Genomic DNA, 72,089 nt, shown 5'->3' with positions numbered 1-72,089 from the left:
ATGAATCTATACACAAAACAGAAACAGAATCACAGACATAGAAATAAAACTTATGGTTACCAAAGAGGAAAGGGATGGGGGAGGGATAAATTAGGAGTATGGGATTAACAGATACAAGCTACTATATATAAAATAGATAAGCAAGAAGGAGATACTGTATAACACAGGGAATTATATTCAATATCTTGTAATAATCTATAATGGAAAATGATCTGAAAAAAAAAATATATATATATAACTGAATCACTTTGCTGTACACCTGAGACTAACACAATATTGTCAATAAACTGCACTTCAATAAAAAAAGACCTAAGGATTCAAATGAAAGAATTAAATGGTTATTAATTGCAATTAAAAACCATAAAATGTTTTACATAAAACTTTAAAGAATCTATAGACAAAATATTTACAAGTAGTAAGTAAAATCATCAAGGCTGGGACACAAGTTGAAGATAAAGAAATTACTTGTATTCCTATATTATCCTTTAAATAAACAAATAAAAATGAGATTAATAAAAACATTTACTAAGTCATCTAAAAAAAATTAAATATCCAGAAGTAAATTTAACAAATGTGAGCAAGATGTCCTTACAAAATATAGCTGAGAGAAATTAAAGAAGATCTAAATAATTATTCATTGACTGGAGAACGGAATGTTTTAAAGATGTCAAGTCTCCTCCTACTGAATCAATGCACTACCAATCAAAATTTCTGCCACTTTTTAAAAATGGAAATTGACAAGCTGACTCTAAATGTATATAGAAACATGAAGAGCCAAGTATAGCCAAGGCAATCTTGAAGAAGAGCAAAATTTCGTTACCTACACTACGAGATATCAGAAATGATTAAAAAACCACAGTAATTAAGACAATATGGTATTTATAAAAGAAGAGTAAATTAGGCCAATAGAAAAGACCAGAGATCTTTGAAATAGATCCACATATATATGAGCACTTGATTTATGACAACTGAATGTATTAAAAAAGAAGTGCCTATTTGTAAAAGGTACTGGATCAACTGAGTATTTATGAGGGAGGAAAAAACTTGATTTCTACCTCACATAATAAAAAACTTAGTTGTAGATGAATTGCATATCTAACTGTGAGAGTTAAAACAATATGTCAATTACACTTCAGTGAAAAATACACATATAGTGCTTAGAAGAATATGTGGTAGAATACCTTCATAACCATGGAATAGACAACAATTTCTTAAATAGGACACAAAAAGCAATAATCAAAAATTTTAAAAGTGATAAAATAGGGTACATTAAGATTGCCATACTTTTGGTATCAACATACACTATTAAGAGAATGAAAAAGCAAGCCAAGAAATAGGAAAAGATAAGTTCAGCACAAGCTTCTAAGTCCTTATGTCCAAACTACAGAGAGAACTGCTATGAAACAATAAGAGACAGACAACCCAATAGAAAAATAGACAAAAGACTTTTCAATAAGCACTTTATAAAAGAGACTATCCAAATGGTCAATAATCATATGAAAAGCAGTTATTTTCATTGCTTCAATTTATATAAAGCTCAAAAACTGGCAAATTTATCTCTTAGAACTTTAAAAAATTAGGATAGTAGTTATGTTTTGGAAGGAGTAGCAACTGGAAGGAGGTATGTTGGGGACTCCTGAATTTTAGGAACAGATGGCATTTCTGCAACTTTTTTTTCACAGTACTGTCTCTGCTGTGGTTCTTTTTCTTGATCTGGATGACAGTTACATGATGTGTTCAGTTTTTGAAAATACACTGAGCTGTATCTATGATCAGCTCACTGTTTTTGTTTTTATGGACACTGAATTTCAATAGTAAGTTTCTAAACACACACATTAACAACTAAAGCAATAGAAACAACAAAAACTTCACTTCATGAATAAAAAAAATCCAAGAAAAATTGCAGACCAGCTGTTTATGATTTTGCCTGGTAAATATATTATAAATTTAAGGGTTAAAAAAATAGAAGAATATTAAAGATAATTTGGGAGAGAAAACAACCTTTATAATATGACTCCAAATTCAGAAATCTTATATGAATGATAAATATGATAGCTTTAACTACAAAAAAGTAAAATTCTGTATGTAAATTAAATGAACAAAGTAAAAATACAGACACAGAAAGTGTTTTCCACAAATATTATAGAAAATGTAAAATACCGTGAATAAACTTTTAAAATATATCTTTATAGACTATCTCTCGATATGAAATTATGGGCAATTTTTTTTTCTTCTTTGGGTAATCCCTCTCTTTTTTTTTGGCAAAGAGGGGCGCTCGGCCCCACCGCGGGGCGGTGCACCCCTCCAGCGAAGGCGAGGGGCTCTGCCTACGTGCTATGGCAGTCGCCATGGTGGCCACTGCACGCTTGGGAGGGGCAGCAGCTGGGGGGGTCCGGTACCCCAAGGCTCCCTCTCGGATCGCTAGAGAAGGCTTTCTCACTGAGGGTGCATAATCCCCCACCCATCGTCTCCCCTGCGGGTCCACGGAGGCACTCCACGAGCCGCCAAGTCCTCGACTGGGTGGGGGGAGGGGTCTGCGGTATGGGTAAGCACAAGGCCCACAGGAGCGTTGGCTGCCACGGCCAGCGCACAACCTCTGCTGCCCCTAGGCTCGTCCACCCGGCTCTTGAAGGGAGAAGCAAGCCTGAGAAGCGTGACAGCCCCCCTGTAGCAGGCCCCGGCCCACCACGATGGCACCCAAGCCCGCGTGCGACCCTCCCACAAGGAGGGGCACACGTGGCGTTCGCCTGGCCAAAGTCAGTCCCCCACAGTGCACCGTGAGAGGACGACCACGATGAGGCGGCACCTGGCCTCACCGAGGCGGGGGGGGGGGGGGGGGGGGGGGGGACAGGCACGCCTCTCTTACCTTCTCGACCGCCGCAAGAGAGGCACTCACAGGACACACCACCGTGGCGGGAACCCGAGGAGCACGCTGGGAAAGGGGAACGACACCACCGCTCGGCCTCGGGCACCTGAAGGACGACCTGGAGCGCTCCAGGGGCACCACAGAGGGCCAGGCAAGGCACGCTCACGCGCCGACCGGGGCACGCAGCGCGGCGGCGGGACCGCCCCCTCTAACGTAGGGCGGACACCTCGCAAGGCGCATGTGAAGGATGTGAAGCGAGAGCGTCTGCAGCGTCAGAGGACGACGGTCTGCAGACAACGCGAGGCAGGGGCCCGGAGACCTAGGGTAAGGGCGGGATGCCACACCCCTGCCTTCCACACATCCCTTGACCGGTGGGTGGGGGTGTGTGTGAAAAGAGAGGGGAGGAGCCCGCGGACGGAATGAGAAGAGAGGTCCCATTCGCCAGGAACGTCCGTCCTTCGTCTGGCGCGGCTTAGGCCCAGCCCAGGAGAGCGCAATCCCTTACTTTTAAAAGTAAGCATGCTTAATTTTAATATCTGAATAGCTTATAATGAATTTTTAAAATATATATATATAATATTTATCCACAAATCAAGACATCTCAACTCCCCCTTAAATGTATTCTTATCTCCTAATAGCAGTTGATTTTTATTTCACAAATTAGTATTTTAGTTGACCAATTATCATCACCCATTCTGGGTGAGCACATCTCTCAATATTCATACTGTTGCCTTCTCAAATATTGTGTGTGCCTTGAAATCTTAAATATATATGTATCTAACATTTTACTAAAAACACTACATCTCATAGTGAAGAAATGAGCAGCAGACTCTCTTGTAAAAAAAAAAAGTATTTTAAATTGATAAAAATCAGTTACCTTAATCACGCCATAGTAAAAGTCAATAAAAAGGTGTGCGCTCCCAGAAAATAGTCTTTTTGATAGATTTTTGTGTAGCATGTGAAACAAGGTCACCTAAAAAGTTTAATCTTTCTTAAACATGAATATCATAGAGGGATAATGATGTTGTATTTAGACTCTCTTCCAATTTTATGAGCTTTGCTCCATTGTGACTGTCATTGACTGAAGTCTTGAAAGTTCTGTGATTCCAGTATTTAATTGTCCCATCATTCAAATATGAAGCTATGTGATCTCACTATTTGTGCCTATAACAACTTAAAAACTTGTCCCCTTGAATAGCTTTCAAGTTACTTTCATAAAACACCCTTATTAGTTATAGTTGTTATATTCCATGAACCAATACCAGCTATCCATACCAGAGTTTGTAGCCTTCTTCCAATGCCCCTTGTTATAATCATCTGCACATCAATGTGCTTCCCATGTGTAAACAAGGAAGTCATGGTGAATCTGAAATACTTTAATGTGGAGTTCTAAGTCTCTGAAATAAAAGAGTAACATCTTTGTCCTGGAATTCATATGCGGTGGGGGGGACCACACAGATCATGAGTTTAAACTCGGCGTTCGTGTATCAAATGAACCATGAAAACCACAGAGGATAAGCATTTTAAAATAGATGGTATGTCTGCAACATTTTTCTTACAAAACTATATCTGCTGCGGTTTCTTTCTCAGTTATTAATGTCACCATGACACTCAGTTGACATTTTAAAGTTATTAATGACACAGCCACATGTCAACAAACATCTTTTTTCAGGGTATCGACCAAAACATACAAATGTGAATGACTGGATTCTAACCTGGCTGTTTTCTTCTCCATTTTGGTTTCCACCTTCTTTTCCAGGATCTTAAATTAAGTAGTCTGATTTGCTAATGAGAGTCAGGCCATTCACTTTTGTCTTTCTGTTGACTCTAGCCCCCAATATGTAAACAACTCAAAAAGGAGAGTTAATGTGAGGGCAAAATACTGGACTTTCATATGCTAATAAACATCATTCTATTATGCAATCTACGTAATGGATGAGGATTATTCCCTGAAGTATTCCAGAAATTCTAGATAAAGTTAAGGATTCGAGGGTCTGGCAGCGGCATTTATAATTCATTTTTTTCTGAGTGTTCTATTCAGCAAATATGTACTACATGGTTACAATGTGCATGACACAGCAATAGATATTGCAAAAAATATAAAGGTGAGTAAGGTACAATTCTTACACTCTAAGAATGCAAGTGTGTATGTGGATTTGGTTCTTAAATGAAGTATATTTTCTAATTATTTTCTTCTTCTAAATCACTGGCGTAGTACCTTCAATGCATTCATATTTCTGGAACCTCTAGTTAGAAATGAAAACCAGCTCCTCTATCACATTCTTATCATCCAATTAATGTATTATGTAAACAATATCTTTAATTAGTGAATGAATACTGTGTATGTCCACATTACATCAAATATTTTGTCATTCCCCAAATTTTAATTCTTAATAAGTGAGTTGTTAAACTTGTTTCCAAACTACAAGTTGTTAAGAAATGTAAGTACTTAGAGGATAAAAGGATAGATTAACTATTAATGTAAAGTGTCTGCAATAGTTGACACCCTACTTAGCATGACCATTATATACTACAGCCTACAAAATTGTTCTTCATGCTCCCACAGCAGAGCTACAGTGCCATATGGCCATGCTTGTTTTTCATCAAATAATTTTACATAAACAGTTGGTGAACTGTTTTCATTGTAACAGTGCACATATTTTTTGAGACGTTGGGAAGGATTGATGCAACTCTAGTCAATGCTTGTTTTTATGTCAGTGTTAAGGAGAAATTCAAATTCATATTTTTAAAATGTGGACTTTTGTATCCTTGTCGCCATGGTCAGTTCATAAGAAAGATTTTTTTTAATGTAGTGCAGGAATTATTGGCATGTTTATAAACTTGTAGCAAAAAATAGAGATTAATCATAAGGGATCTTCAGTTTAACATGGCATATTCAGTGTTTTTATTTTTAAACTCATGAATTTTTAGAGGGAGAGCTGATATATTTTGGACTATTTTATAGGCAATTTTAATATGACTATATTTGGTTTTGAATAACAGCTTCAACACATTCTGATAAGTGATATAATAACCAGAAGATTTTTAGAAGTTTTGTATGTATCTGTGATTTGAGTTGATTTAAAGACTATTTGATCCAAAAGCACCCCCATCCTCCTTGACAAGAAATTTCATCTGTTAAAATACTAGTGGTTTCAAAAATGCAAGTAGAGGCATTTTCTTTTGAATTCTAAGGTAATGATGATCACTCTTCAGGTTTTTGTAAGGAGATTATCACAGTGCTTAGAATGCTAAATGGTACAGTGGCTGCTGGAGAGAATACTGGAGTTCTGGGAGCAGAAGCGTAGGAAGAAAGCCATGTGGCTGACAGGGTCTTGGTGCTCTGGCTGAGTGTCAGGCCTGTGCCTCTGAGGTTGGAGAGCCGAGTTCAGGACATTGGTCCATCAGAGACCTCCCGGTTCCAGGAAATATCAAACGGCGAAATCTCTCCCAGAGTTCTCCATCTCAACACTAAGACCCAGCTCCACTCAAAGACCAGCAAGCGACAGTGCTGGACACCCGATGCCAAACAACTAGCAAAAGAGGAACACAGGGGCTTCCCTGGTGGCGCAGTGGTTAAGAGTCTGCCTGCCGATGCAGGGGACACGGGTTCGTGCCCCAGTCCGGGAAGATCACTCATGCCGCGGAGCAGCTGGGCCTGTGAGCCATGGCCGCTGAGCCTTCGTGTCCGGAGCCTGTGCTCCGCAATGGGAGAGGTCACAACAGTGAGAGGACCGCATACTGCAAAACAAACAGGAACACAACCCCACCCACTAGCAGAAAGGCTGCCTAAAATCATAATAAGGTCACAGACACCCCAAAACACACCACCAGACGCAGTCCTGCTCACCAGAAAGACAGGATCCAGCCTCATCCACCAGAACACAGGCGCTAGTCCCCTCCACCAGGAAGCCTACACAACCCACTGAACCAAACTTAGCCACTGGGGGCAGACACCAAAAACAACAGGAACTAAGAACCTGCAGCCTGCAAAAAGGAGACCCCAAACACAGTAAGTTAAGCAAAAAGAGAAGACAGAGAAACACACAGCAGATGAAGGAGCAAGGTAAAAAACCACCAGACCAAACAAATGAAGAGGAAATAGGCAATCTACCTGAAAAAGAATTCAGAGTAATGATAGTAAAGATGATCCAAAATCTTGTAACTAGAATGGAGAAAATACAAGAAACATTTAACAAGGACTTGAAGAACTAAAGAGCAAACAAACAATGATGAACAACACAATACATGAAATCAAAAATTGTCTGCAAGGAATCGATAGCAGAATAACTGAGGCAGAAGAACGGATAAGTGACCTGGAAGATAAAATAATGGAAATAACTACCATAGAGCAGAATACAGAAAAAAGAATGAAAAGAATTGAGGACAGTCTCAGAGACCTCTGGGACAACATTAAACACACCAACATTCGAATTATAGGGGTTCCAGAAGAAGAAGAGAAAAAGAAAGGGACTGAGAAAATATTTGAATTGATTATAGTTGAAAACTTCCCTAACATGGGAAAGGATATAGTCAATCAAGTCCAGGAAGTGCAGAGAGTCCCATACAGGATAAATCCAAGGAGAAACATGCCAAGACACATATTAATAATACTATCAAAAATTAAATAGCAAGAAAAAATATTAAAAGCATCAAGGAAAAAACAACAAATAACATACAAGGGAATCCCCGTAAGGTTAACCGCTGATCTTTTAGCAGAAACTCTGCAAGCCAGTAGGGACTGGCAGGACATATTTAAAGTGATGAAAGGGAAAAACCTACAACCAAGATTACTCAGCAAAGATCTCATTCAGATTGGACGGAGAAATTAAAACTTTTACAGACAAGCGAAAGCTAAGAGAATTCAGCACCACCAAACCAGCTTTACAACAAATGCTAAAGGAACTTCTCTAGGCAGGAGACACAAAACAATGAAAGGACCTACAATACCAAACCAAAAACAGTTAAGAAAATGGTAATAGGAACATACATATTGATACTTACCTTAAATGTAAATGGATTAAATGCTCCAAGCAAAAGATATCGACTGGCTGAATGGATACAAAAAAAAGACCCGTATATATGCTGTCTACAAGAGACCAACTTCAGACCTAGGGACACATACAGACTTAAATGAGGGGATGGAAAAAGGTATTCCATGCAAATGGAAATCAAAAGAAATCTGGAGTCACAATTCTCATATCAGACAAAATAGAGTTTAAAATACAGACTATTACAAGAGACAAAGAAGGACACTACATAACGATCAAGGGATCAATCCAAGAAGAAGATATAACATTTGTAAATATTTACGCACCCAACATAGGAGCACCTCAATACCTAAGGCAAATGTTAATGACCATAAAAGGGGAAATCGACAGTAACATATTCATAGTAGGGGACTTTAACACCCCACTTTCACCAATGGACAGATGATCCAAAATGAAAATAAATAAGGAAACACAAGCTTTAAATGATACATTAAACAAGATGGACTTAATTGATATTTATAGGACATTCCATCCAAAAACAACAGAATACATTTTCTTCTCAAGTGCTCATGGAACATTCTCCAGGATAGATCATATATTGGGCCCCAAATCAAGCCTTGGTAAATTTAAGAAAATTGAAATCATATCAAGTATCTTTTCCGACCACAACACTATCAGACTAGATATCAATTACAGGAAAAGATCTGTAAAAAATACAAACACATGGAGGGTAAACAATACACTACTAAATAACAAGAGATAACTGAAGAAATCAAAGAGGAAATCAAAAAATACCTAGAAACAAATGACAATGAAAACACAATCACCCAAAACCTATGCAATGCAGCAAAAGCAGTTCTAAGAGGGAAGTTTATAGCAATAAAATCCTACCTCCAGAAACAAAAAATATCTCAAATAAACAACCTAACCTTACACGTAAAGCAGTCAGAGAAAGAAGAACAAAAAAATCCCCAAAGTTAGCAGAAGGAAAGAAATCATAAAGATCAGAAATAAATGAAAAAGAAATGAAGGAAACCATAGCAAAGATCAATAAAACTAAAAGCTGCTTCTTTGAGAAGATAAACAAAATTGATAAACCACTAGCCAGACTCAACAAGAAAAAAGGGAGAAGACTCAAATCAACAGAATTAGAAATGAAAAAGGGGAAGTAACAACTGACACTGCAGAAATACCAAGGGTCATGAGAGATTACTACAAGCAGCTAAATCCCAATAAAATGGACAACCTGGAAGAAATGGACAAATTCTTAGAAAAGCACAACCTTCTGAGACTGAACCAGGAAGAAATAGAAAATATAAACAGACCAATCACAAGCACTGAAATTGAGACTGTGATTAAAAATCTTCCAACAAACAAAAGCCCAGGACCAGATGGCTTCACAGGCAAATTCTCTCACACATACAGAGAAGAGCTAAAACTATCCTTCTCAAACTCATCCAAAATATAGCAGAGGGACGAACACTCCCAAACTCATTCTATGAGGCCACCATCACCCTGATACCAAAAACAAAGATGTCTCAAAGAAAGAAAACTACAGGCCATATCACTGATGAACATAGATGCAAAAATCCTCAACAAAATACTAGCTAACAGAATCCAACAGCACACTAAAAGGATCATACACCATGATCAAGTGGGGTTTATCCCAGGAACGCAAAGATTCTTCAATATATGCAAATCAGTCAATGTGATACACCATATTAACAGATTGAAGGAGAAAAACCATATGATCATCTCAATAGATGCAGAAAAAGCTTTCGACAAAATTCAACACCCATTCATGATAAAAGCCCTCCAGAAAGTAGGCAGAGTGGGAACTTACCTCAACATAATAAAGGCCATACATGACAAACCTACACCCAACATCGTTCGCAATGGCTAAAAACTAAAACCATTTTCTCTAAGAACAGGAACAAGACAAGGTTGTCCACTCTCACCACTATAATTCAACGTAGTTTTGGAAGTTTCAGCCACAGCAATGAGAGAAAAAAAAGAAATAAGAGGAATCCAAATCAGAAAAGAAGAAGTAAAACTGTCACTGTTTGCAGATGACATGATACTATACATAGAGAATCTTAAAGATGCCACCAGAAAAGTACTAGAGCTAATCAATGAATTTGGTAAAGTAGCAGGATACAAAATTAGTGCCCAGAAATCTGTTCCTATACATTAGTGATGAAAAATCTGAAAGAGATATTAAGGAAACATTCCCATTTACCACTGCAACAAAAAGAATAAAATACCTAGGAATAAACCTACCTAAGGAGACAAAAGACCTGTATGCAGAAAACTGTAAGACACTGATGAAATAAATTAAAGATGATACAAACAGATGGGGAGATATACCATGTTCTTGGATTGGAAAAGTCAACATTGTGAAAATGACTATACTACCCAAAGCAATCTACAGATTCAGTGCAATCCATATCAAACTACCACTGGCATTTTTCACAGAACGAGAACAAAAAATTTTGCAGTTTATATGGAAACAGAAAAGACCCTGAATAGCCAAAGCAATCATGAGAAAGGAAAACGGAGCTGGAGGAATCAGGCTCCTGGACTTCAGACTATACTACAAAGCTACAGTAATCAAGACAGTATGATACTGGCACAAAAACAGAAATATAGATAAATGGAACAGGATAGAAAGCCCAGAGATAAACTCATGCACCTATGGTCACCTTATTTTTGGTAAAGGAGGCAAGATACAATGGAGAAAAGACAGCCTCTTCAATAAGTGGTGCTGGGAAAACTGGACAGCTACATGTAAAAGAATGAAATTAGAACACTCCCTAACACCATACACAAAAATAAACTCAAAATGGATTAAAGACCTAAATGTAAGGCCACACACTATCAAACTCTTACAGGAAAACATAGGCAGAACACTCTATGACATAAATCACAGCAAGATCCTTTTTGACCCACCTCCTAGAGAAATGGAAATAAAAACATATATAAACAAATGGGACCTAATGAAACTTAAAAGCTTTTGCACAACAAAGGAAACCATAAACAAGATGAAAAGACAACCCTCAGAATGGGAGAAAATATTTGCAAATGAAGCAACTGACAAATGATTAATCTCCAAAATTTACAAGCAGCTCATGCAGCTAAATATCAAAAAAACACACAACCCAATCCAAAAAAGGACAGAAGAGCTAAATAGACCTTTCTCCAAAGAAGATATACAGATTGCCAACAAACATATGAAAAGATGCTCAACATCATTAATCATTAGAGAAATGCAAATCAAAACTACAATGAAGTGTCACCTCACACCAGTCAGAATAGCCATCATCAAAAAATCTACAAACAATAAATACTGGAGAGGGTGTGGAGAAAACAAGAGGGTGTGGGAACCCGCTTGCACTGTTGATGGGAATGTAAATTGATACAGTCACTATGGAGAACAGTATGGAGGTTCCTTAAAAAATTAAAAATAGAACTACCATATGACTCAGCAATCGCACTACCGGGCATATACCCTGAGGAAACCATAATTCAAAAAGAGTCATGTACCAAAATGTTCATTGCAGCTCTATTTACAATAGCCCGGAGATGGAAACAACCTAAGTGCCCATCATCGGATGAATGGATAAAGAAGATGTGGCACATATATACAATGGAATATTACTCAGCCATAAAAAGAAATGAAATTGAGTTATTTGTAGTGAGGTGGATGGACCTATAGTCTGTCATACAGAGAGAAGTAAGTCAGAAAGAGAAACAAATGCCATATGCTAACACACATATATGGAATATAATAAAAAATGCTTATGAAGAACCTAGGGGCAGGACAGGAATAAAGAAACAGATGTAGAGAATGGACTTGAGGTCACGAGGAGGGGGAACGGTAAACTGCGATGAGGTGAGAGAGTGGCATAGACATATATACACTACCAAATTTAAAATAGATAGCTAGTGGGAAGCAGCCGCTTAGCACAGGGAGATCAGCTCGGTGCTGTGTGACCACCTAGAGTGGTGGGATAGCGAGGGTGGGAGCGAGGCTCGAGAGGGAGGAGAGTTGGGGATATATGTATATGTATATCTGATTCACTTTGTTACAAAGCAGAAGCTAACACACCATTGTAAAGCAATTATACTCCAATAAAGATGTTAAAAAAAATTGTGTGCACTTTGTTTTGAATATTTATATCTGTATCAGTTAGCTTTTGCTGCATAATAAATCACTCTAATTTAGTGGCTTAAAACAAGAACCATTTACTTAGCTCCCAATTCTGTAAGGCCATCAGTTTAGGCTGGGTTAAGCTGGAAAGTTCTGGTTTAAACTCTCATGGACTTGTGATCAGCTGGCAGATTAGCTGAGGGCTGGCTGGCTTACAATGGCCTTGGCTAGTATGACATGTCTCTGTTCCATATTCTCCAGAAGGCTAGTTCTGATTTGTTCTTGTGACTGGGGCAGGGTTCCAAGAGAAAGAGCAGAGGCACCAAAGGCTTCTTTGAGGCTTAGGCTTGGAAATAGCACTATGTAATTTCCACCACATTCCATGAGTCAGGAGTAAGTCAGGAAAGCAGCCCAGATTCTAGAGTTGGGATAATAAATTGTATCTTCTAATGGGGGAAACATCAAAGTTACATTGTAAAGAATGTGTATTCAGGAAGGAGCAAATAATTGAGTTTCTATTTTTAATCTGTTTATGTAATACCAAATTAAAGCTAGATAATGATCAAATAAAAAATGAGGAAAGTGGAAACAAAACTAAACTTATATGTTTTGTCTATATTTCCATATTGTACTTTATAATGGTTATATATTAGTTATGATGAAATACAAGTATTTCCCAAAATGAATCATAAATTTGAGATATTTTTCTGTGAATACTTTTGGAATTACCTAGGGAGGGCCGTGTTAGCCACACTTAAGAAGAAAGAAAAACCTTTAATGTAGAAGTTGATCTCACTTATCTACAAGTTAAAAATGATCAATGTGGCACCAACCAAATTTGTCAAGGAGAACATGTCATTTAAAATCTCTTTGAATATTTACTATGTGTCTGGAGGATTATTTTCTTTTAATAGCTAAATGTTAACCCCTGGAAAAGATGAAAATTGAGTGAAAATGCTGACAGGTCCTTAATTCTGGTGGAACTCCTGGGTACTCTCTAATTATAATTCCAATTGGCCTATTAAAGTAGGAATAAAAACATTGATTTCATTCATGCAACTTACTATATCTTATCTTTTAATATGTATGACTGATGTTTGCAGTTTTTCCAACTTCTTAAAACGTAGTTATATATTCTGGACAAAGAATGAGGATCAGTTTAGCTTTAGCTTTCCTAAACTAGCCATATAAATCAAATTGGTACCGCAGAGGTGAAGAGGTAGGAGTGATGTTTGTAATAGTCATTTAAATTGTAAAATATAAAAGCATTTTGGACTCCTCTGTAATTCCTGTTATGGGTCACATAAAGCAGTTAGGTGTTAGAAAATAGATACTTTCTTTACGCCATAGAGAGTCACCAGTAAAAGTGAATCCTTCCCACACACATAAACCAGTTTCACATAGTAATCTCTCTGTTAGGCATTCTGTGGCCTGATGATGGCAAGTAAAGTATTTTTCTAGTATGAAATGAATTTCCTCCAAGATAAGTGGGAAGAAATATATGATTATTGGGTGGATAAGAAGCCATAATAATAATAGATGCCCTTTGCTGTCCACAAAGGTTACAGAGTTTGCAAGTGGTAGAATAGAATAGAATTAATATTTTATTTAATCTGTGTTGTCCACAGTAATCAGAGATCTTAAAATAATCCTTAAGTATGAAGAGATCATTTATTTTGGAAGAACGGGACTATTTAGTTTGTTCAGAAATTTTGCTTTCCTTTTTCATTGAGACACAACAAATTTTATGTATATGAAAAGGATTACTTTTCAGCTCTTAAATTTTGTATATAATACAAATTTTTTTTCTCTTTGCACTTTTGCTTTTCCTATGCTTCAGACATCTTCTTTGCCACTCCATGTTACCTTCTTACTTTAGACGACAAACTAACAAACAAAATTTCCGGGATAGTCAACATTCTCATTGCTTGACAAGAACATGAATAAACATTAGTTTTGAAGAGCTATAAGAGCACATAGGACAAAACACTGGATCTATAGGTAAATAGTGTCTATATTTTTTTACATCTATCCATTATCTATTTCTGTGTATATGAGCACACTCTCTCTCCCTCTCTCTCTCTCTCTCTCTCTCACACACACACACACACACACACACACACAGAGCAAGTGAGAGAGAGGGAAGGGTTTAAAATTTATTTTGCTATATTATATTTACTGTATAATTTATTTAAAACTTTCTATTGATATTTAATAAAAGAGTGAATTAATTTCTGACATCTCTATATTGCTTGATTTTTCTCTTCTTGGGACTGAAGGCAAGGAAAGGGACTTAGAATGAAGATATGCAATTTGCTTCTGCCAAAGAAAAATACTTTATTGTGATAGATGAGATTTTGTTTTTCTTTTTAATTGTATTTACTTCTGGCAATGTAAAAAATCAGGAGCTTCATATATTAGTATGAAAAAGAGCAAAGTAAACTTAACGTCTTGAAATTGATCCTATCAAATTGCAGAATGCCAATTATATATTTATAAGGAAAAAATAGTAGTTACAACTCTTCCCCAAATATCTTTGCATCTGTAATTCAGAGCTTTTACAACTACAAAACAATTCATTTTCTACTAACCCATAGCAGAAATAGGAAATCTTTCTCTGCATACTTACAGGTTTACTACCTAAATAACATCCTTTAGCAGTTCTACAGATGACCTCATTTTGAGAACTGACTTGGGGTATTAAACTGTAGATACTGCAAACAACTCCAAGCATCCTAAATGATACATACAAGTCTGTGCTGAGTGGTTGAGTGAAAAGGGAAATAACACACTGTTTTTGAACATGTCTATACCATTGCACACATTGTGACCTCAATCACGGTAGTGTCTCTGACTATTGAAAGATAATCACTTTGGTAGCTTAAATTCAGTAAAGATATAAACACTAACAGACTTGAAGATGGGGAAGTCATCAGCATCTTACAACATTATGATGATAAATGATTGGTTTGTTAATCATTTCTTTTCTTACTGTAAAGCACAAGAAGATATGACCATCAGAAGATTTAGCTGTCCAGTTGCCTTTCTAGGACAGCTGTGGACCTGACAAAGGAGTAAGGATTAGAACATGATATTATGTAACTATGGAACATCAAATAATTTCCCTAGTAATATGTAGACCTTTGAATGTTGATATGGTCCCTCTCTAAACCCAATGTATAAAGTGCATTAAGCCCATGGTTTCTTTGTTTCTTAAAACTTGACAGATTCCTCACTCCCTGTGGGGTACATAGATTTTCAAACTCCAGATTTGCTACCAAAAAGAAATATGGATACACGGAAATTTGGTGTCTGCATCCCCTCAAATTTAACTGCTTGTTTGTGGACTCAGTCGTAAATATGAATGAAGGCAAATCTGAACTTGGTTGGAATCAACATTGTTTGAAATTTTTTAATCTAGACCAGCCCCTTGTCTTTTGCCTTAGCCCCAAGCTTCTTAGCCATTTTTGCTAGTTATCTACTACTTGCACCTAGTTTTGTTCCCTAAAGTTCTTGATAGGAACAGTCAAACCAATGGGTGTGTCTGTCTGGGTTGTTACTAGAAATAATAAGTTTAGATTCCCCACACACACCAGTATATGTCTGTGAAAATAACCAAAACTGTGAAAGTCATGCGGCTATATTCAGTTCATATCAAGCAAGGAGCCTTACCATTGTCATTCAAACTCTACAAGTTATTAATGATTTCTACTTTTATCCTTTGGCCAGTCATAGACATGACCCTGGTTATCTCTACATTGAAATATTTCTTGGGAATTTTCCTTCAGTGAGCTCCAGTATAATTCCTTTCAAGGAATAATCGATTTTCTTCCCCTTTCTCCCTTTAAAAATATTCTTATGGACCACAGTGACACAAGGATACATGACAAAGGATTTCTCTGCTGCAGTTACATCTCATAGAAGGTGAAATTTGATTATGTAATGTTGGGAATTGAAAGTCATTTATTGGTTTGTGGAGAGAATTCAATTTGAATTTGTATGGGATGCTCTTCTAAATCCAGTTTTATATGGTTTATCATTACCTTTGAATGCCTTTTTACCCTTTGTTCACCAAATATTATTTTTTTCCCCAGAGCTCTTACCTTTTGTCTAAATTCTTAGTACTTGAACTGTGGTCCACACACCAGCATCATCATTTCCTAGAAGTTGTTAGAAATGTAGGATCTCAGACCTCATCTCAGACTTACTGAACTAGAATCTGTATTTTTAAAAGACTGTCCCCAGGTGATTCATATGCACATTTAAGTTTGAGAAGTATGGTTCAAAAATATTTTATGAAAGGAAAAAGAACATTCCAGCTGGTTATTCTCATTTGCATATCATGTACTCACTACTTCTTTTTCTTGCCTACTCACTACTCTCTTTCATCTTTGCCTGGATGCTAAGTTCTCAAACTGCCTCAAAAATATGCTAGTTTTCTTGTGGACACTAGATTGGAAAGACTTCCTTTCCACAAAAGTACTTTTTCTACATTTACATTTGACATTTTATTTTCTGAGTCTAGAGCTGCACCCTCCAATAGAGCAGGTATTAGCCACATGTGGCTATTTAGAGTCAAATTAATTAAAATAAAAATTAAATTAAATATTTGATTCTTCAGTCATTATAGTCACGTTTCAAGTACATACTGTGTATTAGATAGCACAGATATTGACCATTTACATCATTAGGGAAAGTTCTATTGGACAGCAATTGTCTAGAGATGACTATATTCTAAGTTAGGCTTTGAAACTGTCAGTTTCAACAGCCTTCAGATCAGACTGGCAGCTTTAGTGAACCAGAATAACCAGTTGAAAGAGAAAATCTAGTTAACTCAAGGGATTATTCCCAGTGTATTTGGTCTATTTCTGAAATATCAAGCTATTTCATGTAGGTTAGAAGTGTGAGAGGAAAGGTGGTATAAAATGCCTCTTCTCCTTAAATTCCTTTACCATTATAAGGAGATCATAGTAAGAGCATCCTACTGGAATTGGGAGACTTGGAAATGGAGCCTAGGCTTCAGTTGGCCATCAATCACTGAATGTGTGATACTGGGTAAATCACTTAACCTGTCCGAGTTTTAGTTTATTTATCTACACAATAAGGATATTCTGTTTGGTGGTCTTAAGTTTCCCATCTGTTTCTATAATTCTTAGTTCCATGAATTAGACACTTGAAATCAACCCAGTGGGTATCAACCTATGGATAGCATTTAATGAGGGATGCACATTTGATATTATCAAGCACAAGTGCTGGGGTTACAGATAGTTTTTTTAAGGATCTGCTTTCAAGGAAGTAATAATCTAGAGGAGTAGCCTATAAAGTGGAGTGCTTTACCTCAGAGGAGACCAAGTTGATTCTCAAAACTAAAGGAATGATATGTTAAAATTTTCTATATTCATTGTTTATTTAAAATAAGCCTTGGGGGCTTCCCTGGTGGCGCAGTGGTTGAGAGTCCGCCTGCGGGTGCAGGGGACACGGGTTCGTGCCCCGGTCGGGGAAGATCCCACATGCCGCAGAGCGGCTGGGCCCATGAGCCATGGCCGCTGAGCCTGCGCGTCCAGAGCCTGTGCTCCGCAGCGGGAGAGGCCACGGCAGGGAGAGACCCGCGTACCAAAAAAAAAAAAAGCCTTGGAAGAATTTGATGTATGGATTATCAGTAGTAAGCATATTTATGAATGAAATATTGTCAAGAAATATGTTTATCAATAAGTTAAGTATACATGCAAACATACACATCATAATGCACAGATTTATTGGTAGTGCATGTTCAGATAATTTTAAAGTTTTGGAGTGAGTAATCGTAGAAGTTTGGAGAGCAGTTGTCTAGAGAAGAGATAGGAAAATAATAATACAGTATGTGTGTGTGAGAGAGAACTGCTTTAATGAGAATATAGGATTCAATAAGTGCACAAAATGGAGCACATAACCGTGAGTGGGGGTCAGGGGCAGGGCAGCTTTTCAGAAGATGTGCTACTTGCAATGAATCGTCAAAGTGAGAAGCAAAGGTAGTCTGGGCAGAATCAATGGCATGTGCAATGACACATGTGCACTAACCAGCATGAAAAATGTAGGAACCACAACTGGTTCCACGTGGCTGGAAGCTACATTATATGTCAAGGAGGGGTAAGAGACAAGGATGAAGAGGAGGACATAAGCCACAAACATATATGTATATGTATATGGCTTTCCAGAATAAAGGGAAGTTTTCATTTTAAAATGTTCCTCAAAGTGCTTCAGCTATGCTACCTTTTTCTTTTTGCCAAAATTAATTGTTTTTTAAATATTAATTTTAAAAGTTGCTGTTATATATCTTTCTTTTTAATAATCTGACTCATTCCAAAATTATTACACAGAGAAAAGGAACACTTTGATAATTTTGTAGGTTTCCATGTTTTATTAAGCTAGTTCAAGTTAAGTGCAAACATTAAAGAAAACATAAGACCTCTGAGAATCTCCAGGACTTTTCCAAATGCTTCCAAACATTGACCTATTCTAAGCAGTAGACATCATAGTTGATCTTTCTAATTTCTAGTGTTTAGCTTTATTTTAATTTTTACCTTCCTTTTATTTATTTTTTAATCCTAGTATTTAAAGAAAAATAAATAACTTAGGATTATGACCCTGATTTTTCTCAGGATAAAAAGGTAAAATTATTATTTTTCTACAACACTCAGTGTATTCAAGGAAAATATTTGAATGTTTATGATACCAACAAGTATTCCAGCATATACCAATAAAGTATAATTTTATTAACCTATTAATTTAATTAATTACTATTAAATTCATTAATTTAACAATTGTGTCTGATTAAACATAGATGCTATTATTTTTTTCCCAGAATTTTTTGATTAAGAAATATTGTGAAAATCAGGGAAATTTCAATATAGATGTATGTTTGAATGATCTCACAGGAAATAAATATTTCCCTGGGAATATATTGCTTACTCATCTGACATACTTGAGTTTATTCAAGGCATAAGGGCACTAGATGGTTAACTGTCTTCTGCCAGACTCTAAGTATTATAAGAAACACGATTACAGTTCTCTTTTTTTCCCCTTCACTAGTTGCAGACCTCTGGGCTTGGAAACTGAACTAGAAAGTACAAAGTAATAATAGGATTAAGACATAAGTTGCCCTAATCTTTTGATTGGCTGGTCAACAACATCAATTCTTTCCTGTGTTTGTATTGGAGAGGAATTATATATACCCTATTAGGAAAATATCCACTACTGATTATTTCTAATTTTCAGGTACATTGAAAGTAATAGTAACCAACTCTAAATATTCTACATAATAATGAGGTTCCATAAATTTTACTTTAACTTTAAGAAAGACATTTGTATTGTAGTCTACAGGTTAAAAAGTTGTGTCAATTATTAATTTGCATCTCAGCAGAAGATTCCTTTAAATAACTGTGAAAGTATTTCATTTTGAGTTTTATCAACTTTGTTGACCATGAAAAACAACGTTTTTGTGGTGTTTTCTATTAATTATACTTAAATACAGTAAAGGAAATTTTCCTTTCAAAAATTGTTAAAGAACAGTTGCATTTCTACTACTTCTATTATTGATTCCAGGAATAGCAAAACTCTGAAAATGCTTTAAAGGACAAATTCTTTACAATTTGTTTTTTAAGACATATTTTGTCATTTGTTCTCCATTCTACACAATTGTTTTGTAATATCAAAGCATTTTCAATAATGCTTCCTAAGAGAATTTTTTCTCTCTCTGTTAGCAGTAGATGGATATTTGGGAATATAAAATTTTATTCACTTTTAAATTGATGACACATGCCTTAGATTACAAGCTCTAGAGAGGAAGACGTGATCAACTATGATGTACCGAAATCAACAACGTTCTAAGTATAAATGAGCAATAAGATATTTTAACTCACACAGTATCTTAGGATGTTAAAAATAAAATTATATTTGATACAAAATATTGATTACATACCATTTGCCTGTCACTTACAAGACCATTACTTAAAATATCTTTTTTTCACAGACCTTCTGAAAAAATCATGTTAACTCTTTTTAGCAATTAAACGAACTGAGGTTCAGAGAAAATAAAGAGCAGAGCAGTGATCAAATACATGATAAAACACTATGTGGATAGCTAACCCAGAGTTTCTGAGTTCTGGTATACTCAGAGCTGCCTCTGTTATTTTCAATGGATATTCAAAGTTTAACTTTTCTTTCTTCCCAAAACTTTAAGTTGTAATTTGTGGATGCCATATATACGCAGATATATATATATAGGAAAGTAAGTTACTGTACCTAGCAAAAATATAATATATTAGTCAAGGTTATAAAGTACTTGGATTAAATGAGACTAGCTAGGTTTTACCTTGAGTGTCTTGTGACTTGCTATATAACCTTGAGAAAGGCCTTTTTCATCCTCTGAGCCTCAGTTTCCGCATTTCTCCTTGTGTCCCTCAGGTCTCTGTACAATGATGCTGCAAAGCAAATAGCTCCAAATCTCAGTGGTTTGAAACAATAAACATTCTTTTTTCTTGCTGACAAGTTTGCAGGTCAGTCAGGGTGGCTTTGTTTCAGGCTGTGGGTTGGGTCTAGGTCTGCTCCACAAGTCTTTCTTTCTGAGAGGAGCAGTTATTTTTGTGGCACATGCACAGAAGGACAAGAGGCCAAGCCAGACCACACCAGCCCAGTTAAAGCTTCCACTTGCTTCATATCTACTATTTATTGTCCAAAGCTAGTCGTACGGTGAAGCTCAAAGTTAATAGGGCAGAGATGTAAAATCCACCTATTCTGTTAATAGGCTCTACAAAGTTGCACAGCAAAGGGAATGTGTGCAGAATTCTGTTAAGGGAGGGAGTGAAGAATTAGGAACAATAATTAAATCTACCCCATTCCTCTTTAGTCGTCAGAAGTGTTGCTGTGCTTTGTTAAACAAGACTGTTCCAACCAACTTTATTTTAAGGTGCTACATATTTCCATGTAGCTTTAGAAATGGTGTATATATGTAAGGATACTTTAGTAGAATTATGGTATGTTGTTTATAGGCTAATGAAAAAATTCACATTAGAAAAATATGTTTGCTTTTAGAGGATTAAATTTTAAACACATACTATGAGGCTCTGATAACATTAATTATTCATTTCTTCTACACTGTCATTTTATTTACATTATTTCAAGAAATAGAAATCTTACAGAAGCTAAGGGATTGTATGAGTAGACACATGATTTTTAATTTAGTTTTACATACTTCCTTTGCTAAATAGGGCAGCAGTTTACTGGGCAGTGCATAAAGCAAAGCTCTCCCTATTGGTACCAAGTTGGCAGGCAATTTGGTTTTAATCCTGTCTAGAGATTGCTTTTGCGTTCCCGTACATTTCAGCTCTGATCCTCTAATGGTCATCTGTTATGCTGTGATTACATAGATGAACTGCAAAGAGATCATCTGACTAAATTGTCAAGTTAAGGGCACGGTAAGGAAAATGTTACAATTCAGAATAAAATAGGCTGTGATTTACAATGAAGTTTGACACTTTAAAAATAGTATGAAAAATTATTAAATAAATAATTTATTATCCACTTAATAAATTCTGCCCATGAAAATGTTCTAAGGAATAATTTTCTGTATTGTTGACAATCTCAACAGAATGGCTAGATTTAAGATGGGTTTGAGGAGAGAAATACCTTTCACTCCTGTAGTTAGTAATATTAAAGCTAGAAAGTACTGAGAGTTCACATCACACCTTCTGTAAGGACCGGTAGACTTGAGTTTGGTGTAGCATTTTTTTGTACTCTAATTAACAGGAGAAAAACTGCCTATTACCTTTTCCAAAGAATATTATATTTCTTGACTCAAAAAATCACTTCCTTCAATGCTTCCCCTTACGTAATAATAATCAAAAGTAAATTTTTACAGAGACCCACTGGTTCCTCAATGATATATACAAGAGGTTGAGCCAAAATCCAAGGTGGGCAATAATCTCTCTTGGTATATGGGACTTGCTACTACATCACCTTCGGCTAGCTTTGGAGAAGCATGAAATGCCTTTTTAACTCATGTTTCATCTAGAATGTAAACAAAGGTTGCATACTTCTAAACATCATCTTGCTTTTGATATCCTAATGTTCAGTTCCCATGTATAAGACTTTATGGACAAAACCTAACACCTGAGTTCCTCTCGGAATCTTAACAGCAGTTAATTCCATGATGCCTTTTATCCTTTTCTCATTATTAGCTGACATTTAGTGAGAATTTTTTAGATTAGCTAAATTCTTTACATGCATCATGTCATGTGTACTGTCTACTAATTAGCTGACCTCTGCTTAATTGTCTTCGTCTGAACATTGGAAATTATCATAGTACTGATCTCCTGGGGTTGTTTTATGAATTGAAGAAAATGATGGGTGTAAACTGCTTAGAAAAAAGTGTGCATCATACGTAAACAAAAAATATAAAGTATTTCCATTCATACATTCAAAAGCATGTAATAAACATCTACTGCATGTTCAAGCACTGATCTATAGGGACTGGGAATTCAGTTTTGAACGAGACAGGTAAGGTTCCTATTCTCGAGGAGTTGACATTTCAGTGAGAGATGACAAGCAATAAATAGATAAAACAAACAAGATAGGTTCTAGTAATAAAATCATTTTACAAATGAAGAAATTTAATTTGAACTAAGGCATGTAATTTGCTCAAGATCTCAAAGCTAAAAGGTGGTAGAGCCTGAATTAGAGTCCAAGATTATGGTACCCCAAAGCCCAAACTTTAAGCCTGCCATCCTCCCCGTGCTGTTATGCTTATTATGATCTTTGAAACTTTTCCCCACTGCAGCCTTCCTCTTTTGCGCTTTCTACTCCATCCTCTGAAATCTCTGTATCATGTCTTTACCTTTAGTGAAACTTGATTCTCCTTGAAAGTGAGCATATCAGTTATGATGGTGGTTCTCAAACTTCACTGCCTATTGGAACCACTGGGGATCTTTAATAAAATACCAATATCTGGGTTGCCCCCAGAGATTCTGATTGAATTATTCTGGGTTGTGGATCAAGTGATTCCACTGTGCAGCCTTCCAGAATGATGGCTGCTAATACTCTGCATGTATCCCAAAAGGTTATCACTAGGTTGCCTACCTTTTAACTTTAACTTCTCTCTTGGGACAATTTCCTGAATTCTTTGGAAATTCCTATTATTAGGGGTCACTCCTGCATTTCCCTTGATCCAAGTGGATTTCTCTCCCAGATCATCACTTGCAGCTCTTTTCAAAGCCCTAGTATCGAAAGTACATCCCATTACTTGATGGTGGTGTCTGCCTCCCTCTAGATGGCCCTATTGGATGGTCTCCTGATCTCTTTATTACATTAAATAAAATCCTCCTTGCATTTTCCTCCAGTGAACACTCCATTATTCTGGCCCCATCACAGCCAAATTTCTGAGAAATGTCTCTCCACTTACTCATCTGCAGTCATCTTCAACAGCTGTATTTCTATTCAATCTGTATCTTCATGTGTTACTAGAATATAGAACACACAACTCAGGGGATGTGAGCACAATACAATTTTGTTTTGTCCTCACCTTGCCCATTTTATTCAGTGGCAAAATGTAATGCTACCTCTGAAGAGGACTCAATACAATGTCATATTGGCTCTTTCTTATATCTAGTCCACAGGACTCTCTTGAACATTTCATGCCCCAAAGATTATAGGCTGATCCTAACACAGCCACCCAAATCCTGTGGTTAGAGACACTTTAAGCTTTCTCAAGCAGGAATCAAGCACAGGTTCTCCATATCTCAGGACTACACAATTGAGTGTCCGTATGGAAGTTCCCATTACTAGACCCATGACAAAGGAGGGGAAGGTGATGAATTGCAAATCTCCAAAGAAATCTATTCCTCCTCTATTATTTAACTCACTTTTATGATGGAATGAGATCGAATACATTCCACATTTATAATGGAATACATTCTCACATTATTTCCTTCATTGCTTCACCTGGACCCACTAAGATCAATCTTAACATCACTACAAGTAGTACAACCAGACGTCATGTGTCTCATGATGTGATGTAATGAAGTATTCTTAAAAAAATTGAATCTAAATCAAATCAGCCTCTAGATTTAATGTAGAGTTTATACAAAATACATGGCTTTAAGGAACAAGTTAAATGATACTACCAGAAAGCATGGAAGTAAAAAAAAAAAAAATGTAAGAAGCTTTATAGGACAAATGACCTAGTTTTTCCAGAAAATCAATTGCAAGGGGAAAAAGGAGTGGGGATACGCAGCTCTTACAGAATAAAAGAGATTTAAAGGACAAAAGAGCCAAACATGATAAGCAGATCTTGTTTGGAACCTAATTAAAATGAAAAAAACTAACTGTAAAAATACTCTTTGAGAGAATCAGAGCATATGAATATTGTCTGGTTATTTAGATAGCATTAAGAAACTATTGTAAATTCTGATATGTATAAAAATAGCATAATCATTATGTTCAAAATCAATATATCTATCATTTATGCATTATAGCAAAGTATTTATTTGTAAAACGACATAAAGTCTGGTATTTATAAATTTCTACCTCCCAAAATTTTGGAGAAGATCAAAAAGTGGGCTAGTACTAATCACGGGACTGGGTTTAGTATACTAGTTTCTCTAACTTTGTGTATGCTTGAAAATTTCTATAGTAAATTTGTAATATTGTTTTTGCCGTTTTAATTTTAGTTTTGTTGTTCTTGTTGTTACTGTTGAGTTTTATTTATCCTTTCATAGCTCAGGGGTCTGTATATTTAAAACTGCCCCAGGTGAGTCTGCCCATTGGCTAGTTGTAATTACTCAGTTAGGGGATTATTCCCAATTGGGTGTTCAGCATCATTTCCTCACCAGCCCAGGTCTCACATATTAATCTGAAGTTAGACCTATTTAAAACTTCAGCCTTGAAAGAAGATTTCTGGATGTGTGACTATGCAAATCACCCCACTTTTATTTTGGGGAATTAGGAAAAATTGATAATTGTTGGGGTTTCCTGGCACTGTTGTTTTTTAACTATTAATTGGTACAGAGAGTGCACAAATCATTAAGTATATACATAAAGTTTTAAGTAGTGTCTAAAAATGAAATTAGCTTGGTCTTTCTCTTTAGAATAGGTCCCCTAAAAGAATTAGTCATACTTATTATCCCAGTTCTGCGAAGATGGCTAAAGCCTAATCAAAATGTGGCATCCCACTTTCCTTTTGACTGTATGTCTTAGCCCTACCTCAGAAAGTTACCAGATTTTATGGAAGGTAGACTGCGTCCATATTCCTATGTGATAACAGGATGCCTTCTTGGAAAGACAAGAGATATTGAAGGTCCAATATCCTAATCAATAATAGTGATTCTTTCAAAGCAGTATTTAGCAAATTTGCCTCACCATAAAGTTTACCTCGTTAAAGACGCAAGCTCTGGGCTCCTCTCCTGGAGATCCCTAAAGATTTTGACTCAGTAGGTTGTGGGTGAGCCCCTTAATGTATTTTTTAAAAGTTCCTCAGATGATTCTTATGAAAAGCCAAGTTTGAGAAACATTGCTCTACAGTAATGCATTTCACTTTAACTAGGTATGGAACATGCAGGCACATTTTTAATGCCACCAGTGAGCTCTGCTTCTGGGACGTGGCTCCTGCAGAAAGTCTACAAAATATCCAACTGCAAAGAAATAGCTAGAATGCTTATATTCCTGCCCAGGTTTGCTCAGCCTGACAGACTCAGGATGTGGTAGTTCTCAACTCTTACGTATTAACAATCACCTGGGTAGCTTGAAAACTACCAGGGCAGAAGACCAAGCAGCCCAGAGGGTATTATTTAATTGGTATGTCATAGGGCCTCGATATTTTTATTTTTTAAGGCTTCCCATGTGGTTCTAAAATGAAACCAGATTTGAGAAGTACTGAGATTGAGTTATACAGTAGGCAGTTGCAATTTTAGCGAGTATTGTGCTTCTTAAAGAGAATGGGGTTAGCACAATCTATGTGTCCCACAAGATCTAAAAGAAAATAGCTCAAATTCCAAACCCATTCTTCTCCCATAATGTATACTTTCATTTGTGTTGTGTGCGGTAGATGGGATGGTTTGGACTTAATTTCTTCTTCGTCACCTTTGATTATAATTTCCCCTTTACTGACATTTTGTTCTCTATTCTCAGCTTTAAAGTTTTTCCTTTTGTGTTTCTAGGAATCCAAATTAAATGTGGAATTCAACCTATTTCCTCACTTTTCTCAATAAAACTTTATTAAATTAAAGTAAACTGTACTAAGAGAAGGTGAAAGGATTGGTTTGATGCCTAACTATATACAAAAAAATATTTATTTGTATGGCCTTAATACACTCAGCTTCTCTGCTGCATTACTTGGGTCTCTCTTCTCTCATCTTGGAAGTAGAAAACCATAGAAAACCAAATCTGGAATTGCCCTGTTCCTTTAAATATAATGAACATTAGCTCAAGATGCCATTCCGTGGTATGCAGAAAGTCCAATTTCCATTTGTGTGAAGCTCCTCAGATTGGGTTCTCATGTTCACTTCTGACCCTAAATTCCATTTCCCCTCTAAATCGGTCCAGATGATGATGATCTAAAGAGTCATTCACACTTTCCCTGTTCTACATCATGCTAGCTTAGATATAGAATTCTGTTCATTTCCTTTATCCATACAAAAGGCTGTTGTGTAGCAAAATTTATTGAAATATGGGACAGATGGGGGGATTTACAGAGCTGAAATGTAAAAGTAAAAGCAAATAATGGAATATCTGCTCTTTAAAAAAGTCTCTCCATAGTTGCTCCAACAGAAGCTTCAACCTCCCACATTTTGTCTTCTATCGAACACTGCACATTGTCTGTCCCTGTGTGAGTAAATTGAAACCAATTACACTTGATAAAAATCTATCTATCTATCATCAGTCATCTATCCATCTATCTAAATTATAAAATTTTGCTATGTAGAAAGTTTTGTTTTAAATTTTAAAACTCTGACCACTTTCTAAAATGTGTAGGTTCTAAAGACTGGAATACCTTTTGTCTACTGATAACCTGGGTTTGTATATGTAAGATTTGAGAATATTGGACAAGGTCAAAATTTATGTGTATGAACATGATGAGAAAAAAATTCTTTGTCATTAAAAAATTTAAAATGTACAAAAAGTCCATAAACAAAATTAAGTATAAACCACATGATGGGAGAGTTCACAGAATAGAAACTCAGATGGGAGAGTTCACAGAATAGAAACTCAAACAGTCAATAAACATGATGTTCAAACTCACTAGTTACTGGGGAAATGTGAATTAAGCCCCAATAAAATGCAAATTAAAAGCACAGTGAAATACTATTTCAGTGTCCATTATGCTTAGAAAAAAATGACGTTACTAAGTTCCATCAAGGATGTAAAGAATACAATTGAGTTGACATAAACTTTTCTTCAAATTAAGGACTTCAAAAATCCCCTACTGGATTAATTCTGAATCAAGGTAAGAGGCTCTTAGATTCAATAGGCACTCCATTTTTTATTATAGAGAAAAGATCGTATAATTATCTTGGCTTTTTTTCTCTTTAATTATTGTCAATCTTCCTCTCAAGAGCATAAGCCCCATGAAGTCAGGAATCATATCTATTTTGACCACAGGTGTGTTCCTATCAGTTAGCAGAGAAACCTTAGCAGAGAAAATGGTTGCTGATCAATAATATTTTTGAATAGATAAATGAATAATAGTTTTGACATGTGTGTATTATTTGGGGAGAACATGTGGATATGCTGAGGTCTGTATTGAAGCTAATTGAGGAAATAGCATTACATGTCTCTTTCAACAAACATATAGATTAGAATTCTTAACCAACAATTCAGCTAAATACAATTCAGTTCAGTTAATAAAATTTCTGGGTTTTGTCAACATAATAGCTTTTTAAGTATTTGAGAAATCATATACTCGACCCCTAAAATTCTTCCTGACCACATATAAGAAAGCCAACTTAAGGTCTCCCAGTAAAAATGTGTTTTGCATTCATTGGCAACCAGGAGCCCACCCCAATATCTTGTTAGCCTCAAGTAGAGACAAAATGAAAAAGAACATCTAATAAGTGTAGTTTGCATACATTATTTTTGCTAATTATTTTGCTATATTGGATGCCCAATATAGCTTTTATTTCTAGGCTTACCCTTGTCATCCCTTAATGCTTTAGAGGTAAAGATGAAGTTCTTAAGAGAGTAAACCCTGAGGAGCTAAGAGTTCTCATCACAAGAAGAAAATATTTTTTCTTTTCTTTTTTGCTTTTCCTTTTTATTGTATATATATGAGAAGAGTTATGTTAACTAAACTTACCGTGGTAATCATTTCACTATATACACCATTATGCTGTACACCTTAAACTTATACAGTGATGTATGTCAGTTATATCAATAACGCTAAAAAAAAGGTCAAAAGTATACTCTTCATGGGCCTTGTAATTAGCTGTTTTTTACAGAGATAGTACCTGGATTGTTCTAAGTGTTTAATAAACATTTGTTGAATGAATGAGTGCATGCATTAATTTAATACATTGAGTTGAATTGTTTCTGAGCATTCCAAGACCAAGTCATAATTGGATATATTTGTTTCTCTGGCACCTTTCTTTATATACTTAAAATAGCATGTACCAATCCAAAGTCCCATCAGGGAAATGTTATGCTGTAAAATGACAATTTGATGTTTTAATTATACTTTCTTTTTCTTAGAAGCAGTTAACACCATCTAGAGTACCTGATTATATTTCGTTAGGGCTGTGCAGCCTCCTTCATGGGATTTATTGCACTAATATTTTCAATGGTGAATTTTGATGGTTTTCTTTTGTAAAAAACCATTTATTCATGTTTTGCATTTGATTAAGAGTCTCATTTTAAATAATATTTTTTCCTTCTTTTTCTCTTTTGCCTTCTAGAGCATTTGTAGTTGCTACCTCAGAGCCTCCTCAGGAATCTTCCATCGTACTGACGATTTCAGTGTTCCTGCCTCTGCAGAAATGGTGGGTAACACAGATCTAGTCAGAAAGCCAGAGAAAATGTTGTTGCCACTTTCTGGTGTTAAATATATATATAAATATATATATAATATATTATAGAATATCTCCAGTGTGCAGAAAATGTGAAAGAATTTTACAGTGAACATTCATATACCCAACATCAATACTCGACACAACATTTTGCTCTACCTGTTTTATCACGTTTCTTTGTCTAGCTATCCTTCTACCCATCGTATTTTTTGTAGGCATTTTATCATAATTTGCACACATCAGTATACTTGTGATAAACATTTTAGTATGCAACTCATAAGCTAGAGGTCAGTATTTTTTTACAGTTTTTTTTTAATTTGAGGTAAAATCTACTTATAACAATATGTACAAATTTTAAGCAGGCATTTTTTTTTAACATCTTTATTGGAGTATAATTGCTTTACAGTGGTGTGTTAGTTTCTGCTTTATAACATAGTGAATCAGTTATACATATACATATGTCCCCATATTTCTTCCCTCTTGCGTCTCCCTCCCTCCCACCCTCCCTATCCCACCTCTCTAGGTGGTCACAAAGCACCGAGCTGATTTTCCTGTGCTATGCGGCTGCTTCCCACTAGCTATTGATTTTACATTAGTAGTGTATATATGTCCATGCCACTCTCTCACGTCATCCCAGCTTACCCTTCCCCCTCCCCGTATCCTCAAGTCCATTCTCTAGTAGGTCTACATCTTTATTCCCGTCTTGCCCCTAGGTTCTTCATAACCATTTTTTTTTTTTAGATTCCATACATATGTGTTATCATATGGTATTTGTTTTTCTCTTTCTGACTTACTTCACTCTGTATGACAGTCTCTAGGTCCATCCACCTCACTACAAATACCTCAGTTTTGTTCCTTTTTATGGCTGAGTAATATTCCATTGTATATATGTGCCACATCTTCTTCATCCATTCATCTGTTGATGGACATTTAGGTTGCTTCCATGTCCTGGCTATTGTAAATAGAGCTGCAATGAACATTGTGGTACATGACTCTTTTTGAATTATGGTTTTCTCAGGTTATATGCCCAGTAGTGGGATTGCTGGGTCGTATGGTAGTTCTATTTTTAGTTTTTTCGTGAACGTCCATCCTGTTCTCCATAGTGGCTGTATCAGTTTACATTCCCACCAGCAGTGCAAGAGGGTTCCCTTTTCTCCACACCCTCTCCAGCATTTATTGTTTCTAGATTTTTTGATGATGGCCATTCTGACTGGTATGAGATGATACCTCATTGTACTTCTGATTTGCATTTCTCTAATGATTAATGATGTTGAGCATTCTTTCATGTGTCTGTTGGCAGTCTGTATATCTTCTTTGGAGAAATGTCTATTTAGGCCTTCTGCCCATTTTTGGATTGGGTTGTTTGTTTTTTTTCATATTGAGCTGCATGAGCTTAAGCAGGCATTTTGATGAATTTTGACAAATAACCCAAACTCCTATCACAATATAGAATGTTGTCATCACCCCAGAAAAGTTTTCAAATGTTCCTTTCCAGTCCATTTTCACTTCATCCCTGCTTTCAGAGGTAACCACTATTCTGACTTTTTTCAACCATAAATTAATTTTTCTCTGCTTGTTCTAGGACTTTCTATGATTTGTTTATACACTATGTACTCTTTTGTGTGAGGCTTTTTTCACTCAGCATGTTTTTGACATTCATCCATGTCACTTTCTGTGCAAGGAACTTGCTACTTTGTAGTCCTAAGTAGTTCATTATATGAATATACTACACTTTATTTATTCTTCTATTGATCAACACTTGAGCTGTGTTTCCAGTTTTGGATTTTATGAATAAAGCTCTATGTACATTCTTGTAAAAGGCTTTGTGCAAACATACATGTTTGCATATAACTTGGGTAAATAGCTAGTAGTATGTTTCCTGGTTGCAGCATAAGTGTATCTTTTTTTTTAACATCTTGATAGGAGTATAATTGCTTTACAATGGTGTGTTAGTTTCTGCTTTATAACAAAGTGAATCAGCTATACCTATACATATATCCCCATATCCCCTCCCTCTTGCGTCTCCCTCCCACCCTCCCTATCCCACCCCTCTAGGTGGTCACGAAGCACTGAGCTGATCTCCCTGTGCTATGTGGCTGCTTCCCACTAGCTATCTGTTTTACATTTGGTAGTGTATATATGTCCATAGCACTCTCTCACTTTGTCCCAGCTTACCCTTCCCCCTCCCCATGTCCTCAAGTCCATTCTCTAGTAGGTCTGCGTCTTTATTCCCGTCCTGCCCCTAGGTTCTTCATAACCATTTTTTTTTTTAGATTTCCATATATATGTGTTAGCATACGGTATTTGTTTTTCTCTTTCTGACTTACTTCACTCTTTCTGACAGACTCTAGGTCCATCCACCTCACTACAAATAACTCAATTTTGTTCCTTTTACTGGCTGAGTTATATTCCATTGTGTACATGTGCCACATCTTCTTTATCCATTCATCTGTTGATGGACACTTAGGTAGCTTCCATGTCCTGGCTATTGTAAATAGAGCTGCAATGAACATTGTGGTACATGACTCATTTTGATTTATGGTTTTCTCAGGTTATATGCCCAGTAGTGGGATTGCTGGGTCGTATGGTAGTTCTATTTTTAGTTTTTTAAGGAACTTCCATACTGTTCTCCATAGTGGCTGTATCACTTTACATTCCCACCGAAGGCTTAAGTAATTTTAAAGCATATTTTAAAAATAAAATTATCTGTTCCTTTACTATAAGCTTTCTCTGATACCAGAGATTCTGAAAAAAATCCTAGTGAAAAATTATCCAATGAAACAGCTCTGAAGACCATTGCCATTTAAATGTTAAGCATCTTACTAAATTAATTTTATTTAGGATTGGGATAATCTTTGAGGGAAAAAGTGAGATATTTATTATTTTTAGAAAATTCTAATGCCAAAACGTAGGCTGGTTATCTTGCAGAAAAAAACATACTACTCCCTGGTAAAAAGCTTGTTGGTACCAAAAGCCTCTGTCACCATTAAGAAATGACACTACGTATATGAGAAATTAAAGGAAAGCAGAAGAAAAATGTTAAGGTGATACTCGTAAATTCCAGTCTTAAAAAATTCCAACATTTCTAAAAGACTAGGTAGTTTTCAAAGTCATGCTAAAATTAGTAAATTTTGAATGGTTTCTGTTCTTCTACAGTACTTTAGTGATGGTTACATATGTAACAACACACACTTCTTTACATAATGCCACTGCTGTTACCTGGGTCCTTCTGTGTTTGCTCATACCTTCCTCTCTAGACAAAGAATTTTGGTTGAAGTTGGTATCCATGGAATTCTTACTTATATTTTTGCTAAATTTGGATAAATAATTATTATGTAAATAGACAATCAAAAACATTTTTTAAATATCAGTATTATAAAATCTATTAAATAACTTAAAGTGTGAGTTGATTTAATGAAAAAACAAAACATAGCCATACGAATATATTTACCAATAAAATTCTAGAGCAGTGGTTTCCACCAGGGGACATTTGGAAATATCTGGAGACATTTTTGGTTGTCAGAACTGATGAGGTGTTACTGCTGGCATCTAGTAGGCAGAGATCATGACCTTACTAAACATTCTACAGTGCACAAGACAGTTTCCCAACAACAAATAATTATTCAACCCAAAATGTTAATAGTGCCAGGGTTCAGAAACCTTCCTCTAGAGAAGCTTCCTATTCCAATGTGTAAAGGCCAACATATGTAGTTCATAGTAAAACTGCTATCACATAGCTTTGAACCATCTCTGGAGACTGTCTTGCTGCTTGTGGATGAATTCAAACTGTGGAGTGAAAATAAGATATAGTATACAATTTCTTTGGCCCAATCACAAGGAGGCCCGGTTTGTGATCCTGACCTTTGCCAGCACAATGAATCTTCCAGAACAAATAATTATGAACCAATATCTAGCTGACTGTGTCTTCCAAATATGTCCTTCCATTGCTATACTTAACAGCCAATTACAGCGTATTTTAGTGTCCTGACTCAAGTACTTAAAAGCCTTTGAGGATGGTGCCATCTGCTTGGTAGCCAGGAAGATAGTAACTCTCTCTGGGAATCCATGATGGCTATCTGGACATTTATAGGCATGCCACAAAGATCTGTGAGTTCTCCCACCAGGAGCCTAGGTCCCCTGGCCTGGTTACTGTAGCCAACTTAATGGAAGTTGTGGATGAGATGTTTTCATCTTCCTATATCACTGCCATAAAAATTCCTTGGTTCTGGAACAGGGCTTCCCTAGAGCTCTCATCACAGTGTTCTGCAGATCAGGATTGGAGGGAGCAGCATTTCAACAGATATACAATTAACATGTGGCTCTGTGCAGAATGGAGGGACTGCTGTACCCTACCATGTCGGGGACCATGGCTATGAGCTCATACCTGGGCTTCTGTCACCTCCTCCTTGTGAAGCCCAGCAGGAACAACCTGCTTCTTTGTGTGCAGCTGAACATCAGCCAATATGACAAAGAAGAGTAAGCTTTTCAACAAGGAAAGACTGTGGCCTGCTGTTTTTAGAGAGCTTTCTTTCTTTTTACTAAGCACATGGAATTATTGTAGCAAGATATAATGAATGGAAATGAACATGTCATGTATTTTGAATTTTCCATTAAGTAATATGCCTTTTCTAGAAACGCAGTTAAATAGATAGCTCTCTATGATAACGTGCATTTTGTGCGGGCATAGTTAATCCTGCAGTCAACCCCTAAATCTGAATCTTCAGCCCCCACAATATCCATTTGTTCACCAAAGAACTATTCATTTAAACATTAGCCAGTACCGTGATCTTGGGAAAGTCAAGATCAGCTTTCTGGGTTTCAGTTTTAACACTTCTAAAGTGGGAAAAAGGAAGGAAACTAAAAATACGGGGATCATATTATATTACATTTTTTTTTCGCTTACCTCACTCTAATTCCTACAGCAAATGATAGTGATTTTTAAGCATATCTTAATACCTAGATTACAAACCCCCAAAGAACTGGAATTAACATCCTCTTATTTTTGCTCTCTTCAACATCCGTCACACTGTTTGGCACAAATATGGTGAAGGCAAGTAAGCAACAACAAAAGCAATAACAAAATCACCTTACAATGAGACTGCCAGGATACTGGCATGATTTTGAAAAGCATACATACAAGGGTGTGGGGACGGGGAAAGTTGAGCCTATGGGAGAGGAAGCATGAAAATGCTCAAATCTGGAGCTTTTTTGGAACCCAAAAGGAATATAGCAAAGAATTAAATTCAAGATGGAAGTGAGAAAGTAAAGAGAAATGAAATGAAAAGTGGACCTTCCATCTGAGTCAGCCAAGTTTTGGTTAGGAGTGGACAGAGCATGACATGATGGAGCTAGCCTGGATTGACCTACACATTGCCGCAAATGTTTTGTTTCCTTATTTCAATGATCTACTTCCTTGAACCTATGCCTCTAATATTGGTTCCCATTCTTCACCCATTGTTTTTCCAAATCTGGATATATCTGTCAACCTTGAAAGTTTGTAATGGTCTACCTTTCACCCACTGCTCTATATGTGAGATCCCAGTCATTGTCATTGTCTCATCCTTACCATTATGCTGTCCAGATCTCTGCTGGAGTTATACACTAAATCCAGCTGTCTGCAGACACCTTAAATATAGCATATAAGAATACTGCACTATTCTTTCCTCCACCAGATTTTTATTTCCTTCTAGATTATTTTATATCTTACTTAGTTATACCACCATCCACCCAACCATTCCAGCTAGGTATCATTTTTAAATCTCTTTTTTCTCTCAACCCTGACATCAAATTCGTTATAATAGTCTGTCAGTTTTACCCTCTAAATATTTTTAGTAAGCTCCCTTCTATTCATTCTCATAACAACTTCAATATTTCAAGTTTAAATCTAACATCTCACTATTACAACTTCCTAAATCTGCTTGGGTGACTAATCAATATTCAGTAACCCCCACTAAAAATGTGGAAACCCTGTAAAAAGCCACCAACATTATTTAAAAAGCAATATTTCAAATAATTCAGCTGCTTAAAATGCTTCCATGGGTCCTAGTTACTTATAGTATGGATTCCAACATTTCTAAAAGACTTATACAAGGCTCTCTATGACCTGACCCTTTTTCTTATCACTGACCATTTCCCTGCCTCAAATTTCTGGCTTCAGTAACCCAGAATGGTACTTGTTTCCTTCATACACTGTGTAGTTTTGCTTTTCAAAGACTTTCCTTATAACATACTAATTGCCAAAAATATCTTCTGCTCAATCTCTACCTCACTTCTTTCCTGTCCCTATTCCTGCAGCCAATTCATACTCATACCAATGACTCAATATTCAATATTCATACTCATACCAATGACTCAATATTGAGGTTATTTCTTTCCTGAATTCCTCATCTTAAATGGTGTTACATTCTTCCTCTAGGTGCCCAATAATACTATGTGCACATTTCTATTAATCCATTTACTATATTGCTTTATTTTTTATCTTTTTATCTTCAGTGTTTATCACAATAAATTATAATTGCCACTCAATGCTTGTTGATTGTATAAAACATTGATAAATGAAAAAACAGAAAGAGAGAGAGAGAGAAAGAAAGAAGGGAAAAGAAAGAGAAAAAGGAAAGAAAAGAAAAGTCAGTTCTTTTGTAGGCTGTTATTGACATTTCAGTCTCTTCTTCATTTGTAAGGTCTCTTTTTCATTCTTGAATTCTACCATTTGGAGGAGGATGGAAGATATTCTAACAATGGATTGATATTTTGCTTTTTGTCCTGCAAATACCTCATGACTAGATATGCCGGATTTCCTCATCCACCAAACTAGATGGTCTGATACAAGCATTTTATATGGCAGTTCCCTCTCCAGTGTTAATAATTTTTATTCAAAGTGCCTGGTTCTAAGATCAGGACTTTCCCAACTATTACTTTTCTTTGGCCTCTTGGTTGAAAAGCAGTGCTCTTTATGGCAGGTGGATTTGCTTCTTAAATTTATTTCCAGCTATATTCCACTTTAACTTGCAAATTGGGCACCATGCTTGTAAACAGATTTTTCAAGTCCTCACAGCTCCACAGCCAGGTCTTCTTTTATTCAGGAGTAATGCCGCAGCCCCCTGCGTCCACAGAGAGTGAAAGTTTAACGCTCAGGGCTTCTGTTTCATGTCCCAAGCTTCCTCTGTTACAAAATATGCAGTCTCACAGCTTATTTATTGCCAACCACATCCTTTATTATGAATTTTTCTATCTTCATAAACAAATATAAATATAAATAAAACAGCAGATAAAAAGAATGTAAAACAGCACGACAGAGATAATTTAAATGGAAAAAATGAAATAAGGAATTCTGAAAGTAGAAATGAGACATAAATATCATTTCTATATTTTGAAGAATCCAATTATACATTCTATTTTATACTAAATATATTATAATATACAATTATAAACCCACTTTAAATCCACAAAAGCAATACAATTTAAACAACAACGTTTGACAGTCTCTTTATATAGTATGTTTGCCCATCCTCAAGATTGCTTCGTATTTGACCAAAGAAAATGTATTTCTATCAACCATGAAAATTTCTTGTGTTCAGTCACTTCTCTGGAGATTCCATAGTCCAGTAACTACTTGAGAAATCTAAGAAATCAAGTTTCACTAACTGAAGAAACTATATTCTTTCTCCTTCTCTGGATTTCTGCTGCATAATTTCTATTAAACTTTTTTTTCAAGCCAGCTCTTATTTATCCATATTTCAAAGGACTGTAATATAACTCCGATAACTAAAGACCCTAAATATTACAAGCTCTTCTACTTTAAGCATTTTTTTAAAAAAAATTATTTACTTATTTTTATTGAAGTATAGTTGATTTACAATGTTATATTAATTTCAGGTGTACAGCAAAGTGATTCAGTTATATATACATATATATCTATTTTTTTCAGATTCTTTTCCCTCATAGGTTATTACAAAATATTGAATATAGTTCCCTGTGCTATACAGTAGGTTCTTGTTGGTTATCTGTTTTACATATAGTAGTGTGAATAGGTTAATTCCAAACTCCTAACTTATACTGTAAGTATTTTATAGCAATCTTTAGAAAGAAATTCATTGACTGTTTATTTTCACTTTTGACTAGTTAACAGTTCCACAGCAAAGGTAGAAGTAGCAATGAAAGTACCTCAAGATAAGAAACACAATAGGCTGTGAAAATTTCTTAAATTAGGTAATACTGAACTCTACCACACTTAGTGTTCTTACTGAGCATCCAATTTTTGAGAATTGGAGGCAATCAGATATTCGTATACTCTTCTGATATGAAATTATATGTTTTTTACAACAGCCAAGAACTAAATCTTTTAGTTCACTTCACCACCTGGTCCCAATATTTATTGTTTCTGTGAAGAGTTACATTTTTCTTTCTCTCTAACCATAATAAAACCCACTCATACTCCAGAAGCCAATTTGGATCTCAACACCCTGAATGAAGGAAGTGGTCTCCTCTTACATAAAGCCTGCATCTCCCTATCATTTGCCATCCATCATCTATTAATGTAATTAATGTATGAGTATATATTCAGCACCTGCTATATATCAGGCAATGGATAGGAGACAGCAAACTTTTGCTGCAAAGGGCCAGATAGTAAATACTTTAAGCTCTGCAGGCCATATGATCTTTGTTACAGCTATTCAACTTTGTCCTTGTAGTATAAAATCAGCCAAAGATAACATGCAAATGAACGGGCGTGGCTTTCTTCCAATAAAATTTTATTAACAAAAACAGGTGGTGGGCTGGATTTGTCCAAGGGGAGGTGGTTTGCTGAGCCCTAGACAACATGATCGACACTTAATGGTATATAGTAAGCAAATACAATCATAGGAATCAAATAATAGGGAAATTTTTTAAGATGAGAAAAACGCAAAGCCTTTGGAAGTTGGTTGGAAGTCCTAGACATCTGGATAAGGGAGGCATCTGGAAAAGAGGGAGAGGGGGAGGGAAAGTAGTTGGTTAATTTATAAGAATATCACAGTTTTCTTCAAAATTTAAAATCAACATATCATATACTTTATTTTTTAAGAACAAAGTATTAAACATTCATTTTTGTTTTGGAAAAAATTAACCCCAACATATAATACAATATGTTATATAACAGAAATATTAAACAAAAAGTAGGACTTTTCAGAGAAAACCTCTCTCTTTACATATATTGACATATAACTTGGAAAAGTAATTGGCCATCTAAAATAGTTAAAAAATGGTAACTATGTGAGGTGAAAGATATGTTAACTAACCTTATTGTTGTAATCATTTCACAATATATAAATGTATCAAATCATCTCATTGTACACCTTAAACTTACACAATGTGTCAGTTATATCTCAATAAAGCTCAGGCAATATTTTCTGCATGAGAAAATATTTTCTGCATGAGTTTATTCTTGAGTCACTTTTTCTACAAGACATTTGAGGAATAATTTTTAGATCAAAAGGCTCTGATTGTCTATCAGAAAATTAAATACATAAATTTAATTTAAAATGTTCTTTCCAAAAAATTCAACTATCTCTAAAACATTTACAAATAACCCAGGATTATAAGATTTGATGCAGATTTGAACACTGTGATAATGTAATATGCCCAATGAGAAGAGAAAAGAACAAGGTTAAAATATCATTCATTCTTTATATCCTCATCATTTTTATTGAACCCTTATGAGCAAATGTTGGTTGGCAGTGAACTATTTAAAAATGTAAAGGTGACGTGAAACATTACATAGTGTAGAGTTTCTAAAGAGCAGGCCTCATTGTGTATGAAAATGAATTAGAATCAGTCCAGTCAAGCTTACTAAATACATGAAGAATCTCAGTTGGGAAAATTATCTAATTCAAACTTAAATACTGGAGTTAGGTTTTAGGGATAAGGTTTAAACTATCATTTTTCCATTCTTTTAGCTTCTGTTGCTATTTTCTAGCTAACCTTCTTAGGGTAATATTTCCTCAACAAAAAATTTATTTTACTTTGTTAAATGCAATTTATAAAGTATCTAAGCTATATTAGGCATACAATATATTTGAGTTACATTTAAGTAGCATAATCTCATTGCCCTTATTGTGTCTCATTTGTGTCCTTTGTTTTTCATGACTACATCATTATTTTTTTAGTCTAAAATTGTTTCTGACCATCAGTGGAAATACACACCAACCCTACTGGCCACATACTCTTTGTACATTTTTAAAAACTGATATGGTTCACTTCAGTTATGCCACTTTTATCTATAAAATGTTTATTTTGAATTATGTGAGGAGATTGGGTTTCTCTCTATCTTGAAAATTAATAACATATATATTATGACATATAACATATGGAGACAAATCTGTGCTCATAACTTATGAAATGCTTCATTGTGCTCTGAATTGTTTTGAATATGCAATATTATTTTTAAAGGAACAAATAGTACATTTTAGAAAATTTCCTTAAGAAGTCTGATGCAGAGTAAAAGGAATTTACCTGTAAGTTTCTTAAGAAGCAAAGAGTTTATCACACAGTATCACTACATTGAAAATAATCATTTAATACCTACTCTTGGCCATGTGCTAAGCTAGAGGCTAGAGACACAGCAATGGAAAAGGAAGCTATGAGTATACATGCTCTCATGGAGTTCACAGGCTATTAGGGCAGGTAGTTTTAAAACTAAGTGATTACGCAAATAACTAAATATTTGCAATTGTGATAAATGCTTTCAAAGGCAATGTTATGGACAAATGAGACTGGGAGACTTGCCTTATTCTGGAGATGAAGGAGAAGTTAGAACCCACACTGTTTGGGGTAAAAGCAGCACAATAGTCTTATGAGGTTAAAATTAAAATATTGCTCAGAAACCAGGAAACTCTGCACGTCTGCCCCATGCAAATTCTCTTTGAGATGACCAATTGGCCAGGAGCTTATCTCTCCTACTCTGTGAGCTTCTGAAATGGAGACTTTGTCCTCAAATCTGATTCACTATAGTATAGCTATGGACTTAGAAGCTACTCTTAGAAACTCTGAAAATGAATGAATTTTGTGTCCTAATTCGGTTCAGCTTGTTAAACAAAATTTCAGAAATAGAGAACTGATTGGATTTTTTTTCTTTTTAGTGTTTATTTCGGGTTTGTTAGTACTGCACCTTGGGAGACACAGCTTCAAGAAGCACTTGAATTGTGTTCCGCCCGACTACAACATGGAGGAGGCTGATAAAGGCAAAATCCTGAAGGTTACAGTTATTTACGTAAGTTGTTTATCAAGAATTATAATTGGAGCTGGCAAGAAGTAAGGGTGCTTGTTAAGTAATGGTTGGTTGGGGTCCGAAATGGTTGCTTAGTTACAAGCAACTTTGAGACCATAAGGTTGCAGCTGGCTGGTGATGTCCTTGGTTCTGGTAGAGTTCAAAGAAAATTCAAGTTCTCAGTGGTGCAAAGATGTGTCTGAAACCAGATCCTTAATGGCTGCCCAACTCCAGTTTTGTATGCCTTAACTGTGATTAACTCCATTATAATTTCAATTTGTCATCAAGTTGATAATTAGGTACAATTGCCCTTACTGTTTCAGACTCTTTCTTCCTTCCATTACTCAGTACTGGTTTTCTTGAAGCTGCTTACCTGAAAACAAAACAAAACTAAATAGCACTGTCTTAGGCCTCAATCAGGGTGATAAAATGTGTAAATTGTGTTGTATGAGGGGCGGTGTGATATTGCTCAATGGAAGATTCCATTTTCTGACCTAAACTCAAATCAGTAATTATTCTTCCCAGCAACTTAGGGTTAAAATGTCACAGTTCATTGTGCACTGACCAAGACAGCCTTAACATTCCCCTCAGCTTGACTAAACTTTAGCCAGGCTTCTTCCTAACTACAGACCCCTGACTTCCTTTTTGTAGAACATTTATTTAAGAAAACTGGCAATGCTAATATTTTTTCTCTGTCTCTTTGAGATGTAAGTCTTCTACAACCTAGGAATGTCTTTTTCAAAGACGTGGGAGCCATCCCTTTGAAATGTAATTATCAGAAATGTTTCCCAGACTCTGTGATAGTTGAAAACTAACTTAAATAAGCACCAGTTAGCAAACACAGATAGCCTAATCACACTGACACACTTCCCTCCAACATCCTCCAGTATTTTTCCATTAGCTCACCTCAGCCTTTAAAATTTTCCTGCTTTTTGTTTCAGTGAAGCTGAGTTATATCTCTCTCCCCTATTGCAATAGTCTTGAATATGTTTTCCTTTGGCTGTTGAACCGATCTGGTGCAATTTTTCTTTTAAAGCATAGAGAATTCTGTTTCCTTCTAATTTTATGTGGAATAAGATCAGATATTGCAGCTATACTAAGGACCACAATCTGGGTTAAACCAAACATATGAGAGGAATGCAATAATTTTTCAGAGGGAAATTACACAGACTTTATGATTACAGTCTGTTTTTAGCAAACCCAGTAAGGTTTACACAATCAGAGCTATGAAGCAGAGACATATATCCCAGTGCAAATAGTGTGAGGTAGGCCCAAGGCAGCTTTTGACACAGAAGAGGAAAACAGTTGCTTAACTATTATCCTATTTCATTGATTGAAAAAGAAATGGAAATCAATGTTTAAAACCCATCGTATAGGCTGTTGAACACATATTTGCATATTATATGTGTATAGTTAAAATTCTAGAGCGTGGCCTCAATCGTTCTCAAGAAAAATTTATTTTTATTTTACTTTATTTTTGGTTATCTTGCTCAGTCCTTAACCTCTCTAGATATTGTTGTAGGTACATGACTGATCATTAAAAGTAAAAATATAAACTTCAGAATAGATAACATTTCCCACCCCCATTTCCTTCACACACATGATATATCATTCATGGTGTCTATCAGATATTTCACTTTCACTGTGGTTCATATGTGGAGTCTCTAGATTAGCATTGTGCAATAGAACTTTCTACAATGATGGAAATGTTCTAATAAAGAAACCTCTAGCCACATGTGGTTATCGAGCACTCAAAATCTGGCTAGTATGACCAAGAAACTGAAATTTTCACTTTATTCAATGACAAATTTAATTTAAATGTAAATAATCACATGTGGCTAGTGACTGCTATACTGGATAGTGCACTAGATCATATCAATCATAAATATAATCTCTGCCAGTGAGTTAGATAGAGCTTGCTAAGAGGTTAATCATAAAAAACTTTTTACAAGATTTCCGTAGTAGAAAATGAGATCCATGCCTACCTAGGTCAGAGTTGCTCAGTCTCAGCACTATTGATATTTTGGGTCAGATAATTCTTTGGGGTGTGTGTGTGTGTGTGTGTGTGTGTGTGTGTGTGTGTGTGTGTGTGTGTTGGGGGGTGTCTTGTGCATAAAGGATGTTTAGCAGGATCCCTGGTCTTTATCCCCTAGATGACAGAAGCACCTGTACTCTAGTTATGACACCAAAAACGTCTTCAGTCATTGCCAAATGTCCTCTGGGGCTTTAAAGAGCATCCACATAAGCACTACCTTTAGTATTCCTGGTGAAATTCTGCCTCCAAGACCACCTGGCTCAATTAAGGAGGCTCATTGACAGGGGCTGGATATCTGAATATATGCCTGTGAAGTAAGAGGAGGAGAGAAAAATAGTACAGGAAAAAAGGAAGAGGAAAACTAATTCCATAACAGATACAAGAATAAATTAATTTTTAAATTAGATACTTTGAGTTCTTGCACTTTTAACTTTGCAAAATGACCTCGTCTACATTTCCTAATGTGTTTGAATACTTGGAATTACCACCCATTTAAAGAGTTTCTAACTTCATATTATTTTAGCACATTTAAATTAAGAAGTATTTAAATAGCATTCATAAATCTCACCCCTGTGAAACAAGAATAGAAATAAAAATCTGTTCTAAATCTGTCAAGGGTCAGAGTCATATTTCCTACCTCAAATGAAAGCCAATTAGCTCAGTACAGGTGAAGAAGGGATGTGTATAGAGGCATCTAGGAAGGGGGAAGAGAACATCATCTATGGACATAGTTCTGGATACAGATAGTCTAGAAGCAACAGTCATATAGAAACAGTCTTAGAAATGTCTCTGGACGCACAAGATGTGAGTTCTATTTCTTGATCTGACATATTCAAACTGTGTGAACTTGGGCAATTTTGCTCCTTCATCCTGAATGTTCCCATTTAATTGTACAAAGGCATACCCTATCCAGGTACTTCATCTTTGATTTGGCACTGAGAATGAAATGAAATGCTGTGAGTGTTTGGTTTGTAGCAGTTTTGTGAACACAGCTAGTTAGGTATCTCTTTACAAACTTGCGAATGTGGTCTGGGCTGCAATAACATATAGTTATCTTCATAATGAAGGGCTACAGCAATATAATAACTACCTGTACTTTTACAAAATACATAGTACATACTCACTTTTAGTAAGTTATTTCTCACTTTTCTGAAAATTTCTACCCCAGTATACCAAATCAGAAGTGATTGCACAAACTACCATTTATCAATACACTAGTGTCTTTGTTTTTTAAGCTAAAGTATAAAATATCTCTAGTATTTTTTAAATACAACATTTGAAGTTTTTCTGGAAACAAATCAGCATGTGTTTACTAATAACCTGAGCAAACATTTCATTGTATTTATTCCTATTGAGTGTACCAAGATGCCGCTATGTTTTGTTGGGGTTCATCTTAGATATAGATCTACATATGATAATAAGGAGAATATAATTCAGTTTAACAATTGCCAAATGCCTCTTATTTGCAAGTGGTTGTTAACAAAACAGTATAAAACATGCCATAATTCTATTAAAAAGACTTTAAAATTCTTGATGTAAATTTATAAATACGTTTTAGATTTAAAGTTAGTTGTTCCTCTATTTCCAGAGCAAAATATGAGATAGGAAAACACCCATAACTTAAGCCAAAAGGAGGTTTTTACTCTATGACAAGTGGAGGAATACAATTTTGAAAATTGTGATGCTTTTAAGTAAAAACAAGAATGCTGGATGTGTTAATTAACTTGACTGTAGTAATCATTTCACTATGTATTGTATATCAAACATCATGTTGTACACCTTAAATATATGCAATTTCTATTAAAAATCAAGAATGCTGTCTATGAAGAGGGAGAAGGGATTGTAAAAAAATGTGATGAGTTTAAAAAAATCAAGAACTTAAGTTTTGAAGGAGTAGGCAAGTAGATTAAATTGTTACAGTAGTAAAACATGCTATTTGAAATAAAATACATGCCTTGAATCTTTAAAAGGTAGGTCACTTTTAAGAAAATGTGGAAAGGTAAGTTTATATAACTGCCATTTCAAAAATAGCACTATTTTTTTCATTGATAATATTGGCAGCATATAGAAGGTGGGGATCTCCATGAATAATTTTTTGAAATGAGTGTAGATTTACTAAGCAAAAGAGTTGACCTAATAATTTTCTCCATCTATTTGGATAAAAATAGTTTGGCTTGATTAAGTGTACTACTGTGATGCACACACAAACTGAGTTTGTTAATAAACAACGTCAGAAGATGAAATATTTCCCACAGTGTTAATATTTATTAGTGTTAAAGAATTTAGAAATCCTAATATATAAATATTTTGATAATTAGATTATTTAAATTCAATAAAGTACATCTATAATGGGATAATCTTAAAATTTTGGGATTGATGTAATTAAGAATAATTTTAATTCAATGCTATTGGAAGACAGCAAATATTTGGATCAATAAATGTTGATCAGCCACAGGAAGTCCCTTCATATGTTGTAAGGACAGAAAAGAGGTCTAAGACACGAAGTTACTTGAATTGTGACAGTTTTATAGAAGAGCTGTTAATAATAATGGTAAGAGGACTTTCTAGAGATGAAGGGAGGATCAATTGGGAGTTTGTGCTTTGCAGTGAACAGAAGCCCAAAAGAAATCTGCAAATTCCAACCAAATGATACATATTCTATTTCTTCCCCCCAGTGTGGGTAGAGGAGGAGTTATAGAATAAATAACTGTTATTTACTGAGTAGCCACTTACTGTCAGAGACTACAGAGGTACTTTACATGCACTGCTTTATTTAAAGTTTAAGTGTGATTTGCTTTTTGAACTTGAAATCAAATCAAATGCTCGCATCCTCGAATGATTATATCAGCAGGAATCCAGTTTCTGTTTCTTGAGTTGAATAGTCCTCTTAAAGAGTCTAGATCTTCAACTGCTTTACCCATTTCTACATAGCACATAGCTTGTGCTTGGTGGCCTTTCATGTCAGCAGATCTTGCCTAGAACCATCACAAAACATCAGTGAGTTTTTAATAATGTTTGACCTCCAAAGGGATTTGCAAGAGTTTTAATCCTTTCCTCCCATGTGACTCATTGGCTCTCAGGCACATTTATCCATCACCTCCCAGTAAACAGAATCTGCAACCAAGGGATATTAAGAGGAGCCTTCTTTGCTAGGCTAATTATACTGCAGATATATACATCTCCCAAGGCAACAGGCGCCTCCTTTCTTCATATTTGCATAATTAAGATGGGACACGTAAGAAAAAGAAAGGGAAGGTGAAGGTGAAGGGAAGAGATAAAGAAGGAGAAGAAAGAGAAGGAGGAGGAGGAACTCGAAGATGAATTGCTTTATAGAAGAATTTTGCAGTCTTTTCTTTAAAAATACTCAGGTACACTTTAAATGTAATACACTCCAGCAAGGTGGATCAAGTTCTCTCAGTTTCCAATATTCTTGAGGATACACATAAGGGTATTCAGTGAAGAAAAGTGTTATGTTCCCTGACATTAGGTACTATGTCATTTTAGTAACAATAGGAGTGATATGTAGTGAATTCTTCTCACAATCATTTTATTTCTGTACCTGTAAAAAATATGCTGTTTTTTGTTTGTATCCTATCGATTTAAAAATAGATGGCATATGATGTACAAGAGAGAGTTAAAGAAAATGGAAATTATTTTTTTTGTAGCAATGGAAATACACAGTCACATCCTATCTCAAGCAAGAATAAGACATTATATGAACATTTTAAAAACAAAGATAAATACTGCAAGAAAAAGTGTATCAGTCATAATTAATCAGAAAACCAAAACACCTCCTATTAAAGAAAGATTAGAGGCTAATACACCAATTGGAATGGCTGATACAATAAAGATGAGGAGGCAAAAATTTAGAATTACTACCCCTGGGGTAGAAATTGCAGAGACCACAGTCAGTTATACCATGCTCAATTGACTGATTTCAAGACAACACTTGGTCAAATGATTTGGGACTATTTGACATCTGCAAAATCTCTTCACACCAGTACCTAGATTAGTGTTTTATTGAGAAGCTGGGAGAAAGTGTGTGTATACCGGGGATAAGAATCTTGGGAAGACATGTTAGTACTCTATCACAATGCCTTTAGTCTATAAGTCAATAATTTTTCTCCTAGAGGAACTCTTACAAATATTCCAAAAAACCCATGTAGAAAAATGTTCATAAAAATGGAAAAAAATGGAAACAATCTTACTGTATATACTTATTAACAAGATAATGGATGTATGGAATGTGTTATTTTCATAAAATGTGAAAGGTAAAATTAAGCCAAATGTTTCAGTATGGCTGAATCTCAGAAATATAATGTTGAAAAAATTTGCCACTTATAGCAGAATTTATGAAGTATAATATCATATACAACAGATATTATATGCAAAAATATCATATATATGTTAGGGGTACCAAAGCAAATAACTCCTATAAATCGTTAACAAAAACCTAATACAGATAAGGACACAGACAGGAATTTCACAGAATAGGAAACTTGAATTTAACATAAAAATATATTCTTACCAGAAATTTGGAAAACACAAATTGATACAACTAGATACAATTTCACTCCCCTCTGAAGGCCAAAAACTATAAAGTGTGAAAGGCCTAGTATTGGTTAAGAACATTAATGGACATGCATGTTGATGCAACTACTTTGGTCCAACATTTGAAAGTGAATTTAATCCACAATTCAACAGGCTAAAGAATAAACATCATATCATGATACCAATTGACACATAAGGCATATGACAAAATCCAACATCTATTCATGATGAAAACTCTCAGCAGACTGAGAACAGAGTGGAACTTCTTCAATTTGATAAAGAGCACCTACAAAAAACCTACAGCTAACATCATCTTTAAAGGTGAAAGACATTATTTTTCCCCCTAATATCAGGAACAAGACAAGGATGCCCACTCTCACCACTCTTAATCAACATAGAACTCGGCATTCTGACCACTGAAATAAAGCATGATGATGATGATGATGATAATTAATAAATAAAAGGCATACCGATTGGTTAGAAAGGAAGAAATAAAGTTTTCACTATTTGCAGATGACATCCTTGTCTATATTGAAAATATTAAAGAATCCAAAAGAAAAAACAAAAAAACTAGAACTAATAAGTGAGATTAGCAATGTTTTAGAATACAAAATTAACACATAAAAATCAATTGCATATCTATATATTAGCTATCAGCATGTGGAAAATGAAATTAAAAAAACAATACCATTTACATTAACAAAGAATATGAAATATTTAGGTATAAATCTAACAAATCATGTACAGAATATGTATGCTGAAAATTCCTGTGAGAAGTCTGCATCCATCCTGGTCAATAGTGCCAGAATGCCTAGGCAGATAAAATGCCAGTCTCACTGTTACCCCTGTGATCCCTCCTTGTTAGGGTCTCCTCCCTGCTGAGTGTATGGGAGAGTGTTTGTGTGTTTCATAATGGCCGTGATCCCCCGGATAGGTGTTTGGAGATTTCTTAGTGTACCGTGTGTCTGTGTGTGTGTGTGTCTGTGTGTGTCTGTGTGTGTCTGTGTGTGTGTGTGTGAAGCTTAATGAAGTGTGATATCTTTTTGAGTTTTAGCAACAGCCAGCTATAGGTGCTCTTTTAGTTTTTACTTAGCATGGTGATTGCAGAGTGACCAGCATAATGGATATTGAGGTTGTTCAGATGAGACAGTGGGGAGAAATGATCATTGTCTTCACAAAATAGTTACAATATCTTACTAATGAAATAAACCAAGGAAGACTTCAATAAATGGGGATACATACTGTCTTCATGGATTAGAGGACTCAATATAGTAAAAATGTCAGTTCTCCCCAAATTGATCTATAGGTTTGGTGTGGTTACTATGAAAATCCCAACAAGGATTTTTGTAGATATAGAAAATGTTATGGTAAAATTTATATGGAAAGGCACAGGCTTTTGAATAGCTAAAACAATGAAAAAGAATAAAATGAGAGAAATCTTTCTACCCAATATTAACTCCTACTATATAATTACAGTAATCAAGACAGTGTTGTATTATCAGAGGAACAGAATAGAGGACCCAGAGGCAGTTCACATAATATGCTCAACTGATTTTTTTTTTACAAATATGCAAAAGGAATTTAATGGAGGAAGCATAACCTTTTCAACAAATAGTGCTATAGCAAATGGACATCCCTGGACAAAACAATAAGAACAACAAAGAATCTTGACCTAAACCTCACACATTACACAAAAATTAACTTAAAAACAGATACTGAAATGTTAAAGGAAAACTATAAAACTTTGAAAAAATAGGAAAAAATCTTTGGAATCTAGGTCTAGATAAGAGTTCTTAGACTATAGACCAAAACCATGTTCCATAAAAGGAAAGACTGATAAATTGGGTCTCATAAGAATTAAAAACTTTTGCTCTGTGAAATATCCTATTCAGAGGACGAAAAGACAAGCTATCCAATAAAGGACTAATATCTAGCATACTATATATACTATATAAAGACTTGCAAAACTCAACAGCGAAAAACCAATAGATCCAATCATAAAATGGGCAAAAGATATGAAGTGATGTTTCACTGAGGAGGATATATGGATGGCAAATAGTTACATGGAAAGATGTTCAACCTCATTAACCATTAGGGGAATGCAAATTAAAACCACAATGAGATATCACTACACAACTATCAGAATGACTAAAATAAAAAATAATGACAACATCAAATGCTGGTGAGGATGTGGAGAAATTAGATCACTCATAGGTTGCTGGTGGGGATGTAAAAATGGTGCAGCCATTCTGGAAAACAGTTTGGCAGTTTCTTATAAAACTAAACATGCAATTACTGTACAACCCAGCCATATATATCCCAGAGCAGTGAAAACTTATGTTTACACAAAAGTTTGTACACTAATTAACTGCTCATAGCAGTTTTATTTGTAATAGCCAAAACTAGAAACAACCCAGATGTCCCTCAAACGGTGAATAGTTAAACAAACTGTGGTAATCCATATCATGGAATACTATTCAGCATGAAAAAGAATGAAATATTGATATGCAAAACAACTGGATGATCTCCAGGGAATTATGCTGATTAACAAAAAGCAATCCCCCTAAATATTACAAACTATATTATTCCATTTATATTACATTCTTGAAATGACAGAATTATAGAAATGAAGATGAGACTGGTGGTTTCAGTTGGCCAGGGACAGGCAGATAGTAGCTGTAAAAGTCATCATGAGGGATCCTTGTGGTGATAAAATTATTCTGTATCTTGACTTTATTAATTTCAGTATCCTGTTTCATAGAGTAGTAATGTTCTACAAGTGTTACCATTGGGGAAAACTGGGTAAAGGGGACACAGGATCTCTCTATATTGTTTCTTATAGCTACAGATGAACCTATAATTATCTCAAAATAAAATTTTTAATTTAAAAAATAAGTGCAATTAATGGTTAAAATTTCAGACTCTAGATAGAGACTATCTGGTTCAAATCCTGAGACTACATCCTGTCATCTTGGGTAAATCTATTTATCCTCTCTGTATCTTACTTTCCTCATGCTTAAAATAGGAATAATGGTGGGTGAAATAGGTAAAGGGGATTAAGAAGTACAAACTTCCAGTTGTAAAATAAATAAGTCGTGGGGATGTAATGTACAGCCTAGGGAATATAGGCAATAACATTGTAATATTTTATGTGGTGACAGACGGTAACCAGACTCATAGTGGTGAACATTTTATAATGTATTAAAATATCAAATCACTATGTTGTACACCTGAAACTAATATAATATTGTAAGCTAACTATACTTCAATAAGTAAATAAAATAGGAATAATAAAATTTATCTCATAAGGAGTTACTTACATAGCTTAAATAAATGAATGCTTGTAAAGTACATAGAATGGTGCTTCTCACAGATTTATGCTCAATAAATGTGAATTTTATTTACTACAATTATTATAGTTGTATGTATGTTCATGCTTATGAAAAATTTAAAAGCCTGCATGGGATGGGTACATACCAATTGCAATATAAAGGCTACTTTTGGAGGCAGAAATGGTAAGGGGATAAAAGGTGAAACTTGAGTTGTGCATATTTTATATCCTTAAAAGATAAAGCAGGTAAATACATTTTATCTTTGTCTTATGTTTTATACTATGCATCTATTTTAAATTATTATATTTGTTTTAGAAGGACATTATATTATGTAATTTAGAAATAACACATTATTTGATGAATTCATTGCATAATTAAGTCTTCAACATTTTCTAGAAATAAGCTATTTTCAGTGCATTCTCTTGATTTTCAATTACTTTATAACTGGGTATACTAAACCTAATTTTACTTTTTATTAATGACAGAAGAAAATATTATGAAAATGATTTATTTTATTGTGCTAGAAATCAATAATATTCCCTGGCATTATTAAATTTTTCAGAGTTTAAATTACTCTCTGAATTCTCCCAATTGTAATGTTTTTTGACATAGTTGTTGATATCTCTGCTTTCTCCATTCTTGTCAACTGTCACTCTCGGTAGGAGGCTTCTTTTATTTCCCTTTCATCTACACCTATAATGTTCTCATTATCATAGCAAGATATTACGGTTGATAGGAAATGAACAGATCAACAATCCTACTTAATATTTTAGACATCATCCTAAATTAATGACCTCATTACACCTGCATATATCTTTCATTCCCCAACCCCCGAAAAGTGTATCATGGGATCAGTTACACTTATTCTCTCACTTCCTAGAGTTGATGTCACTAACCACCATGTGTGTGACCCTAATCAATATTATTAAAATTTGTTGCAAATCTAAGTTACAGTGTACAGTTTATTAAAATATGTTTTAGTCTTTAATGATTATTTTCTCAGATAATTGGATCAAAACTCAAGCCTTAAATAAATGATAATCTACTCATATTATCCCATATATGATGTGTTAATATACTAGTGATATCATTGATCCATCATTTGATCCAATTCACTCTTATATAAACAATATTTATGGAGTATCTGATATAGGCTAGGTATTATCTACGTACTGAATGTATAGAAATGATTGACATAATCCCTGATATTCAGATGTTTCCTATTTTGGACATTAACAATTATAAACTGTTTTTATTTTACACCTATAATTAAAGAAAAGGGGAATTACAATTATATTTATTATTTGACTTAAAATGCTGGAATTGGTACAACATATCTCATTAAAAATAAGGAAGTAAATTTTAGATAACATATTCTGATTAACTCAGAATACTGTAAAGAAAGGACTATGTAAGAAAAATCTATTTAAGATCAAACTATGCATAATCTGTTGTCTGAGTTACAAGAACCTCTTATGCATAATAAGTAGTAAAAAGAAGCAAGATTTATAAATGTAATAGTTTATCCATGTAAACTTGTAAATCATGTTTGTTGCAGGAAATATTGTTTACTTATATTGTTAAATATTTCTTTTAGAAATGTAAATTGATCACTTAGCACATAAAATAACCCACTGGCCTTGTACTAATTTGATCCACCACTATTTCTATCTAAATTTGTCTAGTCTCTCTCTCTCTCTCTCTCTCTCTCTCATATAACTCCTTCTGCTAGTCAGAAAACCTCAATCCCCTGAGTCTCTTTGTTCCATTTGCAGACTTGCAAACTACAAGTAAATAAAGCATGCAATCAGTAGATTTCTATTCAAAATCAATGTGAAGATTTGTTCTTCCACACTGTCTTCATCAGTTTGGTCTGCTATAACAAAAATATAAATTGGGTGTCTTAAACAACATACATTTATTTCTTACACTCTTGGAAGTCTGAGATCATGGTACCAGTATGGTTGGGTTCTGGTGAGGTTTCAGACTCCTGACTTCTTTTATTCTCACATGGTGGAAAGAGAGCTAGAGAGTTCACTGGGGTCTCTGTTACAAGTACACTAATCCCACTCATGAGAGACCCACTCTCATGACCTAATTACCTCCCAAAGGTCCCACGACCTAATACCATTACCTATGGGGTTAGGATTTCAACATATGAATTTTAGGGAGACACAAGCATTCAGTTCATTGCACACACATAGTAGTAGGAGAAACAGATGCTTAAAGAATTTTATTATGACGTGGTAAGTGCTATGATAGAGGGATTTAAATAGTCCTATAGGTTAACAAAAGGAGTTTATTTCATCGGACCTCCAGGAGTTATAGAAGTTTACCTGGAGGAAATGATTCTTGAGTTAGGTCTCAAAAGTTGATAATGAAGTGGTCAGGAAGAAGATGATAGAAGGGTTTATAAGAAGAGGAAACTTAGGAGAAATGACATAGAGGTATGTAGCTGCTGTGTGTCAAGGTCAAAAAACAGTCCAGTATTTATTTCTATTGTACAAAGTGAGTTCTGAGAAGTAGTGAGAAATAAAACTGGATAGGAAAATAAAAGCTTTCAGGTTACCTAAGACTTTTTACATCATGGCAAATACTTTACTTTCATATTAATGCAGAAGAACCACTGGAGTTTTTTGGTTTTTTTAACATCTTTATTGCATAAAAGTGGAATGGTTAATTTGAATTCTCTGTAAATCATTTAGAAAGTGGAATGGGGAATGGATTTGAAAAGTATCGTGCTAGGAGAAGAGATAATTTGGAGGGCTAAATCCAATCCAGAGTTGATGAAGACCTGACTAGGACAATAGTATTTGAAGATGAAAAGTGGATTTCATTAATATTTGTGCAATGACATTGACAGAACTTGATGATTAGTAAGGAGAGACAGAATAGTTGTATTGGTTATTCAGTGCCACACAACAAATTACCCCCAAACTTAGCAGCTAGAAACAATAACATTTATTATTTCAGTTTCTGTGAGTCAGGAATCTGGAGCAGCTTTACCTACATGGTTCTGGCTTGGGTCTTCTCATGTGGTTGCAGTCATGATGTCAGCTAGTGCTGAAGGATCTGCTTTCAAGATAGCTCACTCACATGGCTGTTGGCAGGAAGCCTGTGCCTTGCTGGCTCATGGCAGGAGGACTAATTTCCTTGCCAATAAATATCTACATAGGGTTGCTTGAGTATCCTCATGAAATGGCAGCTCACTTTCCCTAACAACCAGTTATCCAAGAAAAAGGAAAAGGTATAAGCTGCAAACCTTTTTGTGTTTGAAGTCAAGCACAGTCATTTGGGCAATATCCTATTAGTTGCATACGTGCAAGATGACTACACATAGGCATGAATAACCTGAGGCAAGACTCATTGCAGACACGGTGGTCAATAATAGAGCCCACATTTTTGTCTTCAGTGTTCAGTTGGATTATAGTGACATCTACAAGATAAGCAATAGAAGAGGAGCAGAGTTATTGTGGGTGCTTGCTTTGTTTGGTGTATGTTTCTAGAAAGTTAGAAGGTAATAAATTCACTTTTGGAAATTATCAGCAAGTACCAAATAATATGCTTCTGAGGTACATTAATATGTTAATGATGGAGAAATAGATTTGAGAATCATCAGCATTTAAATGGTACTTTATATTTTAAGATTAGGAAAGTTCATCCAAGTAGAGGATAAAAATGAGATGAAAGGAAACAACATTTTTTAAAAAAAAAATGAGAAAGGGATTAGAAGGTCATGAAAGAAATTAAGCAAGATGATCAGAGAGGTAGAAATAATAAAGATTAGCACTGTAGAAATAAAGGAAACAAATAGTTTAAGAAAGTGAATAGTCAGAAGTGTCAAACAAAGCAGAAATATCCAAATCTAAAATTTGTCCATTGGATTTAGCAATATTTTTTGCCACTAATGATGTTGCCAGAGCAATTTCAAGTGTGGGAGCATGGAAGCAGAAAACATATAACAGAGGGTTAAGTACAGGTAAATTAAATAAAACTGTGTTTAAGTATGCACACGTTACGTTCCATTCTGGAAACAGAAATATTTCAGAATATTTAAGACAGAGGGAATTTAATATTGGAAGTGATTACATAGGTGATAGGTGAAAAACCTAATAGGAGATAATGAGGCAACTCAGAGATTAGCAATCTCAAAAGCTGCTGCAGTGCCTTTGCTAAAGGAACGAAGGGAGAAGCCCAGAAACCAGGGGGTCCTCCTGGTGAAAGTTGGATTCAATTCTTGTAAGAACTGAAGCCACAGAGGAGAAGCAGCTGATGCCAAAAATGCCCCATTGGCAGGCAGAGAGAGTGAGAAATACCCATTATACTCCCTCCTTCTCATAGTGCCTCCCATTGGCAGACTACAGGTGAAGTCAGCTGACCCAGGAATCTAGGAGAAATATTTCTCCTGGGGTCAGCCCCAATGATATAAAATGGAAAAAAGGAGAGGAATGTAGTTGAGAACAAACAGAGGAACAACGGACACATTTTTAAAAACCTGCCAGCCTCATAAAGACAAACCAAATTTGAGGTCCCATGTGAGAAACTTTGTAGAACTTTAATGCATAATGAAAAATGAACTTCACTTAAAATGTTTCAAGGACTGAGGCCTATGCTCTAAGTAAAATACCCGTAAATTGAAGAGCTTTTATCTCAGCACTTTTAATGTAGAAAGATTTAGCCTGATCGAAAATAATTGAGCTTGACATTATCTCTCATAATACAGGAAATTATCAAGAATTCCCTGCACAGAATACAATCATGAAATATTCAGAATACATTTTATTTCTAATTAAATATTTCCTTTTTTTGATTCAGTGAGGTTTTTCAGTCTTTAAAGGTATGAAATAGTAATAGAATGAGATGTATTTAGAACCACCACAGCTATGACAGAACAGCAACAGCAAGTAAAATATAATTTTATCACGTTATAGATACTCGTCCATCAAAATGTTAAATATTATTGATCTGGTAAAATATGCAGCAGTATACAACTGTAGTGGGCATTGTTGAAGCTCTCACAACATCCTTTCCTCTCTTTTGAATCCTAACAGAATCTTGATGTAGGTCAAACATTTAGTACTCTCATTCCATGTGCCTCAGAGGAATCTGACCCTACAAATCTCGTTGGTGTGAGAGTCTGATTGGCTTAAGTTAATTAGCACATACTACCTCCTAGAAACTGGACAGAAGTGGGCAAATGAGATAAATGGGTAATGGGGGGGGTGATAAAAACGTCTCTTCGAGTGCCGGAACACCAGAGTTCTTTCTTATCCTCTGCAAATTGTTATATGCCGTTGTGGAGCCCAGAACTGCTACAGCTATCTTGCTAGCAGACTAAAGACGGAGAAGGGGGTTGGCTAGTGTCAAGATTATTTCAATAAAATAAAGCAGAAGTTATTGGCATAAGCCAAACCTGAAACCTAACTTACAATTTCACTGCCAGTTATATGGGCAAATAAAATTCTTTATTGTTTAGGTCAGTTTAAGTTGTGTTTTCTTTCACTGGCTGCCAGAAACATCTTAAATCAATATACAAAATGTTGGGTATGTGTGTGTAAATATGCATATATACATATATATAACTAGTTCCTAACCTTACTATATTTATACTTGATTCTTATATATATTCTATTCATATATATATATAATTTTAAACATTTGAAATACTAATAAATATTTTGAAAATCCCCACATAATAATCTATATGCTATATCTATTTATCAGCTCAGGTGACAATTATATCTGACAATATTCTTTTGGAACTTAATCATTTTAACTCAATAAAAGTATTTGCGTTCTTTCATTTCATATTTTAATATCCAAAATCAAATGCTTCTTTACACTTGAATTGACCCTTTCTGCCTCTGTATCAATTCTCCTAACCATATACAAATGAGTCAACTTCTGCTTGCAGAGCCATTAAAAAAATAAAATTAATAAATTTTAGAATTTAACTTAAAATTCCAGTAGTGTGATAGATACTGGAAAAGAAGTTTTCAACTATCTTAGAATCATTAACACTTTAAAAAAATATAATGACAGGCACTGAATCCCTCCCATGAAGGAAAACTGTACAATGCATCAATACATACAAAAGCTTGCATACACTATAGTGGATTCTCAGACTGAGTGATACGGCAAGATATGGTTTAAGAAAAAAAAAAATTGTTAATGCACATGATTTATAAAATTTTATTTTTTTTACATCTTTATTGGAGTATAATTGCTTTACAATGTTGTGTTAGTTTCTGCTGTATAACAAAGTGAATCAGCTATACGTATACATATATCCCCATATCTCCTCCCTCTTGCATCTCCCTCCCACCCTCCCAATCCTACCCCTCTAGGTGGTCACAAAGCACCGAGCTGATCTCCCTGTGCTATGTGGCTGTTTCCCACTAGCTATCTATTTTACATTTGGTAGTGTCTATATGTCCATGCTACTCTCTTCGTCCCATCTTACCCTTCCCCCTCCCCATGTCCTCAAGTCCATTCTCTACATCTGCGTCTTTATTCCTGTCCTGCTTCTAGGTTCATCAGAACTATTTATTTTTCTTTTTTTAGATTCCATATATATGTGTTAGCATACAGTATTTGTTTCTCTCTTTCTGACTTACTTCACTCTATATGACACACTCTAGGTCCATCCACCTCACTACAAATAACTCAGTTTCATTCCTTTTATGGCTGAGTAATATTCCATTGTATATATGTGCCACATCTTTATCCATTTGTCTATCAATGGACATTTACGTAGCGTCCATTTCCTGGCTATTGTAAATAGTGCTGCAATAAGCATAGTGGTACATGTCTCTTTTTGAATTATGGTTTTCTCAGGGTATATGCCCAGGAGTGGGATTGCTGGGTCATATGGTAGTTCTATTTGTAGTTTTTTAAGAAATCTCCATACTGTTCTCCATAGTGGCTGTATCAATTTACATTCCCACTGACAGTGTAAGAGGGTTTCCTTTCCTGCACACCCTCCCAGCATTTATTGTTTGTAGATTTTTTGATGATGGCCATTCTGACCGGTGTGTGGTGATACCTCATTGTAGTTTTGACTTGCATTTCTCTAATACTTACTGATTTTGAGCATCCTTTCATGTGTTTGTTGGCAATCTGTATATCTTCTTTGGAGAAATGTCTATTTAGGTCCTCTGCCCATTTTTGGATTGGCTTGTTTCTTTGATATTGAGCTGCATGAGCTGCCTGTATATTCTGGACATTAATCCTTTGTCAGTTGCTTCATTTGCAAATATTTTCTCCCATTCTGAGGGTTCTCTTTTCATCTTGTTTATGGTTTCCTTTGCTGTGCAAAAGCTTTTAAATTTCATTAGGTCCCATTTGTTTATTTTTGTTTTTATTTCCATTTCTCTAGGAGGTGGGTCAAAAAGGATCTTGCTGTGATTTATGTCATAGAGTGTTCTGCCTATGTTTTCCTTTAAGAGTTTTATTGTGTATGGCCTTACATTTAGGTCTTTAATCCATTTTGAGTTTATTTTTGTATATGGTATTAGGGAGTGTTCTAACTTCATTCTTTTACATGTAGCTGTCCAGTTTTCCCAGCACCACTTATTGAAGAGGCTGTCTTTTCTGCATTGTATATTCTTGCCTCCTTTATCAAAGATCAGGTGACCATAGGTTTGTGGGTTTATCTCTGGGCTTTCCATCCTGTTCCAGTGATCTATATTTCTATTTTTGTGCCAGTACCAGACCGTCTTGATTACTGTAGCTTTGTAGTATAGTCTGAAGTCAGGGAGCCTGATTCTTCCAGCTCCGTTTTTCTTTCTCAAGATTGCTTTGGCTATTCAGGGTCTTTGTGTTTCCATGCAAATTGTGATATTTTTTGTTCTAGTTCTGTGAAAAACACCATTGTAGTTTGATAGAGATTGCATTGAATCTGTAGATTGCTTTGGGTAGTATAGTCATTTTCACAATGTTGATTCTTCCAATCCAAGAACATGGTATATTTCTCCATCTGTTTATGTCATCTTTCATTTCTTTCATCAGTGTTTTATAGTTTTCTGACTACAAGCCTTTCATCTCCTTAGGCAGGTTTATTCCTAGGTATTTTCTTCTTTTTGTTGCAGTGGTAAATGGGAGTGTTTCCTTAATTTCTCTTTCTGATTTTTCGTTGTTGGTGTATAGGAATGCCAGTGATTTCTGTGATTAATTTTGCATCCTGCAACCTTACCAAATTCATTGACTAGTTCTAGTAGTTTTCTGGTGGCATCTTTAGGATTTTCTATGTATAGTATATTGTCATTGGCAAACAGTGACAGTTTTACTTCTTCTTTTCCAATTTGGATTCCTTTTATTTCTTGCTCATCTCTGACTGCTGTGGCTAAAACTTCCAAAACTATGTTGAATAATAGTGGTGAGAGCGGGCAACCTTGTCATGTTCTTGATCTTAGTGGAAATGGTTTCAGTTTTGCACCATTGAGAATGATGTTGGCTGTGGGTTTGTCATATATGGCCTTTGTTATGTTGAGGTAGGTTCCCTCTATGCCTACTTTCTAGAGAGTTTTTATCATAAATGGATGTTGAATTTTGTCAAAAGCTTTTTCTGCGTCTATTGAGATTATCATATGGTTTTTATCTTTCAGTTTGTTAATATGGTGTATCACGTTGATTGATTTGCGTATATTGAAGAATCCTTGCATTCCTGGGATAAACTGCACTTGATCATGGTGTATGATCCTTTTAATGTGCTGTTGGATTCTGTTTGCTCGTATTTTGTTGAGGATTTTTGCATCTATGTTCATCAGTGATATTGGCCTGTAGTTTTCTTTCTTTGGGACATCTTTGTCTGGTTTTGGTATCAGGGTGATGGTGGCCTCGTAGAATGAGTTTGGGAGTGTTCCTCCCTCTGCTATATTTTGGATGAGTTTGAGAAGGATAGGTGTAAGCTCTTCTCTAAATGTGTGAGAGAATTCGCCTGTGAAGCCATCTGGTCCTGGGCTTTTGTTTGCTGGAAGATTTTTAATCACAGTCTCAAGTTCAGTGCTTGTGATTGGTCTGTTTATATTTTCTATTTCTTCCTGGTTCAGTCTCAGAAGGTTGTGCCTTTCTAAGTGTTTGTCCATTTCTTCCAGGTTGTCCATTTTATTGGCATATAGTTGCTTATAGTAATCTCTCATATTCCTTTGTATTTCTACAATGTCAGTTGTTACTTCTCCTTTTTCATTTCTAATTCTGTTGATTTGAGTCTTCTCCCATTTTTCTTGATGAGTCTGGCTAATAGTTTATCACTGTTCTTTATCTTCTCAAAGAAGCAGCTTTTAGTTTTATTGATCTTTGCTATGGTTTCCTTCATTTCTTTTTCATTTATTTCTGATCTGATCTTTGTGATTTTGTTCCTTCTGCTAACTTTGGGGGTTTTTTGTTCTTCTTTCTCTAATTGCTTTAGGTGTAAGGTTAGGTTGTTTATTTGAGAATTCTCTTGTGTCCTGAGGTAGGATTGTATTGCTATAAACTTCCCTGTTAGAACTGCTTTTACTGAATCCCATGGGTTTTGGGTGATCGTGTTTTCATTGGTTTCTAGGTATTTTTTAATTTCCTCTCTGAGTTCTTCAGTGATCTCTTAGATATTTAGCAGCACATTGTTTATCCTCCATGTGTTTGTATTTTTTACAGTTTTTTTCCCTGTAATTGATATCTAGTCTCATAGCATTGTGGTTGGAAAAGATACTTGATACGATTTCAATTTTCTTAAATTTACCAAGGCCTGATTTGTGTCCCAGGATATGATCTATCCTGGAGAATGTTCCATAAGCATTTGAGAAGAAAGTGTATTCTGTTGTTTTTGGATGGAATGTCCTATAAATATCAATTAAGTCTATCTTGTTTAATGTGTCATTTAAAGCTTATGTTTCCTTATTTATTTTCGTTTTGGATGATCTGTCCATTGGTGAAAGTGGGGTGTTAAAGTCCCCTACTCTGATTGTGTTACTGTCGATTTCCCCTTTTATGGCTGTTAGCATTTGCCTTATGTATTGAGGTGCTCCTATGTTGGGTGCATAAATATTTACAATTGTTATATCTTCTTCTTGGATTGATCCCTTGATCGTTATGTAGTATCCTCCTTTGTCTCTTGTAATAGTCTTTATTTTAACGTCTATTTTGTCTGATATGATAATTGCTACTCCAGCTTTCTTTTGATTTCCATTTGCATGGAATATCTTTTTCCATCCCCTCATTTTCAGTCTGTATGTTTCCCTAGGTCTGAAATGCGTTTCTTGTAGACAGCATATGTACAGGTCTTGTTTTTGTATACATTCAGCCAGTCAATGTCTTTCGGTTGGAGCATTTAATCCACTTACATTTAAGGTAATTATCAATATGTATGTTCCTATTACCACTTTCTTAACTGTTTTGGGTTTGTTATTGTAGGTCTTTTCCTTCTCTTATGGCTTCTACCTGAGAAGTTCCTTTAGCATTTGTTGTAGAGCTGGTTTGGTAGTGCTGAATTCTCTTAACTTTTGCTTGTCTGTAAAGGTGTTAATTTCTCCATCAAATCTGAATGAGATCCTTGCTGGGTAGAGTAATCTTGGTTGTAGGTTTTTCCCTTTCATCACTTTAAATATGTCCTGCCACTCCCTTCTGGCTGCAGAGTTTCTGCTGAAAGATCAGCTGTTAACCTTATGTGCATTCTCTTGTGTGTTATTTGTTGCTTTTCCCTTGCTGCTCTGAATATTTTTTCTTTGTATTTAGTTTTAGAAAGTTTAATTAACATGTGTGTTGGCATGTTTCTCCTTGTATTTATCCTGTATGGGACTCTCTGTGTTTCCTGGACTTGATTGACTATTTCCTTTCCCATGTTAGGGGAGTTTTCAACTATAATTTCTTCAAATATTTTCCCAGACCCTTTTTTTCTCTTCTTCTTCTGGGACCCCTATAATTTGAATGTTGGTATGTTCAATGTTGTCCCAGATGTCTCTGAGACTGTCCTCAATTCTTTTCATTCTTTTTGCTTTATTCTGCTCTGCTGTAGTTATTTCCACTATTTTATCTTCCAAGTCACTTATCCGTTCTTCTGGCTCATTTATTCTGCTATTGATTCCTTCTAGAGAATTTTTAATTTCATTTATTGTGCTGTCCATCATTGTTTGATTGCTCTTTAGTTCTTCTAGGTCCTTTTTAAAAGTTTCTTGAATTTTCTCCATTCTATTTCCAAGATTTTGGATCATCTTTACTGTCATTACTCTGAATTATTTTTCAGGTAGACTGCCTATTTCCTCTTCATTTGTTTGGTCTGGTGGGTTTTTACCTTGCTCTTCAATCTGCTGCATATTCCTCTGTCTCCTCATTTTGCTTAACTTACTGTGTTTAGGGTCTCCTTTTCACAGTCTACTGGTTCATAGTTCCCATTGTTTTTAGTGTCTGCCCCCAGTGGGTAAAGTTGGTTCAGGAACTTGTGTAGGCTTCCTGTTGGATGGGACCAGTGCCTATGTTCTGGTGGGTAGGGCTGGATCTTGTCTTTCTGCTGGGCAGGGCCCACCAGAAAGACAGTGGTGTGTTTTGGAGTGTCTGTGAACTTAGTATGATTTTAGGCATCCCGTCTGCCAATGGGTGGGGTTGTGTTCTTGTCTTGTGAGTTGATTGGCATGGGGTGTCTAGCACTAGAGCTTGCTGGCTGTTGAGTGGAGCTGGGTCTTAGCCTTGAGATGGAGATCTTGGGAGAGCTCTTGCCTATTGGTATTACATGGGGTCAGGAGGTCTCTGGTGGTCCAATGTCCTGAACTCGGCTCTCCCACATCAGAGGCTCAGGCCTGACACCAGCCCGGAGCACTAAGACCCTCTCAGCCACATGGCTCAGAAGAAGAGGTAGAAAAAGAGAAAGAAAATAAATTTTAAAAAACAAAAATATAAAATAAAGTAAAATAATTAAAATTTAAAAATCATTAAAATAAAAAAAACTTCTTTAAGTAATAAAAATAAAAGAGAGCAACCAAACCAATAAACAAATCCACCAAAGATATCAAGTACTAAAATCTATACTATGGTAAACATAAAAATCAGAAACAGGTCAGTCACAGATAGCAAACCCCAAGTCTACAGTTGCTCCCAAAGTCCACTTCCTGAATTTTGGTATGATTCATTGTCTATTCAGGTATTCCACAGATGCAGGGTACATCAAGTTGACTGTGGGGATTTAATCCACTGCTCCTGAGGCTGCATGGAGAAATTTCCCTTTCTCTTCTTTTTCTGCACAGCTCCTGTGGTTCTGCTTTGGTTTTGGCCCTGCCTCTGTGTGTAGGTCTCCTGAGGGCGTCTATTCCCTACCCAGACAGGAGGGGGTTAAAGTAGCCGCTGATTAGGGGGCGCTGGCTCACTCAGGCCACGGAGAAGGAGGGGTGCGGATGCGGGGTGAGCCTGCGGCGGCAGAGGCCAGCTTAATGCTGCAACAGCCTGGGGAGTGCCATGTGTTCTCCCGGAGACGTTGTCCCTGGATCACGGGACCTGGCAGTGGTGGGCTGCACAGGCTCCCAGGAGAGGAGGTGTAGATAGTGACCTGTGCTTGCACACAGGCTTCTTGGTGGCAGCAGCAGCCTTAGCATTTCATGCCTGCCTCTGGTGTCCAGCGCTGATAGCCGCGACTCGCACCCATCTCTGAAGCTCTTTTAGGCGGTGCTCTGAATCCCCTCTCCTCGCGCACCCTGAAACAATGGTCTCTTGCCTCTTCGGCAGCTCCAAACTTTTCCCGGACTCCCTCTCGGCTAGCTGTGGTGCACTAGCCCCCTTCAGGCTGTGTTCATGCAGCCAACCCCAGTCCTCTCCCTGGGATCTGACCTCCGAAGCCCGAGCCTCAGCTCCCAGCCCCCGCCCGTCCCAGCGGGTGAGCAGACAAGCCTCTCGGGCTGGTGAGTGCTGGTCGGCACGGATCCTCTGTGTGGGAATCTCTCTGCTTTGCCCTCTCTGCACCCCTGTTGCTGCGCTCTCCTCCATGGCTTCAAAGCTTCCCACCCACCCAACCCCCGTTTCCGCCAGTGAAGGGGCTTCCTAGTGTGTGGAAACTTTTCCTCCTTCACAGCTCCCTCTCAGAGGCGCAGATCCCATTCCTATTCTTTTGTCTCTGTTTTTCCTTTTTTCTTTTGCCCTACCCAGGTACGTGGGGAGTTTCTTGCCTTTTGGGAGGTCTGAGGTCTTCTGCCAGCATTCAGTAGGTATTCTTTAGGAGTTGTTCCACACATAGATGTATTTTTGATGTATTTGTGCGGAGAAAGGTGATCTCCACGTCTTACTCCTCCACCATCTTGAAGCACCCCCCCCCCAATTTTAAAGGGTCTAACAGATATCCTTATTCTTTAGTGAGGGAGAATCTGTTTTCAAGTTCTTGGTTTGAAGAAATGTACACATAAAGTATACACATAAAATGGTATATTATTCAAGTTTAAAAAGGAAGGAAATCCTGCCATTTGTGACAACATGGATGGATCTGGAGGACATTATGCTAAGTTAAATAAGCCAGACATAGAAGAACAAATACTACACGATACTACTTATAAGAGCAATCTAAAATAGTCAAACTCATAGAAGCAGAGAAAAGAATGATGTTTGCCAGGGCCTGGAGGGAGAAGGAAACTGGGAGATATTAGAGGGCACAAAGTTTTGTTTATGTAAGATGAATAAGACCTAGAGATCTACTGTACAGCATAGTTAATAATGCTGTATTGTATACTTATAAGTGTGTTAAGAGGGTAAATCTTATATTAAGCATTTTATCACAAAATAATAATTATTATAAATAAAAAGGCAGTAGGAAACTTTTGGAGGTCATGGATAGCTTTATGGCATAAATCATGGTGATGGTTTCATTGATATATTCTTACCTCTACATTCATCAAGTTGTATACATTAAAAGTGCACAGTTTTTTGTATGTCAGTCATACCACAATAAAGTGCTTTAAAAAATTCCAGTTCTTGGTTTGAAAATTGGATTGGAGAAATGAAATATTGGATCAGAGATGAATATAAGCTCATTTATTCTGTCATTGATCACGTGACTTGAATATGTTTTGTTACTGGTCTTAATACAGGATTTATTTTTGGGACTTCCCTGGCAGTCCAGTGGTTAAGACTGTGTTTGCACTGTAGGGGATGTGGGTTCAATCTCTGGTCCGGGAAGTACGATCCCGCATGCCACATGGAGTGGCCAAAATATATATATATATATATATATATATACTGGATTTATTAATTTTTGTTTATTTGAGGTTAGAACTTTTCAAAGATTTTTATCTTGTATATTTTAATATGTGATTTATGTAAAAGAATATGTACTTAGATACCCAGAAGGAGGGGAGAATTAATTTCTATTCATCATATGTACAATAAGTAGTTTGGGTTACTTTTCGAAATACAGTATCATATATTTGTTCATTTGTTTGATAATAAACCAGCACATGGTATTCAACTGCCTCTTTAGAGGGCATGGAAAAGGGAGAATTTTAGTTATTCCTGGGAAAGGCTGTATGAATAAAGATGTCAGTATTTTTTAGCACATGGGAACATTTAAAGGTGAATATCTGCTTTAAAGAGGCACACATCAATTTTGCTATACATATTAAATTCCTATAGTATTCTTGTTTATAATATAGTTAAACATATGCATCATATTGTCCATTCGAGGATAGAGCAAGATTAATCTCTAACTTTTAATAATATCCAAGTCATGAAGATAAATCTAAAAGCATAAATTTTCTACATTTCCATGTTATATGAAAAAAATTAATTCTTATTTATAAAAAAGGGATTAAATGTCAGATGAGAGTTTAAGTCTGTAATTTTATTCTTGAAGGAATCACTGTGGAATGCTAAGAAGATTTGGTTTGAAAGAGCTTAGTAACTGTGTTTCCATGGACCTCCATTTTCAAAGGCTATTTTTCACAAAGTTGAGCTATTGATACTGTTTTACCATCTGATACTTTTTTGACATTCATGTAGCAATATTTCAAATGGGAAATTATATCTTGAGAGGATAGATAGCTAAAAAAAGAGTATGCAATCCTCTTCTCTTCTTTTCACAATAATCACAGCTTGGCCTTTGATCTGACTTGAGACTATCCTTCTCTACAGCACAGTGGGAGGCGGCTTATTCTGCTGGAATTAAGTGGGGCAAGATGCCATGTGATAATAATAACTGCTTCTATCTCTCCTAATGTGAAGTTTTAAGATACCAACTATTTGGTAAAGACAGATGTGTAATACATTTTCTGGATTTTTATCTCCTTTTTTTTCCTGCCAGTTAACATATTATTTTTTCTTTAAAAGCTCTAAAAGTTTCATGTCAGTGAACAGGAACAGAATATTTTACAGAAAAATTTAAAAGAGTTTTTTTTTGTAAAGATGCACCCCTACTGATGAAGTGTTTGTGCTGGGAATGATAAGGGTAGTTTCCCTATTGTTCACACAGCAGGCTGTCATCTTTTTCTTCTTAATAGGGAAAGGTCTTATCCTCAGCATTGCTGCATGAGTTTTTCAGTTACTTGGCAACAATAATAATAAAAAAAACCCACAAGCAGTAAAGGACCCATCGTCAACATCATGACAAATAGTAGTTCCTCAGCTGGTTTTAATGGCCATATGGAGACATTAAATTTCTTGCCTTCAAGAATTAAGCCCAGTGCATAAGATCAGATTGAGCTCTGGTATGTGCAGCAATGTAAAACATTTTAGCCATTGTATGTGGAAAAAAGTGAATAAACATGAGGCATTCACCTGAATAAACAAAGTACCCCTGGAATGCACAAGACAAACAGATTTTTCTAATTTAAATATCTGGATGCATATTTTTGGCACATCCTTATGATCACGGCCAGCTGATATGGATATTATGAGGTCATCTACTGTGCGTATGATGATGTCTGTTGGTAAAGCATTAATCAATAGAAATAAATACTTGGTTAAGAAATGCTGCCATTAATAAATGAATATTTAAAACCAATCAGGATGTGGGAGAAACCCAACATGAGATACAAACACTAACAAATGAAACTACTGGTAATAAAAATCAATAACATAACTATACTGAAGGTAAGGGGGAAAGAACTAACCCAAATAACCTTAGAAAACAATAACTTGACTGGATGCTAAAAGGATAAAAATGAAAAGAACTGTGCACAAATGTTATGTAGTCAGTAAATATGTTTCTCATAGAGGCATTGATAAGACATTCTGAAACTAATTTATGTGAATACTAGAATTGAACAAATAAGTAAATAAGTTGTTAACAATAAAACTAAGATTTCTTACAATTGGAGAAAGAAATTACAATTAAATAAACTGGGGAGATTAAAAAGATTCCTATGGTGTTAAATTGGAATCTGAGGTATTAGTATAAACTCATTACAGACACACACATACACACACACACACAGATATAAAAATAGATATGTGTGTATACATGGATTAATACACAAATATTTCCCAGTCCTGGCTGCTGAGAGAGCCTAGAAACAATGAGATTCCAGTAGTAATCAGCATACCTAGAGACAAGATCTTGGTTTCTTAAGCATCATTCTTCTATAAAAGGAACCAAGGATCCTTGGAAAGGTGGTTCTTTCAGGGCTGAGATGGAAAAAATCAAAATGAGCTTGGAACATCTTGTAGAACCAGAAAAAAAAAAGAATATTCTCAAAAGATACAGGGAAGAGAGCATTGTTGAAAGAAGACAACATTAGGAGAAGGACCTCTTAATGGCCAAAGCTTTGAGCAACAAAATAAATAATGCTAATATTGGATTATAACCCAAAGAATAAAAAAAATTCCTGAGTCCATAACAATATAAATAATTAAATATGTAGATGGAAGAGACACGACAGCTCCTCCTCATAGTGGAATTGCAATTAATAAGTATTTAAAAAAGGGAAATGGAAGCCACTATTAGGCATATATCACAGTGGTGATTACTGCATACTTAATCTACTAATGGGTGATACAATCAGTGCATCTGAGGAGAGAACATATTTGCACTGTCTCAAATTATCTCCCTGCAAGATATTTGTTGACTACAGGAGAAATCATAGTAACTTTACAGTGGAAATGCCCAGCAGAGATCATTTTGACCACGTGATCAAGGTCATTGTTGCCAGTAGTAAGATGCATTGAAATCAGGAACCCTGTGATATTGGTGCACTGTTGAAAGAAATGGCACCATTTCTGTGGTTCTCCTTTTTTTAAAAAAATAAATTATTTTATTTTTGGCTGCGTTGGGTCTTCGTTGCTGCACGCGGACTTCTCCCTAGTTGCAGGGAGCGGGGGCTACTCTTTGTTGCGGTGCATGGACTTCTCATTGCGGTGGCTTCTCTTGTTGCAGAGCACGGGCTTCAGTAGTTGTGGATCGTGGGCTCTAGAGCACAGGCCCAGTAGTGGCACGCAGGTTTAACTTCTCCATGGCATGTGGGATCTTCCTGGACCAGGGCTCGAACCCGTGTCCCCTGCATTGGCAGGCGGATTCTTAACCACTGTGCCACCAAGGAAGACCCTTTGTGGTTCTCTTTTCAAGGAACTATGACCTCAGTCCAGTAACGAGAAGATACCAGATAGGCCTAAAGTGGTGGACATTCAGCAAAATAACTGATCAATACTCTTCAGGGCTGACGGTGTATTGAAAAAGCAGGAAAGACTGAGGAACTATTGTAGATTGTAGGAGTCCGGGGAGAAATAACAACTAAACGCAATGTGGGACACTGATTAGGATCTTTAGAAAGGATAATAGTGGAAAAAATTATGAAGTTTAAATGAGGTAGTTAGTTTGGTTAATGCTACTAAGACAAAAATAATTACCTTGTTCTAGTACTCGTATGATGGTTACCTAAGATGTTAACATTGGACAAGGCTGGATGAGGGATAAACTCTGCACTATTTTTGCAACTTTTCTATAAGTCTAAAAGTAGTTTCAAATAAAACGTTTTTAAAAATTGCCATTATACCCCCGCCGCCCCAGGGCCGGCCCTTCCCAGGGAACGACGCCGGTGAGCGCCCGCGGCCGCCGCCTCCAGGCCCGGGGTCGCCCTGGAGCCCGCGCTGGCCTGAGGCACCGCCGCCGTACGACGTGCTTGGGGACGCGGCCCTGCAGCGCCTGCGCGACCGGCAGTGGCTAGAGGCGGTGTTCGGAACCCCGCGGCGGGCCGGCTGCCCGGTGCCTCCGCGCGCGCCCGCCGGCCCCAACCTGGGCAAGGTGCGGGCCCGGTTGCGCGGGTCCCTGCGCCTGGTGCGGCGGCTGCGCGGCCTGGGCCCTGCGCTGCGCGAGGCCGAGGCTGACGGCGTGGCCTGGGCACAGCTGCATGCGGAGGCACAGCCGCTGCGCGCCGAGCTGGCCGAGCGACTTCAGCTCCTGACCCAGGCAGCCTATGTGGGCGAGGCGCGGCGCAGGCTGGAGAGGGTCCGGAGCCGCCGGCTGCGGCTTCGCGAGAGGGCCCGGGAACGCGAGGCCGAGCTGGAGGCGGAGGCCACGCGGGCAGCGGAGCGCGAGCAGGAGATTGACCGCTGGAGGGTCAAGTGCGTGCAGGAGGTGGAGGAGAAGAAGCGGGAGCAGGAACTTAAAGCTGCTGCTGCTGCTGGTGTCCTATCTGAAGTGAGGAAAAAACAAGCAGACACCAAAAGAATGGTGGACATTCTTCGGGCCTTGGAGAAATTGAGGAAACTCAGGAAAGAGGCTGCAGCAAGGAAAGGGGTCTGTCCTCCAGCCTCAGCAGATGAGACCTTTGAGCATCACCTTCAGCGACTGAGAAAACTCATTAAAAAACGCTCTGAATTATATGAAGCTGAAGAGAGAGCCCTCAGAGTTATGTTGGAAGGAGAACAAGAGGAAGAGAGGAAAAGAGAATTAGAGAAGAAACAGGAAAGAAAAAGAGAAATTTTTACTACAGAAGCGTGAAATTGAGTCCAAGTTATTTGGGGATCCAGATGAGTTCCCACTTGCTCACCTCTTGCAGCCTTTCCGGCAGTATTACCTCCAGGCTAAGCACTCGCTGCCAGCGCTCATCCCGATAAGACATGATTGGGATCAGTACCTGGTGCCATCTGATCATCCCAAAGGCAACTCCGTTCCCCAAGGATGGGTTCTTCCCCCGCTCCCCAGCAACGACATCTGGGCAACCGCCATTAAGCTGCATTAGTAAAGATGCTCCAGGAGTGTCGTCCAGCCAAGGCTCTTTCCAGCTCTAAGTATTAGTGACCCTGCCATCTTCTTGTACTGTAGTATAAATCACAACCTCTAAACTCCATGTGGCATTGCCCTACCCAGAAGTTACGTTTCCCTTCTGTCCTCTGTCCTGGCCCAGGTGCCTCTTGAATCAGGAGATTAATATGGTTCCTCAGGAAAGGACCTAGGTGAACTGAGGTTTTTACGACAGGCAGTGGCCTTGGTTCATGAAATTCGCCTCTGTTTTGAGGGGCTTGGTCCAGATTGATTTATAAGTTTACTCTTATCTTTCTTGTGTGGTGATGGATAAGTATACGCTATACACTCATACCATCGACACAGGTGTGCACTGGGTAGATTTAGCAGTCCCTCCCCTAGTACTCCTTGTTAAGGCAAGCTTGATGCAAAACCTCCTTACCTTTCTTACCCAGAGAGCCTCCTAACTTCCAGGAAGAAAGGTCAGAAATGCTTTATCTTCAGTTTTGTGAATCCCACTTTTGGTGCAGCTGGAGAAGCTGGGTTGCCAGAAAAGCTGGTGGCGTTGTCTGGTAGTCAAGTGGAGAACTTGGAAAGCCTGAAGAGTACCTGTACCCAAACTGGATTGTGTTTTAATGGATGATGGCTGCATTTTCCCCATATTAGAAGGATCCTAATGAAAGCACCTGCTTTTTAAGTTCCTAGAGGTCTGCTTGTTCAGAATCCGCAAGGATAAAAATTAATTTCCTTATGGGAGTAGGACCTTGATTAACCTCACTCAGTCACATTGTGGGAGCTGGTATAGTGGAAATTGTGGAATTTTCTTAGGAACTCAAGCTTCCAAAAATATACATGTAGTTTAAGCTGGAGGAAAAGCAGATAAAAATAATAAAATTTATTTTTTTATACTCATTTAAAAAAATTGCCATTATAAAAAATTCAGGAGGACTTCCACGTTAGTTGCTGTAAACAACTTTCAAAATAGGCAGAATATATGAAGTGACTGGAAAACAGTCAGCACAAGATTATGATCCCAAAAAGTAGGAAAACAGATGAGGTAGGCTCCCCAAATGACCCTGTATTTCTGCTTAGAGGCAATGTCTAGACTGTAGTGCAAGGAGGATAAGCCACAACAGAGCGTGGTGGACTCATTGAACTGAGGATACAGTAAGTAGAGTTTGGGAATAGTAAAGCTGCTGAAATTTGCAGAGCAAGTTGGTGGAGAGAAGAGAGCTGGGTGGAGTTAATGCTCCAGAAATCTGTAGAAGGTCCCCTTGGGTCTTTCACTGAACATTAAGCTGCTCACGTAAAGGGCAGGACTCCATGGGACTGGGCAAAGGGCAACTACCAGGGGAGTTAAAAAAAATACTGGAGAGCAGTGAGCTGAACAACTATTGGAAGACAAACATGGCTGGGAGACTTTTAAATATTGAACAGCCAGAGGGGAGCATCCTCTTTGAACACCCCAAGTAATTTGGTACAGTTTCAGACAAGTCTAAGCTGTAGGAATAGGATGAATGTAGTCCAAAAATAATGGCTACCATAACAGCATCCTAACTGCCTTCAAATCACAGATTGGATTTCTGGGGAAGGCTTAAGTTGGAATAAGAGGCCCTAAGTCTAAAATGTTTATAGCTGCTATAGACCAGTTAGATAACAGGTTGTGTCGTGAAATTCTGGCCTCTCTGGACTTCATATTCCCTCTCATGGACTCTGGTCACTGCTCTCTCCCCGGTTCTTTCTAATGTTCCTCACTGGCTGGGGGTGTTCTGTCTGAACCCTTTCACTGACACCTGGTCGGTCTGATCAAATTCTTCTTTCTCAAAGTAAAGAGAAAAATCTTATTGACATTTCAGAATTTTAAAGCATGCCCAGAGAAATTCTGATACTCAAAGCATCACTGAAGAGATCCCACTTTCTATGGATGAGGGCTTAAGTTAATTTTCTGCTCAGCCTACTTAGAAAACCTGGAAATTAAAATAACAGTGAGACAATATGTTTTCACCTAAAAGTTTGGCCAAAATTTAAAAGGTTGATACAATAAAATGCCTGTGAGAGTGCAAATTACATACGTTAATATGTGAGAATATGAATCAGTACAGCTTTATTTGAACAGAGTATCAGCAATATTCATAAAAATTTACAATCATCACATTCTTTCCAATTCAATCCAGTTTGCACTTTGCTATGTATTTCCTATAAGAAAACACACATATTTGCCCAAGAATTCATGCTCAGTAATGTTGATACAAGTTCTATTAATCATAGCAACAAATGGGAAATAATTTATGTGTCCATCAGGAGGAGAATGTTTAAATTAATTATGGCACATACATACTTCAGAATACTTAGGAGCAGTTAAAAGAGTGAGATGAATCTATATGTGCTCTCAGGGAAAGACCCTGCATTCGTTTTAGTAAGTGACAAGGGCAGGAGACGGGACAATATGTACACTGTTATCCATGTATATTAAGAAACTCACAATGTATTTTTATAACACATCTATGTAAGGAAAAGTCTAGAATCAATTTTAAAATAACACAAAATTTTAATTGTGGTTGCTTCTGAGGAGAGGGATGAATTCTAGAGGAATGTGATAGGGAAGGGGAATTGTGAGTTATCCATACTATTAGAATCTGGGGGCAGTAAGAGCATTTGTACTATTACTTAAAACCAAAATTTTCCTCAGGGGCAAACATAGAGACAAGAGGCAGTGGAAGAATGTTGACTTTTTCTTTTCTTATCAAGGATGGCACATCTGCCACAGAACCA

General features: G+C 36.3%; 1 pseudogene; it reads left to right on the top strand.

The window, feature by feature from the left end:
- Positions 1-33,388: 33,388 nt before the first annotated feature.
- LOC115846513 (programmed cell death protein 7 pseudogene) lies at positions 33,389-69,822 on the top strand (annotated as a pseudogene).
- Positions 69,823-72,089: the final 2,267 nt, after the last annotated feature.

The sequence above is a fragment of the Globicephala melas genome, chromosome X, assembly GCF_963455315.2.
Source record: "Globicephala melas chromosome X, mGloMel1.2, whole genome shotgun sequence".
NCBI lineage: Eukaryota > Metazoa > Chordata > Mammalia > Artiodactyla > Delphinidae > Globicephala > Globicephala melas.
The sequence above is the reverse complement of the archived record's forward strand: the minus strand, read 5'-3'. Positions and strand labels throughout refer to the sequence as shown.